At 36.7% G+C, this 72089-nt stretch overlaps 1 protein-coding gene across 1 annotated transcript; it reads right to left on the reverse strand.

Moving 5' to 3' along the window:
• Positions 1–8720: 8720 nt before the first annotated feature.
• On the reverse strand, positions 8721–54427 carry LOC132268109 (F-box protein CPR1-like). The gene is made up of 4 exons (XM_059768844.1): positions 53211–54427; positions 39839–40102; positions 17310–17358; positions 8721–9455 (listed from the first exon to the last, which is right to left on the reverse strand). The coding sequence occupies exons 1-4, from the start codon at positions 54323–54325 to the stop codon at positions 9057–9059; spliced, it is 1827 nt and encodes a 608-aa protein (XP_059624827.1). The 5' UTR covers positions 54326–54427; the 3' UTR covers positions 8721–9056.
• Between the last annotated feature and the right edge of the window lie 17662 nt (positions 54428–72089).

Consider the following 72089-nt stretch of genomic DNA (forward strand, 5'->3'; position numbering starts at 1 on the left):
TGAACCTTCTTATCATTTTCTCTAACAAAAAAATGTAAGTTAAGTGCAAATGTACAAAAATTGAGTGCAAATAACGCCTCTCTAATTTTATAACAAATGTTATATTCTTATTGATTTGGTTTTTCCCCCCTACGTACATATATCATCAGACATAAAGACAAATTGTCCATAAAAAAGAAAAGAAGAAGAAGAAGAAGAAGAAGAAGAAGAAAAGAAATGGGCTAATAAGCGAATAATATGGGTATGATTGTAAATTTGCAAATTAAGCTAGCAGGTCGATTTGAATTGTGTTTGTTATATATTGAAAACAAAGCATCAAAATTGGGGCTAATTTGAAATAGTGCATCCTTTGTTGCCTGGAGAGCTTGTTTCTTAGCAACATGTCAAAAAATTGACGTCTTTGTTGTTGTAGACATGCTTTTGTGCTCGAAGAACTTGTATCGATTTCTTTGTAATTTTACTTTTTAGAAAACTCGTGTTTGTGATATATTCTCTTAAAACTTAAATTTTTTTTTTACCTTAATATGGGACTTTGGTGGAATTACTATTTATAATTGTAATTATATGGCCTCTCACGTGTACGTCACAATAAACGCTAAATTTATGTGAGTTTGACAAAAATATCTTATGAACACAATCACAATACTTAGATATTTGTTTTATAGACATCATTTTCACAATCATTCACACTTCTCGATTTTCGAAATTGATGTGACAATATATACGGTGCCATTATCATGTATGAATGTCACATGTCTGAGGTATAAAGAGAGTAGGGTCAAAAAGTAATTCTAAATTTAAGTGAATCAGTTTGTGAATCGGTCATCGTATATGAATGTCACATGTAAATTTGACAAAAATATCTTACGAACACAATCACAATACTTAGATATTTGTTTCATAAACATCATTTTCACAATCATTCACACTATTCAATTTTTGAAGTTGATGTGACAATGTATACGGTGCCATTATCGTGTATGAATGTCACATGTATGAGGTATAAAGAGATTAGGGTCAAAAGATAATTCTACATTTAAGTGAATCAGTTTGTGAATCGGTCATCGGTCATCGTATATGAATGCCACATGTAGGATAATGAATACAACGGAACTAATTTATGATTAAAAAAGAAAATGGTTTTTATTGCCAATAATATGTCAAATATTAAATAGGCTTTATCAATTAAAGTAGCTATAAAAATCGATCGGACATTGTAGCTGCACTTGTGTGTGTGTGTGTATATATATGTGGCTTGAGTTAAATAGTGATGAGACTATTGTGTACAATCATCAGTCGACTGTAGTCAATAGTCAGCAACGGCGAAAAGCTAGCAAAAGCGGCGCCTAAAGAGTCCATTTGACTGGAGTTGGATTGCTTTATCTATCAGCAACAACATTGTGCATTTATTTGTCTCTTCGTCCCCTTTTCTCACCTAACCCATCATTTCATATGAATTAATCACTTGTAATTATTTATTTAATTTACTATTAAATGTGTGTCCTAAATATAATAATACTTCATTAGTTGGTCCCACTAATCTCAAATGACAAATTTTTAACTAATGCAAATTTGGTTGACAGCTAGACAATGAATGTGCCATTTGACATTTAATTCTGATATTTATTCAAAGGTGCCATGAATCATTAGAGAACGTTGGTTTATTTTATTTTATTATATATATATTATTATTATTTATGAGAAATGAGTAATATTTTTTAAAAAATTACAAAAGGAGGAACTGATGTTATAATTCATGAATTGCATAGAAAATTTGAGAAATTATTCTAAGTTATAACCTCATAATCAGCGATCAATCAAAATTAATGTGTTTATACAAAAAAAAAAAAAAAATTTTACATTGAACCATTCAACTAGGAAGGTACTAAGCTAGTAATTGTAATAATTGAGTTCTTGGTGTATCTTGGGTATTTGAGACTTAGGTACTTAATCTCTGCTTATTTATTTATTTATTCTTACATTAATAGCTGACATTAAAAGAATATTATAAATTAGGTTTATATTCGATTCATCCTATACATAGACATGCAGTGTAATAGTTTTTGTCCACCGTGATTGCACGAAAAATATATCAACCTCACCTAAAGTTATAATTTAGTGGCATTCCTTTATATTTAGAAGTAAAAAATTGATAATTTAAGTTCTACGAAAGTCTCTCATTGATGGATTCAACTAAAAAGGACTAAGCTAGTAATTGTAATAATTGAGATCTTGGTGTATCTTGATTGGAAGAAGATCTTGAGTTTTAGACTTCCTAGGTACCTAATATCTGCTTATTTATTTATTCTTACATCACTAGCTAACATTAAAAGAATATTAAAAATTAGGTTTATATTCTATCCATCCTCTATATACATAGACATGCAGTGTAATAGTTTTTGTCTATCGTGACGGGACAAATAATATATCAACTCATTGAAAGCTATAATTTAGGGGCACTTTTTTACATTTGAAAACAGAAAATCAATAGTTCAAGTTCATTTAAGTCTTGCGGTATCGATTTTGTTTTTGAATTACACTTTTAATTTAAATGATGTGTGTTATGAGACCGATAGATGTGCTCTAAGAAGGAAAAAAAAAATAGAAAAGAAGAAGAAGAAGAAGAAGAAGAAGAAGAAAAAGTTCATATAAAGACAAAAATGAATGTGTGAGTTTTTTGCTACAATAATATATATTGGGTTAATTTTACTTGCCTATTATGAGGTTTGTCAATATCCTACATAGACCCCTCTACATTTAATAATATCACTCATCTCCATTGTTAATGACTTATTTTTTTACGATTTTACCTATGAAATATTTGCTATCATTTCAAGCATGAGAAGGGCAAAATGGTCAAGTAAGAGAGAATCGATTACATAAATCAAAACTTCAAAAGAAGTAACTAGAATTATATATGGAAAGAATCTACGTGGAATATTGGCAAACCGTGGAGAGGTCAGTGGATTCACACACACACACTAGAGAAAATTAAGAAAATGCTAATCATACCCTTTTGTAATCATAATCATGCTCAACCATTCCTTACCCAAAAAAATAAAAAATAAAAAATAAAAAAAAAATTCTCAACCATTACTTATGTAATCACATAATGACTGGGCATCATGCATTCTCACAAATCTTTGTCAAGATTCACACAAATTTGGCCATTCAATCTGCAGGCTTGTCATTGGTAATCTGGATATGTGATTGAAGTAGTTGAACTGCCGGACCAAATTGCTGCTCAAACATCCAATACAGAGAGAAGAAGAAAAGTATGATTGTGAAGCGTTAGTCAAAATTGATTCGCTTTAAAAGAAGGTAGAGAGGGACAATTATTGGGGGTTGGGGGACCTCTTGGGTCATGTCATTTTTAACACAACTCTGTGAAAGTAGTGAACCCTAAGATAGCTTGCACTGAAAAATGTAGGACCAAGTGGTGTATCCAGCTATTGAACTTATATTAGGTGGTCCTTTCATAGAATGAAATGACTAGTGTGCACTCGAATTTGTTGAAATTGTGATTTAATCCCAACCAATTTAATGTAATTGGTTCAATTTTGTAGACATATCAATTTGGTTAGAGATTTAATTTTAGTGAAATTGGTGATGGATAAATTAATGTTGTGTTTGGTATGCATGAAATGAATGGAATGGAATGTCCATTTCTATTATTTCTATTATTTATTTGTTTGGTGTGCAAATTAAAGTGGGAATGACCATTCCATTGGAATTAAAATCTATTCATAGGAATGAAAATTTATTCCACAACTAAACTTATAGAATGGTCATTCCATTCCCAAGTATATATATTTTTTAAAAATCAAATTCCTTAAAATCCCTTATGTTTAACGTCCAAAAACCACCACCACCACTTCCTTCCATCATTGCCGCCGCCGCCGCCGCCGCCGCCGCCGCCACCATCGCTGCCGTCTCCATCGCTGCCGTCTCCATCGCTGCCGTCTCCATTGCCTTCCACTACCGCCACTTCCATCGTTGCTACCACCATCACCGCCTTCCACTACTATCACCATCGACCACCACCACCTCCAATGCCTTCCACTATCATTATTGCCACCACCACTGTCACCATTACTACCACTATCGCCACCTTCCATCACCACTACTGTTGTCTTCCATCACCACCATTGTTGCCTTCTACCACCACTACTGCCACCGCCACCACAGTCGCTGCCACCTCCATCGTCACTGTCACCACCACCGCCACTATCTTTCACCATTATCACCTATACCATTGATGCCTTCCACCATTACCACTGCCTCCACCACCGTCACCACCACCTTTCGTTACCGCTTTCCAACACCACCACCTACACCGCTACCGGTTTCCACCTCCACAACCATCATCACCGCCATCTACCACCGTCGACTTTTCTTTTTTTAAAAAATTATAGATAAATGTTATTTTGTTAATTTATTTTATTTGTCACTAAAAGGGGTATTTTCGAGAATTTAATTTGAAATTCATTCCATTCTAAATTTTAAATTGGTCCAACCAAATACTGTCTATTATCATTTCATTCCTACACATTTCATATTTGTAACCAAACAATAGAATGAAAATGACCATTCCATTCCATTTTCATTCTCAATTTCATTCCATTCTTGCATATCAAATGCAACAAAGGAGAAAAAAAATTCAATTCAATTTGAACTCATGGATTAACCATTCTAATAAATTTACGCTTAGATTTTATAACTGGTCTACTGTATTTACTTGCAATTGGGTTGGGTTGTTGATAGTTATAATTAGGATCTCGATGATTTATAATTGGGTTGCTGGTGTTTAGAAATAGTTGCCAATTGTGATTATCACCATTGGGTTGTGTAAAAAAAAAAAAATAAAGAAAAAAAAAATAAAATTAGGCTATTTAAAAAAAGCTTAATTCGTAGAACCAATTCGATGTAATGTGTTCTTGAATGGTTTGGATTTGTTTGGTTTAAAAACTCTTATTGGTTGAGCATGATTTTGCTTTTTCATAAAATCATCGCTATTGGATTGGTTTTGATTCTATGTCTAAGCCAAACCAATTATTCGTTTGTACTCCTTGAATTACCCTAAAACCTGTAACCTAAAACCTACTCAATAAAATACCTAGAATAGAAGGCCTATAATTCCCACACTTGCCTTGATACAAATTTTCACCAAAGTAAAACCTGCTACTGAATGCATGTCCCCATTAAATGAAGAAATTACCGATATATATATATATATATATATATATATATATATATATATAATTATGACTTTTATAATTAAAAGTTGGACAATTTTCCACTTATAGCAGTTGACTTAATACACTTTCCCATTTATTTTTCAAACTATTTCTGGATGCAGGAATTTGGACTAAGAACAAGTAGTAGTATGATCAAGGTTTTTGAAAATTTCAAACTGAATTAATTAAAGCTGACACAAAAAGTTTGAACTTGGAAAATTTTGCTAATATTAAACCATATATGTTGACTTTGCCACCTATGCATTGTTCATATGATACAAGTTGACATGCATTGAGCGACTGTCATGAGCTTTCATAAAAAAATTCAGTTGTTCAATGAGTATGCAAAGCACCTAGTAAATAGAGGTCATTAAAATGTAAAATTTCATAACTAAGACTAAAAAGAGATGCAGAAGTAGTGAACATGTAACCTGAGAAAAGTTGCCAATAATTATAAGATGGATCTTACTTTCAAAAAAATGAATTCATCTTGAAACTGTTGAGGTTTGTGGAACCTGAATCACAAACTTAGTTTATGTTGTCATTTTGTGAATCTCGGTCAATGAGCTCATAGGGTCGAGTTGCATGGTTAGTTCGCAGGATTAGGGGGTAGCGTCACACGGAGATTTTTTTTTTTTTTTTGGGAGATTGTCTTTTATACCCTTGGATGCCCTTTGTATTTAAGTCCCCCCCTTTATCTTTTTCTTTTTTTCAATATGTTGTGATTGATGATTCTAGATGCAACCGAATTTGTTAGGATTTTGGGAGAGCTCTTCTTTGTAAACACTCATTGTTGATGGTAAAATTTTTGGTGTGCTCTCTGTAAACGTAGGCAAAAACTTTGCCTAACTACATAGATAGCGTGTTTCTTGTGTGATTGTTTTCTCTTAATTGTTTTTCTATCTCAACAAAATATCTTCAAGAGACTATCGAGAATTGATGGCATATGGAAATTTGAAAAATTCAAATAAAAAAATAAATTTCTATTGTGCAAACTACGGAGAGTCCAAGGTGGCTAGTAGCCTAACAAGTGATTGATTTTAGAAAAAAAATAAAAATAAAATAAAATAAGCTGTTAATAATTTATAGAGAAATTTGGACAATTTCCATTACAAGTCTGTTAGAAAGGCTCTATTGAGCGTTATTAATACCCACACTCTACTTACTACAGATTTCAAAATAGCTCCTGATATGTGGGTGTTTCTGAGAAACATAAACATAGTTCTGAAGTAGAATTCTTCTTACTAATTATTTCATCTTGATGGACAAGCACCAGAAGAAAACTGAGGCCTGCTCGGCTAATGCGCTTGTCTCGTTGTTGTTGTTGTTGTTGTTGTTGTTGTATTTTTGAATAGTACAGAAGTGTTTTCGAAAAATAGATCAAAATCGAAAGTATAAGAATGATGATTTTTGTTGCTTTTTAACTGTAGCAAAAGCACTGTTAAAAAAAAAAAAGAAAAAAAAATCTAAAATGTAATTTTTAACTAGTCATTTAAATTTTCAAACTTGCAAAACTTTTTACCGAATCCGCTTTCATATTTTTACTCCTAAGAATCTTGTAACAAATTTACGTTACCAAACAAGTTTCGAAACAGTGTTGAATAAATTTTAAAGCAAAAATATTATTTTTACTTTGGGTCAATGTAAAAACACAAAACAAAAGCGATTGCTAAACAAACCCTAAATAATAAATTGCACTATTTCCAGCTGTTGGTGAGCAGAACATTGATATGCTCTTAAAATTCCTGATATTCCACAACCTTACCTAGTTCTATTTTCATGGTGATTAAAGTGTGAATTCTGAAAGTTAGGTTGTCCCTCCTGGCATGCAATGACCTTTTTGATATTTAAGACCTTGATAAAAAACCAAAAAAAAAAAGGTTGACATTTTCCCATCTGTAGCAGTTGACAAAATACGTTTAAATTGATGTGATTGGCCATGTGATGTATGGTCCTGGAGTCATTTAATTTTCAAACCTTTTCGTGCACAAAGGAAATTTGGCCCAAGAACAAGTAGAACTTATGATCAGAGTGTTTAAAAATTTCAAAGTGACCAAAAGCTGACAAATAAAAGTCTGAACCTACAAAATATTGCTAAAATTAAACCATGTAGGACTTTGTGAGCAATAATAATACATTTGTTAAATATGATACAAGAAGATGTCTGTTTGGTTTGGTGTATATGCTTTGGGTCAGTTTTGGTTGTATGTTTTTTTTTGGGTTTGGGTTTGGGTTTGGGTTTAGTACTGGTTCTAGCCTTTTATCAGACAAACTTTTGGGCTTGTGACCTAAAAACCCCCCAAAAACACATTTTTATACAATGTTGTTGCAATGGTTGTCACTGCTGCTGATTCAAGTCCTTTTATTTATTAATTCCTGTTGCTAACATATTGAACTGCTCTACTTTGGCGGTTAATATGACTGTATTTTGATCTCTTTGATACTGGTTTTAATCTTCTTCTTTCTTTTAATAAAAAAATCAGGTTGCTTTGTAAAAAAATACAAAGTATTTTAAGTACTTAAAATACTCAAGTAAAGTAACAAACTAGTGGATGGACTATTGGACTTAATGTTTGTTTTTAATATTTTTTTCTTAACTTTTGTTCCTCAAGGTATAATTTTTTTTTTTTTTTAATCTTATATTTTAATTGATTAAAGGCATTGATCAATTCTTAACATCTTTAATAAATTAAATAGGATAGTTTAAAATGTATTAAACATGTCATAAATAGGTTAAAAATGAAAATTACCCAAATAGTTAAATTGTAATCAAGTCGTGCCGGGTCGTGTCAAATCCAATCTGATTATATAATAAACAGGTCGTGTCGTATTCAACCTAACACGACCCACTTGTCAAACTGGTTACATAGGTCGTGTCGTGTTACCCATTTAATAAATGAATTGTGTTCTTGTGGAACATGTTTAACACGAATATTAATTGTATCGTGATTGTGTTAACCCATTTAACGTGATACTTGTGGATTGTGTTAACCCATTTAATGTGATACTTGTGTCTAAACACGAATACAATCAAGACCATGACCCATGAACAGGAATCGCCACCTACTTATGTTGTTTGATAAAATTTGATACTGAATATTTTAAAAGCTTGAGGTTTTAAAGTGAATTAAAAAATAAATATTTTTTAATTTTCAACGCCATTCAGTAAGTAGTGCTAACTATTTTTTGAATAAGCACTTAATCCATTCAACATTAAAAAATAAATTGAGTTATCAAATAGCATTAGTGTCATACTATCATTGGAAAAGCGCTTAATCCATTCAACATTAAAAGATAAATTGAGTTATAAAATAACATTAGTGTCTTACTATCATATATATATATATATATGCCTATACATGTTATTACAAGTAGGGTTCATAATTGTCAACATAACCACAATCTATCCTACCTATATAAAATCAATTCCTACAATGTTTGTAACCTATCATTGTAGATACAAATTAACATCAGCACTGAATATACCAAAAAACCACCAACACTATTACTGAGCATACATATTCCAAAAAACACAAAAAATAGGATGCTTTCTAACAGTCTACCATTGTCAAGCCAAGGAACTGCCAAAGCAATTACTGAGCATATACCAAAGAACCACAAAAAATAAGATGCTTTCTAACGAGAGTTTAATCATTGTCACTAACAGGCCAGTGGCCTAGCGGTACCAAGCTCCTACTTCTCAAAGAGAGGTCAGGAGTTTAAGTCTCAGTGAAGGCATGTGTGTATGAGTACCAACTAGGAAAAAAAAAAAAAAAAAAAATTTAGTCGTTGTTAAGCCAAAGAACCACCATCTTACAATCACTTTTCATCGAAATTAGGAAATGTTTTAGCCATGTAAGAGGAAAATGCTTGAATCTGTTGATTCATGCTGTTCCGAAATTCTTCCACAAGATCGAGAGATTGTCCAGCAGCCACAGAAGAGGAAAATGCTTGCATCTGCTGCTCCATGTTGTTCCGAAATTCTTCCGCCTCCTTAAATTTTTGTGTTGCCACCAAAAGCATCTTTTCAAGTTTTCGACCCCTTTCTTCAGCATCATCAGCTCTTTTGATAGCCGCTGCCATCTTGGCACAATGGGCACAGTTACAACGCCCAAGTTCATAGGCATCATTCTCACCAAGTACACATCCAAAAGCTTCATTTCCGTCACTCGGGCCTCCCTCTGAAGGAGCTACTTGTGACAACGAAATCATTTTTCGCTACAATTAACAATGCAGATAAATTTTGAGAAATGAACTAAAAAAACTTGAACTGAAGACAGTAAAAAATTTATCTGTGGTACATGTAACATCTACAGTAGCGGTACATGTAATATCTGACGTTACTAGCATTCTTTCACAACTCTCTACATACTTGACTCTTCCCTGTCCAGTAAGAAATTAGCTACTCCTGAGTTTCTTCTCTCTCTCTCTGACACGCGCACACACTCATGGCAAGAAATGCGTACCCGCTTGTTGGTGGGAAGGAGATTGAAGCTGTCACTTACAACAAGAATAAAGTGTGCAATGGTTATGAGTACTATCCTTCTGCAGTCACCACCAAACCTCTTTCATGTCATTTGGTCCTATATACATTTACTTCACAAATATTGCTAAAGAAGCTCAATGTCCAAAATATATAACATTAATCAAAAACCCTTCATTAATAACTGTCCAGAATTATTTCCGTCCAAAATATAACACCCCTATAGCATGCGTTTAGTGTGTATCACACCCTTATGTACGGAAAACACCCCTAATGTATCAAATTTGTGCAAATAGGTCTTACCTGACACATTTAAGTTAGAAGTTGCCTAAATTTCCCTTTTAAAGATATTTTACAAGTTATTTAAAAATATATCAGGTTGTAAAATGACATAAAAGGACATAAAACGTAGTGACATCGTTTAAGCATTTAGGAGCACTCACTGTAGGCCACGTGTCAGCAGCCTGCTACCTGCTGACTTTAGCCCTTTTTATCTTTTCTTTTTTCGCTCTTCTTTTTTTTTTTTTTTTTTTTTTCAACTGGGTCTCCTTCTCTCCCCCCTTTCTCTCTCTAAGAGAGGCATTGACGACAGTGACTGATAGAAGGCTGTTTAAGCAGTACCAAACTGCTTTATGGTGATTGCAGATGGGTTTGCGAAGACAGAGTCTGGGTTAATGGTAATCGACGGTGATATGGGTTGATGATGGTGATTGCGGATTTTTTTCAAGAGACCAAGAAAAGCTCTAATGGAGGAAACAAACAGCTCTTTGTTGAATGAAATTGAGTATTGATTGCTTTATTGTTGTTGCGTCCGTACAATTTAGACTGTTTGGATGGGTCGGAATTGCAGGTGTGCGCTCTGTTGGTGAGAGAGAGAGAGAGAGACCTTTTTGATGCAAATAGAGTTGTTGGAAGCAAAACCCAGAAGCTGCTTGTGGTTAATAACTGACAGAACAGTCCCATGTGCAATCGGCCATCAAAGAGTCCAAGCTTCGATTGAATGCATCTGTTGATGATAGCAATTTGTAGAATTTGGACTTCGCCGGTGATTCCTTCAAGGTTTATTAATGGAGTTTTGAGGTAAGGTGGGGACTGAAGAATTTTTTTTAAAATATAAATAAATAATGGAGCAAAAGGAAGAGAGAGAAGGGTCACCGCTGGCCACCAGGCCATCGCCGGACGGCGGTGACCCCGCCAGACCAAAGGCAGGCAACTGTGGGTTGCCGGACAGAGCCTTAAGCGCTCAGGTTTGCCAAAACAGATCCAGCAGGGACTGGGATCTAATGTGGTTGCACCCACTGTCCCACATGGTCCCAGCTTGCTGGGATCAGGTGTGGTTGCATACGGGTGAGCCCGCTTTGATTTGGATCTAACCCATTTGAAGTGGGCCAACCCACCAAGAAAATAATATCTACACAAAACCCTTTTGGGCAATTTCGGAATAGTAAAACGGCAAAATGGGTATTATAATATCAAAAAGTAATTGAAGCGGTGTTTCAGCTCCATGTTTAAAGATTAAGGGGATTGTAACTTCTAAGCACACTTTTTAAAATAGGGGGTGAAAGTGCAACGCAGAGTATACATTAGGGGTGTTTTGTGCACTTCACCCTATAATAATATAATATCAGGAGAAATTTAGAGTAAAGGTAACGGAAGATAATTTCCGTAGTAAATACCTTAGCATTTCCATAGTAAACAGTCCCTAGTAGAGGTAACGGAATAAACTTCATGTAGCAAATTAATTGATTCTGTAGCAAATATTCCCTAGGTAAGAACACCTTTTGTTGTAGTGGATATACCATCAATATACATATATAGACGGATATACAAGGTAAAGAAAACTCAGAAGAATTATGCAAAAGAAAACACCATTGATGGCATTGAAATAAATTAGTGTATGGGCATTGGCAGTCCACGTATAAGGTTTTCCTTCAGTCACTTGTTCTTAGAAGCAGCAAACATGTCTATAAACACAAACTGTACAAATCTGCTTTCACCTACAGGAAAGTGTGATTCCTACTTAGTACAAGACTTGCAATAAGGATTTGGATGGTAGCGGTCTAATGCTACAAGAATTAAGAATGGACAAGGAGTGGTGGAGGTTTTTGAGTCGTGAGGTTTCACTTAGTTTTTGAATGATTGTAAGGTAGGAAGTAAATTTCCAATGAGCAGAATTAGACCATTTTGTCATCACTTTCTGGGTAACAAAAGAGTACCATGACATTGAATTTTTAAGATTGTTCAGTCAAGGAATTTCTAAACCAAGGGAAAATAAAGTTATGATGCTTTTGACGGTTGGGAAGTTAGATCATGGTGATAGTCGAGCACTCGCTATCTGGAAATGTGGAACACACCATACCATTCATAGACTGGGCTAGCAATTGAAATGTGGACAATGACAAGAGCTAAGTGATAAAAGTGATCCTAAATGGAGTTCAAATTTCCAGTTAGGGTTGACCTCAACAACAGCACTGGAGAGCTGTGTTAACCATGTTCTATGGAAGCATTCCCTTCTTCTCAAGCCATATGAGTATAATATTGCCATGTAGTCTAAATTTAGGAATGATAAAAAAGCAGCTATGCTGCCAATAACTTTTCTATCCTGAAGTTGTGAAGATATTTTGATCTGTATTTGCATTCAAAGCTGCTTTTTATTAACGACAAATCCAGAGAAGTAAAGACGATTGGATCTTCACTTGTGTGACCCAATCACCAAATGAGCAACCCTGGCCTTTCAAATTCAAGAAACTTGTGTTTTTATGCCTATTGTAAGGCAGGTTCCTCTTTCTTTTTGACAGCTTCTAGCTGTCTTCTGGTGATATGAAGTCGGAAAATGTATGGCCATTTGGTTGTCCAGATGGTAAAATTTAATCCAGCTATTAAAAAGAATCTGTCAAAACTTCCTCCTCCCACATTAACTTCAGGTGCACCTTCTTGATCTTCTGCATTAGTGAACGTTCCCATCCGTACTTTATTCAATAGTTCAAATACACTATCTTCATTTCTATCTTCATCATCAGCATTATCCCCACTAACATTAGGTTCGGTATTAACATTACCACTGTTTCATGAGCCTCCCCATGCCATATCCAATTAGTATACTCCCTGTGCATCCCATGCCTAAAGAGGAGGATTCTCAACCTCTTCAATTGGCCTATACACGGTATTTTGCACTGATGACACAAGCTCAGCCTGTCTTATGTCTTTTAGCCAACTGAATGAAGTCTTTTACGCCTTATAATACTCTCGACTAGCCCTAATCTGATGATGAATCCAAGACTTATCCATGTAACTGGTTCCAAAAAAAAAAAAAAAATTATAGATACAAGTCAATTGATGCACGTTGACTATGTATGCATAACTCTTTCAACTTCCTCCATAATGGGTGGTGGTCAAATCCCATTCAAAAAATGCAGAATCCAAATTACCGTCAATAGCTACACTACCATATATTTCATTTCTGGGTAAATTGTGACAGCATCTCCCCTTTGTTCTCCAGATACACGAGTGCCACACACTGATGTCACCAATAGTGTATGAAACTAAGTCTAAATGGAGTATGTATCTAGAGAACATAAGGAGAAGCTATTGAAATGAAACAACAGCCAGTCCAATAGCTGCTTCAGCAGCTGCGGTAGCTATAGCTGATTAGAAAAATTCTGGTAAATCATTGAGTCGTTAGTTAACTAGAAATGAAATATATGCAAGTGGTTAGCTAATTACTATAACGAATATGTCAATGCATTCTCAAACTTCCCATACAGACAATTCAAGTACCATTGTACTAACATGCTCTTTACATTGCAGATAGACCCAAAAAAAAAAAAAAAAAAAAGATGGTAGTAATTGATCTCTGGAGGGAACCAATTAGCAATGCCAAAATCAAATTGTCCAACATATACAATGATTTATACATGTTCTCAACAACGATTCCCCAGCGGGTCCTAAGGTTAGATGCATGCATAAATGTATGAAAGCATGTCATTAGACTATAACATAAAATTATGTGATACAAAATAACATAAAGTTAAATTTATATTCTAGATATTCGTTGAGTTCAACAATTTAGATTTGAGTATGAAATAGAATTAAGCTAATATATATACACTAGAAGTACGAGTCACACTTACGAATCACTTCAGTGGTAAATGTCCTTACTATATATGGTACAACTAAGGACCATTGTACCATATGTAATGAACAAAAAAACAGAGAACATTATATAAAGAAATCATGTATGCTTTAGGTGTAAAGATTTACATTACTACTGAAGAAAAGAACAAAACAAAGACACGGAAAGCAGAAAATCACTTTAGTCCACAATTCAAGTACCATTGTACTAACATGTTATATTTCTGAGAGCAAACCAGAAATTCCTATCTCAATATCATGAACATCAATGCTCCAAAAAGTCAGACAAAAATTAGAAGCAAAGAAAATATGCAACAACTAATTAAGCCAGTAAAAATATATATTAAAATTAACAAAAAAAATACAGAATGTGAGCAGTCATTTGGATTAATTACTTCAGATTACAGGAGAAAACGAAAACCGTATGGTTGTATTTTCCTTGAAGATAAAGAATTTTTCGCATATATAGCTACTAAAACTTTTGAAATGATACTTAATAGAAAAAAAAAATTTATATATATATATATATTTGGAGAATGATGTAAGATTGCAATCTCTTAAAAAGAAAGAAAGAAAGAAATAATTAATATAAGCAATATTGCAGTAGAAGTGATTAAGCAGTCTAACTTGCACATACGTTACTTATTTATGGATTTCATCCAAACAATCCTCCATGAAATTCCAACTTAAAACCAATTCGTGTGGATTATCTACCATTAAAAATTGTGATCAAGTGATAACGATAACTCACCCATGGTGGGCTATGAAAACTTTTGGTACATACTCAGACCAAGCATAATTCAAGATCAAAGTACATCAGTTGAGGAAGATTGTGTTGAATTTCAGAGAGAAAAATTCTGTGTATTTCATCTCCTTAATATGTTTACATCTTGTACAAGTACATATAAGGAAGAGAGAAAATTATACGAGGAAAGAAAGTCAGACAAATCCCTACAATCTGCTCCTAATCTGCCCCCTAATATGCTCCTAACTTACAGAATTCATAATAATCAAATCCATAACATACAGTAATCATGATAAATAAATCCCTAAAATAAAGGAGCTAAATATGGCTAACAGTAGCTGTCACGACTACCATCTTCCAACAGATTGTTTTACAAAAAGATCAACATATTGTTTTTGCAGTGGCATAGAAAACAAAAGCCATATGATACTACATTTGGTTCTAAATCCATGTCAAATATTTAGTTTAATCAGAGCTAATGTTTTTAAAATGGTTGCAAATTTGGGTAAAATTGTGCTTACATATGCTATACACAAACAGACACATACAAATATGATTCAGTAAGCTTTATACCCGAAAATAAAAAATGTAAAGACAGTTATATATGATAATCCCAGTGGACACTTTTTTTTTTTTTTTTTGTCATGGTGTTGATGATCTTGATGCCTAAATAATATCATACCTTTTCCGGAGAAGCAACCCCAAAGAAATCTAAAGTATGGGCCTTCCTGTCTGGAGGCAAAAACGGGACTGGCCTATTAAACTTCTAAAAGCATTCACTTTTAAATTATACCTTGAGTTGGCAGCTTCTGACCCAACCTACTAACCAGAATGAACCCATCGGACTCCAATTGGGAGCTCAATTATAATGAAACGAGTTTGCATAATTATAGATCAATATATGTATTAGACATATATTCAATTGGGAGCTCAATTATAATCGATATTCACTTTTATAGATCAATATATGTATTAGCCATGAAGATAATTTCCTCAAAGAATGTTTATGATTAACATTTAGAATGTAGAATATAAAGAATGAGAAATCATGAATTATGTGAACAAATTAAGGCCGGGTAGAGGAGTCCATTACAGTGGCAAAACCATTTAGATCCATCATTGGGTAGGTGAAAGTGCATCGCATAAACCCCTACTCAGTTGAATATAGAAAACAAGAAGATGGTGGAATCTGTCAACCATCTCCTTATTCATTGCTCGGTGGCTAGGGATGTCTGGTCTATGTTTTTGGTTGTGTTTGGTCTTCCATGGGTGTTCTCAAAATCCATGGTCGGCTTGTTAGAGACGTGGAAAGGGTGTACAGTGGAGAGCCGAGTCAGAGATGCTTGGGGGGCCACTGCCCTTTGCATTTGGTGGGGTCTCTGGCGCGAAAGAAATAAAGGAGTCTCCCATTTGGGCTATTAAATACAATATTCTTACTTCTTTATTCTTTTGGGTAAATGGGCGGGATTGTAATTCAATGGATTGTATTTTGGATTTTGTGGATATCTTAAAGCTATAGTGTTGATTTTGGTCAGCTGTTGTCTTCTTTGGGAGCGCTCCCCTTTTGAGTGCCTTTTATAAATATCTTACTTATCCAAAAAAATAATAAAATCTGCCATATGTACTTAAAAAACCAAAGCCTGCTGCAAGTATCTATATGTTTTACTTTTTGCATTGGAATTCAATAGGTATGCGATCTAATGTTAAATAGAGAATACATAAAACAAAAAAATGAAAGAGAGAGAGAGAGAGAATCAATGTTGGATATCTTACAGCTATGCATTACCAGAACAGCCCTGATTCAAGTGAAGAAATAAATGGGTCTCTTACAAAAAGAAGCAAGAGCTATAAAAGGAGGTGATCAAAATAATTAAAAAACACAGAATTATCAAAATTTCGAAACTATGCATTGAATGCAAAAGTTTTTAGAAAATAAGGACAAACTTTTCATAAAACTATCAAAACCACAATCAGGATCGGTTTAGGCACCTATTATAAAGATTAAGGGCTACTTTATTTCTATTTTAAAAGACCAGTATTCTTTTATAAAAAATATATAGAAAATTATAACTAGCACAATCAACTGATCAAATTGTAACATAGAAGACGACATGCTTTGGAGTTAGCAGTCAAAACTCGAGGCCTGTAGCTGGACCTTGTAATTAAAACTAGTGGTTATGAATTAGACCAGATATCTATCTATCTATATATATATATATATATATTGTAGGTGTGTGTTGCTTTATTTTGATGACTTTTTTAATAATCAAAAGACAAAATTGTCCCCCAAACTATTTATCAAAAAAAAAATTGTCCCCCAAACTGCTGTATAAATGTACTTTTGGTAATATTATCCAACAATAGCAACTAGAAGGCTAACACTACAATACGCATCTAAATAGAGCCCCAAGAACCAAAAAATTAACATTCTTTTATAAACAAAAACAAATAAATAAATCAAGAGACAGAGAGATACCAATTTTTTTTTTTTTTTTTTTTTTTTTTTTCAATCAGCAAGAAAAACACACACACACACACATAGGATTTGGCAAAATAAACTTAGCAGAGAAAATTACATTATTACGACAATCAGAAATAAAATAGAATATCAGCAAATATACATCTCAGAATTTATATTTACCTATGTACATACACACATTAAAAATACAAATATATTAAACAAGTTCATAGAGAGAGAGAGAGAGAAGCGAACCTCAGACAGTGAGGGACTGCAACCAGAGCCGGTGACCAGCAAAGAGATCCTAATCGATGAACACAAAAATCAAAGTCAGACAAGCAGCCATGAACACCAAAGTCAGACAAACAACCTTGAACACCAAAGTCAGACAAACAGCTATGAACACCAAAGTCAGACAAACAGCCTTGAACACCAAATTAAACACAAAATCAAAGTCTCATTATAAAGGAGAAAGAAACAGAATGAGAGAGAGAGAGAGAGCTCGTTGTGACTTCACCTGGAGACTGACCAAGAGCAAGCTGAGAGTGAGAGAGCTTGTTGTGACTTCACCTGGAGGCTGACCGAGAGCAGGCTGGGAGTGAGAGAGCTCGTTGTGACTTCGGCTTCTGTAAGTGAGAAATCGACCAAAATGGTCGAAGCAACAGGTAGACGAGAGCAAGACGAGAGTGAGGATGTTCCTTAGGTCGATTGATTAGGGTTTTAGTGCTCCTTGGGTCGAGATTGAGAGAGCAAGAGGTAGATATATGGCCTGCAACACTTGAATGAGAGAAGGAAAATGGAGCAAGAAAGAGGGCTGATGGAGATCGTGGGGTTATATAGGAAATCAAAATGGCATTTTTTTTTTTTTAATTTTATTTTAATTATTTGGGACGGATAAGGAAGCCATCACAAAACACTAAAAAACGGGGCTTTACTCGTACATTCATGACACTTGTACTTTCACACAAAACGAGGGGAAAAAGAATCAGCATTGCTGTCGCGAAAGGTCTACATACCGTCACAAAAACACCTTGAGAAATGTTCCCTTCAGATTTGTTTCGCAAGTATAAGATTTGGGTTATTTGGGAAGTTAACTCAACACCGTTGCGAGAAACCCAATCTTCTGCGACATTTTCACTAAAGCCTCAATTTCTTAGTGTGTCCTAAGGTTGTTTTTCTTATTTCTCTTAATTGATTCACAAAAACAATTGAAGATTTTTTACTTCCGCTACGAAAATTGTTTTCAAACAGAGTTGGCATACGAGCCTAAATCGAGTTGAAAAAGTGTTTTTGACTTTGAAAATTGAAGTTCAATTAAAAAGAGCTTCTTTGGAAAAGAAAGTTGCCATTCTGAGTCTTGAACTGATTTGAGAGGAGTAGATTGGCATGTGAGCCCTGAAATGATTGGTTTGTCGTGATTGACACATGTTTAAACTGTTGGAAAAAAAAAAAAAAAAGCTAGAAAGTAGAAGAGAAGAATTCTTGTATCTTACATAGTGTGAGTACATGTGAGTTTATATAGGAACCAAAGGAAGACAATCAGTACAATCATTTAGCCAATTACCAGAAATTAAGCTAATCAAATATCGATTCCTGTAATCAAGCTAGCAGCATCAGAATATTCCTATAATCAACCCAGCAGATTATATGGATCAGAATAGTCAACTATATCAACTAATGACATGTTGTAAACAACCTATATTCACGACACTCCCCCTCAAGTTGGAGAGTAGATATCGATAACTCCCAACTTGCTGCAAATGGAGTCGAATGCATTTTTTGGAAGAGCTTTAATAAAGATGTCAGCTAGCTGATTGCAAGAGGGAACAAAAGGAGTCACAATCGCATTTGAAGCCACCTTAGAACGAATGAAATGACAATCCCCTTCAATGTGTTTCGTCCGTTCATGAAAAACTGGATTGCTAGCAATATGAATGGCAGACTGATTATCACAGTAGTGAGCAGTTGGGTCTTGTACTGAGATTCCGAACTCTTATAGAAGGCTTCTCAACCAAGTTAGCTCACAAGTTGTGGGAGCCGTTGCACAGTATTCAGCTCAGCAATAGATCGATAAACAACTGATTGCTTCTTACTTCTCAAAGTCACAAGATTACCCCCCTATAAAAGTACAATAGCCTGTAGCTGATCTTCCACCTTAGGAGAACCTGCCCAGTCTCCATCAGTATACCCTTCAATGCGAACATGTCCTGAAGATTGGTAGACAAGACCACGGCCTGGAGCACCTTTGAGGTACTTTAGAATGTGTATAACTGCATTCATGTGAGGTACCTGTGGTTTGGTCATGAATTGACTCACCACACTGATTGCATATGAATTATCTGGTCGAGTGATAATCAGGTAAATCAGCTTACCTACTAGTCTTCTATACATCTCAGGATCAACTAGGCCACCAACATCAGACATCAATTTCTGATTAGCCTCCATAGGTGTAGCAACAGGTTTAGCTCCAAGATGACCGGTATCTCTCAAAATATCAAGAACATATTTCCGTTGAGACAAATAAATGCCTCTCTTTGATCTTGCAACCTCAACACCAAGAAAATAACGAAGCTTGCCCAAGTCTTTAGCAAGAAAGTTTGAAATCAAAGAGAGGCATTTATTTGTCTCAACGGAACTATCTTCTTGATATTTTGAGAGATACCGGTCATCTTGGAGCTAAACCTGTTGCTACACCTATGGAGGCTAATCAGAAATTGATGTCTGATGTTGCAACCTCAACACCAAGAAAATAACGAAGCTTGCCCAAGTCTTTAGCAAGAAAGTTTGAACCGACCAATCAGAGTTTGAATTCCCTTATTGTCACTTCCAGTAATCACAATGTTATCCACATAGAAGACCAAGATCACAATACCATGCTCTGTTTTCTTAAAGAACAGTGAGTGATCAACTTGACTTCTAGTCATTCCATGAGTAATCACAACTTTGCTGAATTTGTCAAACCATGCTCGAGGAGACTGTTTGAGTCCATAAATAGACAACTGGAGATGACAAACACAATCCCTCTTGGACTCAAACCCAGGTGGTTGAGCCATGTACACTGTCTCATTCAAATATCCATGCAAGAAGGCATTCTTAACATCAAGTTGATGAAGGGGCCAATCAAGATTTGCAGCAAGAGAGATAATAATACGAAATGAGTTTAGCTTGGCCATGGGAGAAAAAGTTTCAGCGTAATCAAGACCATAGGCTTGAGTGAAGCCCTTAGCAACAAAACGAGCCTTTAATCTATCAACAGTACCATCTGGATTTTGGTTCACTGTGAAAATCCAATGGCAACAAACAATGTGTGCACCTTCTGGCTTAGGAACAAGCGTCCAAGTATTATTCAAGTGCAAAGCATGCATTTCGTCCTCCTTTGTTTTTCGCCAACTAGGATGGGAAAGGGCCTCTTTATATGACTTAGGAACAGTGACAGAAGATAAAGATATTGTGAAAGCCTTAAATGAAGGAGACAAATGATCATAAGATACAAAATTAGAGATAGGGTGCTTAGTACAAGACCTTTTACCTTTCCGAATGGCAATGAGAATGTCGGGACTAGATGGAGGCGTATGATCTGCAGGTGCCGAGGAGAGCAATGGAGGATTTGAGGATGGTGCTACTGGTGCTGTAAGGTGATGAGAAGACCGTGGACGTTTACAAACATAAACCTTAGGATATGAGGGGATGAGCCTATTAGGATATGAAGGGATCGAAAGAACAGGTACGGGTCGAACAGACTCTTGGAGTAAAGGCTCTAGCAGTTGACGACCCTCCGTAGAGTAATAGGGAATTATTTCAAAGGTCACATCAGCACATACAAAATATTTTCTTAATGTAGGACTATAGCATCGATACCCTTTTTGAGCACGAGAATAACCATGGAATATACATTTATGTGCACGAAGGCCAAGTTTATCACGTGTAGGACTTAAATTATGGACAAAGCAAATACACCCAAATACCTTTGGAGGAAGCGAGAGAAAGGATCTTTATCAGGTAAGAACATTTGAAAAGGTGATTTCCCTTTAAGAACCTGAGATAGCATTCTATTTAAAAGGTAAACCGCTGTGAGAACATCATCCCCCCAAAAGTGTTTAGGCACATTCATTTGAAGCATGAGTGCACGGGCAACAGCAAGGATTGGACCATTCTTTTGTTTAGCAACTCCATTTTGTTGAGGTGTATCAACACATGATGTTTGATGAGTGATACCCCTCGAGACTCAAGGAAGTGCTGAATGCTATGAACTTTATACTCGAGAGCATTATCACGAATTATGTGTAACTTGGCATTAAACTAATTAGTGATTTCAGCATAAAATGATTGAAATGCATCGAACACTTGAAAGCAATCTTTAAGAACATATAACTAAGTCAAACTAGAATGATCATCAATAAGGAGTGGAGATCTCCCCCTCAACAGTAGCATGATTAGCCCATGTGGACTTGCCATGGAGTTTCCATCATCTGTTAACGGTATGGTTGGTGTGATTACAATGAGTACATTTCTTGAGGCCACTGTGACCACCTTGAAAATTCCAACCTTTATTCGAAACATGTCCCCCATAACCACTATGGGAATTATCAGCGGGACCTACAAGGGCAAAGCGATCGGCTTTCTCAGGAGCAGATAGGTTGGCATGCCGAACACGATTATAGGCCTCACTAGAAGATGGCAAAATTGTACCAACGAGAATCTGAGAACTAACAGGAAAAAATTCGGGCCGAAGTCCTAAAAGAAATTTTTCCAAGCGAAATTGTTCCCTATAGCGTTTCTGAGTCTCCAAATCAATAGTTAATGGTTGATACACATTTAATTCCTCCCACATACCTTTCAAGGCGGAGTAGTAATCTTCAACTGTGCGATCTCCTTGTGTAGTGGAAAAGGGATCCTCATATAGCTGATGAATCCGAGAGATGTTTTGCTTAGATGAATACATCTCCTTCAGGGAATCCCAAATCTCTTTAGAGGTTTCAAGGAAAGAGATATTGTTGAATGTTGAAGTCCTCCGGCTCCATAGTATATTCCATAACAAGTCATAATTTGGGCATCTTCTTGTTCCCAAGCATCAATAAATTTGGCAACAGTCAGTTTGGTAGACTTAAGACAAGAGAACTTTCCTCGAGCTTTCAAAGCACCTTGGACAGTTCGAGCCCATTGAAGGTAATTAGGACCCTTCAGTTTGATATTCGTCGTGGAACCAAAGAAGAGAGAATCTTTGCTATTTGTTTTGTCACCCATGGAGACCGAGCAAGGACGAGATGATATCTGAGCAAGAACAGGATCCGAGCAAGGAGACCAACAAGAGGATTCTTACCAAGCAAGGCTATACTATGCCATCGAGTCGATGAAGCTGTAACCCTTTTTTTTCTTTTTTTTTTTAGCATAATAAAACAAATAAGAGATATAAAACTATTTACATAAGAAAACGTAAAATTGAATAGAACTATGGCAGTAAGAAAAAAAGAAGAAAAAAGAACTAGATGTGAAAGATACACGAGAACAACATAGATGCGGAGCAGAGGTAGGCTGGTGATGCAGAGGAGATGATGGTGGGGACTGGGTTAGGAAGAGGAAGACATGATACAGGTCTCAGGAGCATTCTGCTCTGATACCATATTGAAAAAAAAAAAGACACAGCTAGAAAGTAGAAAAGAAGAATTCTTTTATCTTACATAGTGTGAGTGCATGTGGGTTTATATAGGAACCCAAGGCAGACAATCAATACAATCATTTTGCCAATTACCAGAAATTAACCTAATCAAATATCAATTCCTATAATCAAGCTAGCAACATCAGAATATTCCTACAAAATTATATGGATCAGAATAGTCCACTCTGTCAACTAATGACAGGTTGTAAACAACCTATATTCACGACATAAACATGTGAGTTTGTTTGAGTTTTGGAGCTATGGGTACACTTACTCATGCATTGAATTTGGGATGTTAAGTCATGAACGACTTAGGAGTATGAGTTTATGAGACTTATGTTAACTAAAAGAGTGTGAGTGTAAGGACTCGTATTGATGTGCTAAACTTAGTTCCAACTAAGGTAGAACTTAATTGGTGAACTAAAAGTTGGTGTACCTATGGGTACTTGAATGCCTTTGATGACTCCAAGGGTTATGGTGGATGATGTGGAATAGGGATGGCAATTTGACCCGCCCTGCCCCATTTTTGGCAGTTTTGGGGGACCTTTTAGCTTATTTGGGCAGAAATGGTTTGATGTAATAAAAATCCGCGAGGGTTTGGTGTGGGGGCGGGGGGATGTCACCCCGCCCCGTTTAAATAAACAAATTACTTAAGTACTCTTATTTCATTAGTATATATATTTCCCAATATATATATTAAGTACCATATTTTTTTTTTTTTTTTTGATAAGTAAAAATATATTAGAAAAACGTTCAAAAGGGGAACGCATCCCTAATACAAGAGAAAAGATCTAAGGACCAATAGAATCCAAGAGATCAAAGAAATCATCAATCGAGGAGCATGTACTTCCTCTAACATAAAAGAATAAAGAACGAAGAATATGAATTTTTAAATTAGCTAAGGACGATTCTTTTCCTTCAAAGGATCTGTTATTTCTCTCACGCCACAAACACCACCAGACACAATGAGGAACAATCTTCCAATAAGCACGAGCTTGTTTCTTAACAGGACAGCTTTTCCAAGCGTTAATCAACTGAGAGGAGTGCTTAGGCATTACCCAAAAAATGCCGAAAATGCTGAAAATAAAACTCCAACAACCAAACGCCACAGGACAATGCAAAAGAATATGATCCACGGATTCACTATCATCTTTGCATAAACAAAACCAATTAACAATGATGTTGCCTCTCTTTCTTAAATTGTCCAAAGTCAAAATCTTCCCCAATGTAGCTGTCCAAGCGAAGAACGCGATTCGAAGAGGGGCTTTAGAGCACCACACGGACTTCCAAGGAAACTCGGAACCAACAAAATTGGATAAATGAATAAACATAGAGCGGACATCATACCGACCATGAGCCAAAGGAACCCACAAAATATCATCACACCCTCTGCCAATATCCTTCTGCCTATACAAAATATCCAAAAAAGCAGAAACTTCCTCCATTTCCCAATCCTGAAAAGACCGCCTAAACTGCACATCCCACGTAACTCCATTGTTATCAAGATGATAACAATCAATCACGAAAACATGCTTATTAGTTGCAATGCTATAAAGCCTAGGAAATGAGTGTGAAAGCAACTGGTCGCCACACCAAAGATCCTCCCAAAAACGAACATGCCTGCCATTACGAACTTTGAATCTAATAAGAGTAGAGAAAACATCCCATCCCTTCCGAATAAATTTCCAAAAACCAACGCCTCCCGTAATAGTGACTGGAAGAGATGACCAACCCCCACTCCCCTCACCAAAACGACACGAGACAACTCTTCTCCACTGACGATGTCGTTCCCTTCCAAATCGCCATAACCACTTTCCTAAGAGAGCACGATTAAAAGGAACAATTTTTCGAATGCCTAACCCTCCGAATCTCAATGGTTGGCAAACTTGATCCCAATTAACAAGATGATACTTAAACTCCTCTCCCCTTCCACCCCACAGAAAATCCCTCTGAATTTTTTCAATTCTATCAGCAACAGAACATGGAATTTGAAACAAAGACAAAAAATAGGTAGGAAGGGATGAAAGAGTACTCTTTATAAGTGTGACTTTCCCACCCTTAGATAGATACTGCTTTTTCCATCCTGCTAATCTTTTCTCATATCTATTAATCACTGAGTCCCAATTCCCAACCAGAGTAGAAACTCCCAAAGGCAATCCTAAATAAGGAAGAGGAAAAGAACCAACTCCGCACCCTAAAACAGCAGCTAAGGAGGAAATATCTGGAACATCCCCCACTGGAACAAGCACACTCTTTCCGACATTAATCTTAAGCCCAGAAACTGCTTGGAAGCAAGCAAGAGTGCACCTCAGATATCTGAGTTGAGAAATATCAGCATCACAAAATACCAAAGTATCATCAGCAAATAAAAGATGGGAAATCTGGATCTGATGATCAACATCTCTGCCAACTCTGAACCCCCTAATGTAACCCAAATCTTCCGCTTTTCTCATTAATCTAGTCAGACCTTCCATAACGATGAGAAAAAGAAAAGAAGATAATGGATCACCTTGTCGCAGACCACGTGAGCTAGCAAAAAAACCCGCAGGAGAGCCATTCACAAGAACAGAAAACATAACTGATGAGATACAAGTGTCAATCCATTTTATCCATCTATCACCAAATCCCATCCTCCGAAGAAGATACAAAACAAACTTCCAATTAACATGATCATAAGCTTTCTCGATATCAAGCTTACACAAAACGCCAGGAACCCCGCTTCTTAATCTAGAGTCAACACATTCCCCAGCAATAAGAACAGAATCCAAAATCTGCCTTCCACCAACAAAAGCGTTCTGCGATTCTGAGATAAGACCATCCAACACTTTACTCATCCTGGAAACAAGAACCTTGGCAATAAGCTTATACATACATCCGATTAAGCTAATTGGCCGAAAATCCTTGATATCAGATGGACCGCCCTTTTTAGGGATGAGAGCAATAAAAGATGCATTCAAAGATTTTTCAAATGTGCCATGAGAATAAAAATCCTGAAAAGTACTCATCACCTCCTCTCGCACCACCTCCCAACTCTCCTTAAAAAAGCGCATAGTAAATCCGTCTGGCCCTGGTGCTTTGTCCCCGTTGCAACTAGAAAGTGCCTTAAGCACTTCCTCTTCCGTGAATGGAATCTCAATACTATCCCTATCCATCGCAGAAATAGTATTAAATGGAAGACCATCAAGAGTAGGTCTTCGATCCAAAGTTTCAGTGTAAAGCTGCTGGTAAAAAGAAGCAATTCCTCCGCGCACATCTTCTTCTCTCCACAAATCAAAACCATTAACCTGAATACTTCCGATATGATTACACCTTCTGTGAGCATTGGCCAGTCTATGAAAGAATTTTGTATTCCGATCACCATCTTTTAACCACAAAGCCCGAGACTTTTGACGCCACGAAATCTCCTCCATATGAGCAATCTCAGCAAAAACCGCTTGACAAGAGGCTCTTTGAGAGCGTAAAGACTCCCTACTCTGTCCCACCTCAGCTAAACGATCAAGCTCAGCAATATCAGCAAGGGCTCTATTCTTTTTCCATTCAAGATTCCCAAAAACTTCTTTATTCCATCTCTTAAGCTCAGTTTTAAGAAACTGAAGCTTTCTAGCTAACACAAAACTAGCAGAGCCTGTGAAAGACCCTTTTTGCCACCAAGACTGAACCTTCCCTTGAAAGTCTTCAGATCTAAGCCACATGTTTTCGAATCTGAAAGGAGTGCGTCTAGACCTCAAACCACCACAATCCAAAACAAGAGGTACATGATCAGATGTGACTCTAACCAACACAGCCTGAGAGACATCCGGGAAATGCTCTTCCCAAGCCCCAGAAATCAGGAAACGATCCAATCGAGAAAAAGTAACCGGTTCCCTACCATTAGACCAAGTAAAAGCCACTCCTTCCAACGGAAGATCGATAAGAAAATTATTGTCAATAAATTCTGAAAACATGGTCATTTCTGAAGACCACCTACCTCCTGTGGATCTCTCAAATGGGGATCTAACAGAGTTAAAATCCCCACCTAAGCACCAAGGCAATGACCATAAGTCCTTAACAAAGCAAAGCTCTTCCCACAGGACTGGTTTATCACTATCAGTAACAGGCCCATACACACCTGAAAACGTCCATTTGAAATTGTCTTCTTCCATCTGAAACATGCATGACACCGAGAAAATACCCTTCCAACAGTTCAAACTTGACAACCATCTACGATCCCACATGAGGAGAATACCACCTGAAGTGCCTGTTGCATTTAAAACTTCAAAGTCCACAAACCTACATCCCCAAAGACTCCTGACAATCTCAACAGTAATATCAGCCAATTTAGTTTCTTGTAAGCAGACAACATGAGCACTCCACTTCCTCAAAGCGACCTTGATAACTCTTCTTCTTTTCGGGTCATTAAGACCACGAACATTCCATGTTATAAGTCGTAGCTTCATGAAGAACCAAAAACAATCAATTCACCTCCTCCCCTTTTACCACTCCTGGTTCTCCCCCTTTCTTTGGTCGACCCATTCTTTCCATCGTAGTTAACACAAGAAATCAAATTCTTCACTTCCTGTTCGCCTTTCCGATGTGAATTTCTGACTTTGACTTCTTTTGTGTCACGAATAGGTTCACTGCTACCATTTCCATATTAAGTACCATATATAATAATATTAAAGTAATAAATGAATTTGATTAGAAGGAAAGTTGCAATGGTGAAAACTGAAGATGAGGGGCAAAAAAAAAGATCAAATCTATTTCAACAATAAATAAATTATGGTCTTAAACGGGCGGGGCGGGTACCCACGAGGATAAAAATGTTAAACGGTTGCGGGAATGAGGTGGAAAGTCCCCCTGTTTTTACTGTTTTGGGCGGGGATGAGGGTGTTAGAATTACAGCAGAATTATTCACTTATTGGCATTACAGCTATATTGCTGAGCTATAGTTACCAAGTATTGACTATTTGTTTGTATCTTTTAATTAGTTAATCAGTTTCCTTATTTTGTGTGGTAGGTAGAATCTCTAGAAATTAATTCAGGATTGTATAGTTGTCATTGACTTTGTATAGCTGGCTGTTTAAGAGTGTGTTATAAATAGGTTATATCCTATCCTCTAAAAGATATACACAGATTATTTTTCATCTTGTTTCTTCTTTTCCGTAAATATGCTATCAGAGCAAGGTTGTTGAATCTGACTTTTTTGTGCAGCCTTTGTGCCTCTTTGTGGCTACTCTCTTCTATAGTTTTTCTTTCTTTCTCTTCTTCTTAAATGGCAGAAACTCCAGCTCTGATTATGACAAAACCAGTGATTCACTTTGATAACCCAACCCTCCAAATTACTCCTGAGAAACTCAATGGAAAAAATTTCCTTGAGTGGTCCCAATTACTGCAGCTTTTCTTCAAAAGTAGAGGGAATATGGGGTACCTTCAAGGGACCATTAAAGAACCCAAAGAATCCGATCCTTTTTATGATTCCTGGGAAGCGGAAAATTCCCAAATCATGACATGGTTAATTAATTCCATGACTCCAGGAATTAGTAAACCATTTCTCTTCCTTTCCACTGCAAAAGAAATATGGGACAGTGTGACTCGGAGCTACTCTAAGAAAGGAAGGGCTCCACGAAATTTTTAGCTAAAAAGGAAAATTCAAAACACCAAGCAGGGAGACTCCTCCGTGACAGAGTATTTTAATACTTTTATGGTGTTATGGCAAGAGCTAGATCTTCACCAACGCTTTGAGATCAAGGATGCTGAAGTTGCTAAACAACTTGTTGAGATCTTGGAGGAGGATCGTGTTTTTGAATTCCTTGCTGGACTCAACTCAGATTTTGATGAAGTCAGTGGGAGGATTCTTGGAAATGAGCCTCTTTGCTCTTTGGAGGAAAGTTTCTCGTATGTGAGTAATGAAGAAGATCAGAAAGCAGTTCTCTCTAAAACTGTTGTTTCCGAAGTCTTTGCCCTCAAAACTGAAGGAGTTCCATTCAATGTTGGACTATATAAAAATCCTAATAAAAAGGGAGAAACCGACTCAAGGTGGTGTGATTTTTGTAACAGACCACGGCATACGAGACAAACCTGTTGGAGATTGAATGGGAAACCTCCCACTGGAGACAAGGGAAGTTGCCCACAACAAAGGAAATCCTTTCAAGCAATGACTGATTCTACAGAAAACAATACAGAGGATTTCTCTGATGACCAGATTTTCTCTAAAGCACAACTCGACGCAATACACCAAATGCTGGGGTGTGCTGGTTTCTCTGGTATATCAAATTCTTCTACTAACTATTCTGTTTCCACTAGCCACTTTGTTTAGTCAGGTACTAACCCCACTGCCCTCCTGAGTAGCGCCAATAAACCTTGGATTATTGACTCTGGAGTTACAGATCACATGACTGATAACTCCTATGATTTTCTAACATATAATCCGTGTTCAGGCAAAGATAAGGTTAAAATTGCCGATGGGTCGTTTGCTCCTATTCATGGAAAAGGTTTTATCCCTATATCCGATACTGTATCTCTCTCATCTGTCCTACATGTCCTGAATTTTACCTGTAATCTTTTATCCATTAGCAAAGTAACAAAAAATCTAAACTGCTCAGTGACTTTTTTTCCTACTTCTTGGGTGTTTCAAGATCTAGCCTCAGGGAAGAAGATTGGCAGTGGTGAAGAGAGAGACGGGCTGTATTATCTGCATCCTGGAAAGGTGACTGCTCAGGCCGATACTTTAGTCAGTAATAAAGAAAATTGGAAATGGTTGCTCCATTTCAAATCTGGTCACCCGAACTTTAAGTCTCTTAAAGTGTTATATCCTGATTTGTTTTCTGGTTTAGATCTTTCGGTTTTTCAGTGTGAAATTTGTGAAATTTTCTAAAAGTCACCGCGTTCCTTTTCTAATTAGTAATAAAATTTCTGCTATTCCTTTTTCTATGGTTCACAGTGATGTTTGGGGACCCTCCCGTGTCCTATCCTTGTTTAGCTTTAGATGGTTTGTCAGTTTTATTGATGATTGCACTTGTACTTCTTGGATTTATTTGCTTCGGAAAAAATCTGAGGTCAGTAATATTTTCAAGTCTTTTCATATGATGATTATAAATCAATTTCACACCAATATTCAGGTTCTTAGATCCGATAATGGGGGGGAGTATTTCAATGAAACCTTGGGAACATATCTGAATGAAAATGGGATTTTACACCAATCTTCATGCATTGATACCCCTCAACAGAATGGGATAGCTGAGAGAAAAAATACACTTACTTGAAGTGGCAAGAACCTTAATGTTTTCTAGGAGTGTGCCTAACTGTTATTGGAGCGACGCTATCCTTGCGGCAGCTTACTTGATCAACCGAATGCCCTCTAAAACACTCAATATGAAAACTCCGATTGCTTGCCTTAAATCCTTTTCCGTAAATGAAAGCAAATTCAATAGCCTTCCTTTAAAAGTCTTTGGGTGCGTTGCTTACATTCATCTTCCAAGTAGAGAAAGGTCTAAACTGGATCCTAAAGCACAAAAATGTAATTTTCTTGGTTACTCCCTGTTCTAAATCATGAGAGAGAGAGAGAGCAGACTTTATTGTATATATATTTCACAGAAAACCTAATAAGCCTATGTAGGCTTATATAAGGATACATGTCTGTCTTAATAACACAAGGGCCCTACCGACTATATGTAATTTCATAATGACCCAACATACACACACACACACACACACACACACACATATATATATAACACTCCCCCTCAAGCTAGAGAATATATATCAAATAATCCCAGCTTGGAACAGATAGTTCTTAACCAGTTATGACCCAATGCTTTGGTATACATATCAGCTAATTGATCTTCAGACTGCACGAATGGAGTAGAGATGCTCCCACGTAATATTTTTTCGTGAATGAAGTGACAATCAACTTCAATATGTTTGGTCCTCTCATGAAACACAAGATTTGATACAATGTGAACTGCTGCTTGATTATCACAGAACAATGGAGTAAGAGCTTCAACTGTCAATCCAAGTTTTTTAGAAAATGTTGTATCCATGACAACTCACTAGTGGTATGGGCCATTGCCCTATACTCAGTTTCAGCACTAGATTGAGCTACCACCGTTTGCTTTTTACTTCGCCATGTAACAAGATTTCCTCCTACAAATGCGCAGTAGCCTATAGTAGATCTCTTATCTGAAGGAGAACCAGCCCAGTCAGCATCTGTAAAACCTTCCACCCTGAGATGACCATTCGATTTATATAGTAACCTAAAACCTGGAGCTTGCTTGAGATATCGGATAATCCGAAGAACAACAATCCAATGTGGCATTCTAGGGGCTCCTATGAACTGACTTACAACACTAACGACATATGAAATATCAGGTCGAGTGATAGTGAGATAAATTAATTTCCCAACAAGGCAACGAAATCTGCCCAGGTCATTAAATAGATCACCCTCATCAAACACAAGTTTTGTATTTGAATCCATAAAAGCATCAACCGGATAACCACCCAACATACCTGTTTCTTCTAATAAGTCCAACACATATTTTCGTTGGGATAAACTTATACCCTTCTTGGATCTAGCAACTTCAATACCCAAGAAATACCTAAGTTTACCCAAGTCTTTAGTGTGGAATAGATTTTGTAGAAACAACTTCAACTTAGCAATGCCTTCAGAATCATCACCTGTGATCACAATATCATCTACATATACCATAAGAAATATGAAGCCAGCTTTAGTGCGCTGGTGGAATACTGAATGGTCGGTCTGACATCTGTTAAGACCAAATTTTAATGCCGCCTCAGAGAATTTTCCAAACCAAGCCCGTGGAGATTGTTTCAATCCATACAGAGCCTTTTTAAGGCGACAAACAGTGTGAAGATACTTCCCCTGAGCAACAAACCCAAGTGGTTGCTCCATATGAACCTCTTCTACTAAGTCACCATGCAAAAAGACATTTTTAACGTCTAACTGAAACAGAGGCCAATATCTATTAGCAGCAAGAGAAAGCAAAACACGAATAGAAGAAATCTTAGCAACGAGGGCAAATGTCTCATCATAGTCAATACCGCAAGTCTGGGTATAACCTTTGGCAACAAGACGTGCTTTTAAAAGCTCAACGGACCCATCTAGAAGATACTTCACAGTATATACCTAGCGACAACCAACAGGTTTGGCACTTGGAGGTAATGGAACAAGATTCCACGTGCCATTCTGATGCAAAGCATCCATTTCATCTTGCATTGATTTCCTCCAGCCCGAATCAGACAAAGCATCCTACACAGTCTCAGGAACAAACGTAGTAGACAACTGAGAGGAAAAACATGAGAAGGATAGCAATAAGGAATTATAAGAGGCATACTGAGCAATTGGATGATTAGTGACACACGAGCGAGGACCTTTACGAAGTGCAATAGGCAAGGAATCAGACACATTAGGTTGTGTTGGATCCAAAGACTCTGAAGACGATGGAGGAGGCACGACAGCAGGTGGCTTTGGTCTTTGAGTGTACACCTGTAATGGGGCAGGTGAAGGAGATCTAGGTTGAAGAGAAAGTGAGGGAAGAGGAACCGCAGGAAGAGGCGACTCAGGAGTGATATCAAGAAGTGAATCAGCATCTGAAAAATATGGGATGGACTCACAAAAGGTTACATCCACGCTAATAAAGTACCGTTGAGCAACAGGACTATAGCAGCGATAACCTTTATGAGAACGAGAGTATCCAAGAAATACACACTTTGTGGCACGGGTCTAGTTTATCAAAATTAGGACCAAGATTGTGGACATAACATACACATCCAAAAACTCTAGGAGTAAGAGAAAACAAGGAAGAATCAGGAAATAAAATAGAATGTGGAGATTTGCCATCTAATACAGATGATGGCATATGATTAATAAGATGACAGGCAGTAAGAACAGCATCACCCCAAAGCCGTTTAGGCATACGCATATGAAACAAAAGAGCACGGGTTACTTCTAAAAGGTGTCGATTCTTACGTTCTGCAACTCCATTTTGTTGAGGAGTATAAATATATGAATTTTGATGAAGAATTCCTTTATCACTAAGATATGTATCAAAGGGGGTTGAAGAATATTTCTTAGCATTATCAGAACGTATAATACGAATTGGGCATCCAAACTGAGTTTTGATTCCTTTTTAAAATTTTTGAAAAATTAAAAATAACTCAGAACGATCTTTCATTAGAAACAACCAAGTCAGGTGAGAATAATCATCCACAAATGTCACAAAATAATGAAATTTATTGATTGAAGAATGTTTTAGTGGACCCCATACATCTGAATGAACCAAATGAAAAGGACTAAAGACACGATTATTAACCCTAGACTTGAAAGACACACGATGGTGCTTACTAAGTTGACAAACTTCACATGATAAGAATTCCAAATGACGAAGACTAGGAACTTGACGCTGCAAAACTTGAAGTGACGGATGACCAAGACGACAATGCCACTGGAATGGAGACAGAGAAGACTGAAGAGCCACAGGATAAGGTTCCAAATCAAAGTAATATAAGCCACCAGCTTCATGGCCCGTACCAATCGTCTTCTTCATCTTGAGATCCTGAAACACACAAGAAATGGATAAAATGTAACAGAGCACTGGAAAGATTTACTAAGCTTACTGATAGACATTAAATTAAAGGGAAACTGAGGAACATATAAAACAGACGAGAGAGACAAGGAATCACTAAGTTGAGTTGTCCCCAAACCTGAAACCTTAGTGGATGAACCATTAGCAAGAATAACACTTTGAGAAGGAGGTACATAATTAAAATCAGATAGAAGATAAGAACATCCAGTCATATAATCGGATGCTCCAGTGTCTATGATCCAAGGACTGCGAGTGGAAGACAATAGACATGAGTGTGCAGTACCTGACTGGGCAAAGGTAGGAAGATGCTTGCTTATAAGACAAAAATTGATTATACTCATCACGTGAAATAGGGACCGTATCTGATTCAACTACGTTGTGAGATCCAGAAGCAACATCATTCAAAGAGGAGGAAACTTGATTTGCATAGCTAGATGGTTTGCCATGAAGGTCCCAACAAAAATTCATAGTATAATTAAAAAGGCCACAATGAGTACATTTTCGTGATTCCCTGCCACGGCCACGTCCTCCCCGTGAATCACGACCACCACGTGTGGAGCGTCCCCCATGACTTCCACGGTAAGCATTATGTTCACCCTTTGAAACTACCAATGCTAAACGCTCACCACCCTGCCCAGTATTCAAATTGGAGGTGTCACTTGCAAGTGTAGCGCGCTGAAGTCGAGAAAACACATTAGCAAGAGATGGAAGTGTGGAACTGCCCATAATCTGTGCACGAAAAGACTCATATGCTGATGACAAACCAATAAGAAAACAGACAACATTAAAGTCCTCACGTTGTTGTTGCATACTTCGAACATCAGCAGTTTTGGGCTGATACATATTCAACTCCTCACAGACTCCCATAACTTTGGAATAATACTCTTCTATATTGTGATTACCTTGTTCAAGATTGAAGTATTGCTTATAGAGCTCATAAACACGAGTGATATTACCTGTCCCAGAATACAATTGCTGCAATCTGTCCCATATCTCCTTGGCAGTATCCAAATAAAGTAAAGTGGAACTGATTTGGGGTTCAATACTGTTTAACATCACAGAGATGATTTGAGCATCTTCCTTTTCCCATGCATCAAAAGAAGCATTAGTCTCCTTGAGTTTACCTTTAGTCAGATGAGTACCAAGACCTCTACCTTTGAGAAAAATTGTAACAGATTTAGCCCACAGTATGTAATTCTTCCCATTGAGTTTAACTGAAGTCATGGAAGAATGAAGACCGGACGTGGGAGAAAGCAAATCCGAACTGGACGCCATGTTGAACCCAGCAAAACAGAGAAGGAAAAAAAAAAGAATGCAGAATCTGTATTCTGGCTGGATTTAGGCGAACGGGCCGGATCTGGGCGAACGGGCCGGAACCGGTCAAACGGGCCTGATCTGGGCTATCCCAGGTTTAGTAAACCAGGGTTGGAATAGCTATCCCAGATTTAGTAAACCAGGGTTGGAATAGCATAACTGTGTAGCCAAACACGGGTCTTCTTCTTCACACCTTCACAAATGCCGGTGAACAATGCAGCGAAGACGATGGCAACCCAGTCACAAGCAATAGCCGAATCAATAGGCAGCGACCTCTGCAACTTTCGGCCAAAAAAAAAACGCGAATCGATGAACCTCACCTCTGTAAATCAAGCCAGAAGATGTCGGCGAGCTCGCTGACAACCAAAGAGGAGTTGCTGGTGACAACGAACGAGGCAGAGACGACGACGAACAAGCTTCAGATCTGACGACGATGAACGAGGCTTCAGATTTGACGATGGGAAATGATGAGCTGCTGGCGACGACGAACGAGGCAGAGACACCAACACCGCAATCGTGATTCCGATCTTACACAAGAACAACACAATTACAGACTCTCACACCCATGAATTCGTGTAGCTCTGATACCATGTTGTAAATCATGAGAGAGAGAGAGAGAGAGTAGACATTGTTGTATATATATTTCACAAAAAACCTAATAAGCCTACGTAGGCTTATATAAAGATACATGTCTTACTTAATAACACAAGGGCCCTACCAACTATATGTAATTACATAATGACCCAACACACACACACACATATATATATATATATATATATATATAACATTCTAACACTCCCCAAACAAAAAAGGCAGTAATGTTTTCATCCTCCAATGAGGAAATACATTGTCACAATGGATGTCAATTTTTTTGAAAATCTCTCTTACTATCCTAGGTCCGATCTTCAGGGGGAGATTAGTGATGCCAAGGAAGATCTTTCCTATGATCTCTTAATAAATCTTGATTCTGTTCCTAGTACTCTACCAGAACAACCGATTCTAAGGGAGGATCTTCAAGTTAAAAATCCAGAGGAGAACAGAACTGTGTTTCAATCAAACACTCCACTTGTGTACTCATGAAGAAAATCTGGTCAGACTATACAGCCCGACACTCTCACCCGCAATCAATCTTCAACTCCGGAGTTGGAAAATGAGCACCCGGTGAGTCCTAGGTCAGGTAGTTCACCTAATCCTTCTTTGCCACAGGTAGATACAGATTTAGATATTCCCACAGCTATCCGAAAAGGGGTGAGGTCATGTACCACCAAACATCCAATTTCCAATTTTTTATCTTATCATCAAATTAACCACTCCTTTCAGGCTTTTATTTCTCAAATTTCTACATAAAATATTCCTGCTAATATTTCTGAAGCTCTAAAAGACCTGAAGCGGAGAGGAGCAGTTCTTGAGGAAATAAAAGCTTTACAGAAAAATGAAACTTGGGAAATTGTAAATCTGCCTAAAGGAAAGAAGCCTGTGGGATGCAAGTGGGTTTTCACGGTGAAGTATAAATCAGATGGGTCAATAGAAAGATACAAGGCGAGACTCGTTGCCAAAGGGTTCACTTAAACCTATGGCTTAGACTATCAAGAAACATTTGCCCCTATTGCGAAAATGAACTCAGTAAGAATTTTGTTTTCTTTTGCTATCAATTTAGATTGGCCTTTACATCAATTTGATGTAAACAATGCGTTTCTTCATGGTAATCTAGAAGAAGAGGTTTATATGGATTTACCTCCTGGTTTCGGAGATTCAAACGATGGGAAGGTTTGCAGGTTAAAAAGAATCTTTATATGGGCTAAAGCAGTCTCCTAGAGCTTGGTTCGAAAGATTCTCAAAGTTTCTCATAAAGTGTGGCTTCTTACAGAGTCAAGGAGATCATACGTTATTCTTCAAGCATTCTACTCATCAGAAGATTACAATTCTCATTGTCTACGTTGATGATATTATTGTGACAGAGGACAACTTCGAAGAAATTAAAGATATGAAGATTCAACTTGCAAAAGAATTTGAATATATTTCCTAGGTATGGAAGTAGCAAGGTCAAAGGATAGTATGTTTCTTAGAGAAAATACATTCTTGACTTGCTTAAGGAAACGAGATCTTTAGGAAGTAAACCAGCAATGACTCCAATTGATCCGAATCATAGATTAGGACTTAACAGTGAAGAAAATCCAGTTGACAAGGGGAGATATCAAAGGCTCGTCGGGACACTGATTTATCTATCCCACACAAGACCAGACATTGCCTATGTTGTAGGGGTTGTAAGTCAATTTACGCACTCTCCCTTGGAGTGTCATATGGAAGTTGTTCAAAGAATTTTGAGGTATCTAAAGGCTACACCAGGCAGAGGACTTCTATTTAAAAAATCTGAACATCTTCTAGTGGAAGTTTACACAGATGCCGATTGGGCTGGTTCAATCACTAATAAGAGATCTACAACAGGTTATTGTACTTTTGTAGGAGGCAATCTGGTTACTTGGAGGAGCAAGAAGCAAAATGTAGTTGCTAGGTCCAATGCAGAAGCAGAATACAAAGCTATGGCTTTGGGAATTTGTGAGATTCTATGGATACATAAGTTGTTTAAAGAACTTAAACTAGAATCTACATCTCCTATGAAAGTGTTTTGTGATAATAAAGCTGCAATAAGTATAGCTCACAACCCCGTTCAACATGACCGCACTAAGCATGTCGAAGTGGACAGACACTTCATCAAAGAGAAAATTGAAAGTGGACAGATTACTACTCTGTTCGTAACAACTCATCAGCAATTGGCTGATATACTCAGAAAAGGAGTTACAACGGTACTCTTTGAAGATTTAAGAAGCAAGCTGGGAATGGTTGACATCTACTCACCAGCTTGAGGGGGAGTGTTAGAATTACAGCAGAATTATTCACTAATTGGCATTACAGCTGTATTACTGAGCTGTAGTTATCGTGTATTGACTATTTGTTTGTATCTTTTAATTAGTTAATTAGTTTCCTTATTTTGTGTGGTAGGTAGGATCTCTAGAAATTAATTCAGGATTGTATAGTTGTCATTGACTTTGTATAGCTAGCTGTTTAAGAGTGTGTTATAAATAGGTTGTATCCTATCCTCTAAAAGATATATATAGATTATTTTTCATCTTGTTTCTTCTTTCCTGCAAATAGGGGGAAGGGTTTTTAAATGGTTACGGGGGTGCGGGAGGGTACACCCGCCCAAACCCGCCTCCGTTGCCATCCCTAATGTGGATGTACATTTTTTTTTTTTTTGATAAGTAAAGATTGTATAAAAAGTGTTCAAAAGGGGAAAGCATCCCTCAAAAACTACACAAGGCCAAATAGGGTCCCTAAACCATCAAAGAGTACAAATGATCAACAAGCTCCTCCAAAGATTTACAATTTCTTCCAAGAACCCAACAAAAGAAGATGTGGATGTACTTGAGCCTAAGGGTTAAAGCGTGAATAGACTTGAAGCTTTTGGTTAGTGTCCCTAGCTTGTAAGTAAACTAGGGTTTCACTTGAATGACCTAACTTGTAAGGAAACTAGGGTTTTGACGGATGAGAGCCGAACGAGTCTAGTATGGTATGATAAACCTGCTCTAATACCATGTTGAAAAAACAAAAGATTGGAGAGAGACATTAAGAATGAAACAGCACAAGGATATATAAGTGGTTTGACCACTACGGTCGCTCACAAAGCCTAATGGGCAACATCACTTCTTATTATATTCTCCCTTAGTTTTGTTTACAACGACCACCTCTATTTATAGGTGAAAGAATACAAGTGATAAATATGAAAACTACACCGATGAAGGATTACTACAATTAATCCCATAAATCACCCCTCCCAACACCCTTGAAAATACTTATCCATATATGATACACTCCATATGGAAAGTAGTGTCAAAATTGAGTAGTTTTCCAAGAAAGTAGCCTGCCAAAGTGAATTAGAAGGAAAATAGTTTTCATTGTTCTGGTGTTCGTAAGCTTGAACACTTTTTATATTTGCAATGATTCATGACCAAATAAGATACACTTATGCTTCATTTGGTTGGAGGAATGGAAAAATGAATAAAAGGGGGAGGGGAAGGGATGGATGAGGCATCCCTAGGGAAGAAAAGTTGTCTCACATACTTTTTGTTTGCTTGAATGGAAGGGATAGTAGAAAGGATGAATTAGGTGGCACCTTTTTTTTTGTTTGGTTGGAAGGAAGGGAATGAGAGTTTTTATATTTTTTTACCAATATACCCTTATTATACGTGAGACATAATTTCAGTAGGGTTTAACAAGTGATTTTTTAAGTAATTAAAGGTTAAAATTGGTATTACATTTATAGGGTAACTTTTCTTTCTCTCTGCCCAATTTTGGACGGATAAAAAAACTTTCCAAAAACATGGACCAGGAGGGATGTTCCATCTCTCTTTGCTTCCCCCCTCTCTTCCCTTACGTCCAACTTCCTCAATCCTTTCAACCAAACATAACAATATTGATCTACTACTGAGATTATGTTTTCTAAAGCAGCATTAAAATAGCCAGCCTAATACACTATGTAATTGTATGCTTTCTGAAGTCAAGTGCTAGAGAAAACAAAGATTTTGAAGCAACTATGGGTTTAATCAACTATAGCCAGGTCAATCTTTGAAGCGTTTTTTCAAGAACATAAAATGCTGAGATTCCATTTTTGCCTAATTCTAACCTACTTTCACATCATAACATATTAAAATAAAAAAAAAATAAAAAAAAAAAAAAAGGGAAAAGGAAAGAAGAAGAAGAAAGAAAGAAAGAAAAAACAAAAGAAAGAAAGAAAAAAGAAAAACACATCCAGCATCTCTACTACTCTTTTTTACACCAAATCCTGCATATGAGCTGCTTATAGGAAGTCCTTGGGCATTACAAAATAACAAGACATATACAACTTAATAAGCGAAATGAGCATTTCAAAGCATTCACATAGTAGCAATATCTTTTGAATAACAATTAGAAAAAACACGAGCAGAAAATGAGAACATGATATGGATAAATATATAAACTCCATTTAACAATTTTCTTTTCTTAGCTAGGGAAAAAAAAAAAAAGAGTTTGAATGGGGAACAGTCACCATTAGTTCAAGTATTACCAATATAACATGAAAAGCAATAAAAAATCGTGCCATCATCAAGCAAAGCTGTTATACTTACTACCTGAACATGACAGAATTCCAACATTATAGAACCCAGAGCTATAAATTAAGGATCCCCAAATAATACCTTTCACTTTCGTAAAGCACACCGCGTAATCTTTCCCTCCAGTATGGATCCTTGAGCATCTTCAAGGCCTTGTCATGAATTGGTGTTTCTAGAGTCCAAGTGGACTTGAGGCAATCCAAGAAATCTGAGAAGAAACGATCAGCGATACAATTGGATGCCTCAATGCTCCTTGAGCTAGAACTCAAATCCAGTCTGTATCTTTTTGCTTTTGCCACTGATCGTTCTCTCGTGGCTCCAAAGGTTTCAATCAATGATTCACGAACGCTAACCAAAAGATTGTTTAATCAAAGACAATCAAAGAAACAGAGAGCAAAAGACACATGAAAATCAAGACATGGATTCTCATAAAATCACATATATATCATACAGAAACTCTAGTTCAACTAAAAATGGACAAGTAAAAAAATACAAGGAGTATCAAATGAATAACCAACCTATAAAAAGATATAAAAAGTAAAGAGGGATTAAATTGTCTAAAACAATATAATTACCATAAAAAATCTACGTCTACTTAAAACAAAATTTTAAAAGCTACTATTTGTAACTTCAAGTGAACGCGCTTTTTTTATGAAACCTCTACTATCTAACCTCACTTATTTTTGTCACCAAACGAATCTCACCGAAGTTTTTTAAAATAAAAGTGTTTTTTAATGGTAGAGAAGCAATCCCAAACAGCATCCTAGCCCTTGATTACGTCAATAAATAATAAAACTTAACCCTCCAAAGTACTTACAAACTCATGACTATTTAAAAAGACTAGGACCATAACTATCATCTACCAAATAACATAAAACATAAAAATCAAATAAGACACATAGAAAATAAGCAAATAACTAAAACCCAAAGACAAATAGAACCCAAGCTTAGTTGGCTAGGGGGGCTGATTAGTCTTGGAGAGCCTCGTAGATGCTCCTGCATCACCTTCAATCGGCCAATGCATTGAGTCGCCCGTCCATACGCCGTGTGACTCGTGTCGACTTGATACGTTTCAATGAAGGTAGATAGGAGAATCATTCTGACAGAAAAGATATATTCCCCATTCAAATTTCAAAGAAACTTTTCTTCTTTTCTTTTTCTTTTCTTTTTTTTTTTTTTTTTTTTTGGTTGTTGTCAACTAGGCACTTGTCAATGAAGGTAGATAGGATAGGAAAATCAATCTGACATAAAAGATATCTTCCCCGTTCAAATTTCAAATAAACTTTTATAACCAAATTAAATCGAAATCGAGGATTTTTTTTTATTGAAACTAGGCATTTCACACATTCTCATATCTTGCAATAAAAAACAAATTAAATAAAGAAAAAAGAAAACAACAATAATTACAACATGCATGCATATGCGTTGGCATATTATCCTTGATGACTAGAGTTTTGGTTTCTGTTTAAATTACTGTAGTTGATAATGAAGTGTGGGATACTTACTATTGATATATGAAAGGAAAAGGCTGAAATTTCTTGTATGCTATAAGCATTTCAGCAGATGACAAGAGGGGAAACCTAGTGAACTTTCAATATTAATTGTTAGTGGAATGCACAAAGTAATTATTGATTCTAGATTTTTTTTTTTTTTTTTTTTTTTGTGGGTAGATAAGCTTTTTAAGATGACATCGTTTTTTTTTTTTTTTTTTTTTTTTTTATAAGTAATTTTAAGATGACAATGTCAGGCTAAGCCAACCATATAAAGAAAACAAACCAAACAAAAGGCTAGCAAGCCAACAAAACAGTTCAACTAGACCAATAGTACAAACAAGAACACAGAGCTAACTATAGTAACAAAGCAACAATGGTAAAATAGTAAATGCAAAAAAAATACTCCGCACAACATATAGCAGGATAACGAGGAACATATAAAATCCAAACATTAGCCAACAAATCTTAAGGCGCTCCAGAACCTAATTCAGCAGCATCTCAAGAAACCAATGGCGTAAGCTTAGCAAAGGCAGAAAATAGCAAAACTATCCAAGTCAGAAGGATGACTACCAGAAAACAACACCATCAATCTAGAAGAATGACTACCCAGGAAACAACACCATCTATCTAAAGCAGAGATATAACAAATTCAGCTGAACAAGAGAATCAACTGAATATAGATTCCAGAAGATTCCAAACTCCTTGGAGATACTTATTAGCAGAAAAAGAAAGAAATCTCGGAAGAGATGAAGCTTGAAATCTGACAGCATTAAAATTCTTGGCACTAACAGTATTAAGACCCACATATTCTTGAAAAATTGCCTTCAATTTCTCTCGAGCATAACACACTGGTAAAAACAAAATCATCTTCGAGAGGGTAGCTTTAAGAGATTTCCTAAGGATCACGAAGCCCAAGTAATGATGCTGTCCCGGGTATCAAGATGCAGCTGAGAAAAGTGAATTCCACATTTATGAAAAGGGAAGTCCAAATCTAAAAAGAAAAGGACAATTGAAGAATGGATGATCATGGTCTTCCAGAAAAGGAAGCTCATAGAAGAGATAAAGATGTTGAATCCGGGCATATCACTAGAAAACCAGAGAAGATTAGCCCAATTGACCTTATAGCTTGAGTAGGATTCAGAAAAGTTCAAGGACAGGAGGTCGACAAAGACCTTGAATAAGGGAACCATCTGACAGTAGACTGAAGAAGATTAAAACTAGATGGAGCAGGAAGATTGTTAATTAAGTAGAACAGTTGAGAAGATCTTGGAAGAGACACTGGCCAAATCCAATGATCATTCCTAAAAATATCTTTCACCTTTGCATTTCTGGATAAACCAGAACCATGTATCACTCTATCCCCATATAGTTGTTGAATAAAACAAAAATAAAACCAGTAAATAAACCACAAAAAGATTGACTACCATCACCAACAATGTGCACAATACAAGGTCTGAATGTGCTTCTAATTTGCAAAAGTTTCCTCCATATCCAAGAGTAGTCCTTGAGAGGTTTAACATCCCAACTGCATCTACCATTTAGAACATTGGTTTTGGCCCAAGATTCCTAGATGTAAAAGTAACGAGGATTGCAAAGCCTACATAGATACTTACTCATACTAGCTTTATTCTAATTAGCTAAAGTTTTAATTCCCAAACAACCTTCAGAGTTTGGTTTACCAACATTTGACAAAGTTACTCTGGATCCACTAGGTATAATAGACAGATATCATCCAAAAGGTTAAGCGGCTCATCATAATGGTCACTCTCCACATGCAAATTTAACTAGATAGTTCTAATGTTTAAGAGTAGAAATAATGTAAGTCCTTCTATCTTGTTTCATCTTCATTCTCCGACTAGTCATGCATATTCTTTTTCTTAATAGTTAATTGTTTCTCATATATCCAAGGAAGTCAACAACTTGGGACTTTAAAGGAGATTTTCACCAAACACTATATCAGCCAGAAAAAAATAAAAAAATAAAAAAATAATAAACCTTATCTCATGGTTTGGTTTCCACCCAATAAAGAATGCAAGCTACTTCCATAGTTACATCATCCGTGGCCCAAATAAATGGGCTCTAATAGAATAAAATTAATTGAGTAATACATAAATGATATTTTCAATTCTTTTCAAAGCTAATCCGATAACATATCAACAATGAGGCCAACAATTTTCAATCTAGCTTGAGTCTCACCTTGCATTAACTCTTCATTTTCAGGATCTCTTTAAAGAAATTAATCACTGAAGCTTCTTGGAAAGTTGGTGCATGGGGTTACCCACAGTAGAGATGTTCCAAGCCCTGCTCACAATATCCGCAAAACCTTCTTGCTTGCACCAAAATTAGAGGATTTTAAAAGGTTTGGGGTTCGGCCAGTCCTTTTAATAGTGAACAGAACATAATGGTCTTAGTTGTGCAGTGGATAAGCAAGTTGGGAATGAGGGAATTCTTGTAGCCACTCCTCACTAAGAAAGCATCTGTCCAACTTTAGTATATATCCTCCTTCTGTTGTGCATCTATTGCAACAAGTCCACATTTTTATTTATAATAGGCATTTCAAGCAGTTTGGCAATGTTATGCACTCCATTAAATTCATATAGAACACATTGGGGAACCTCGAGGCATCCTCTTTTGTCTTCTTGGTATCTTATAACATTCCAATTACCTAATGACATCCAAGGTTCGTGTACCAGGGTAGAATATTGGTTGATGTCAGCCATAGAGATCTCCTATCTTGAAAACTGTTTGCAACATGTAAAGAGGAAGATGGTTTTCTGAAGCTGACAAATGCAAACTTTCAATAAAATGCACTGATCACTCTCATGGATAAGTTGCACAGTATACTAAAAAGGGTTCCATTACACAATGATTCTACCCAAGTAGTGAGAGTTATGATTACTATCCATTGCCAATTGAAAATGAGCTTCTTAGTTAAAAAAGAGTTCTCTTTTATTCGACTTTCCAAAAGACAAACAGAATTAAGAATTTTTTTTTTTGATAAGTAATAATTCATTAAAGACGCTCAAAGAGGGGAGCACTCCCAAAATAATACAAAAGTGACACACTATAATTTTAAGCTATCCACAAAATCCAAAAGAACATCCATAAATTTACAATTCCTCCCCATTGACCCAGAAAAATAAAGGAGTATATTATATTTGAGAGACCAAATAGGAGGCTCCTCCCCCTCAAAGGGTCTCCTATTTCTCTCGCACAACAAGCCCCACCATAAACAAAGGGGAGTGGCCCTCCAAACATCTGTGACTCAGCTCTCCACTATACACGCTTTCCAAGCCTCTAAAAGGTCAACCATGGACTCATTACCTCAAACAACTTTTTGCTTTTTTGCTTCCTAGAGGAGTTTTATAAATTCTTGTGACATTCAGTCCTCTTCATGACAGAAATGGACTCTTCCAATGTCTCTGGAACAGTGGTAAGAGTCACAATCCAGGAGATAGAATGGGTTGGTTTGCAAGTTTTCATTCAGCTCATTTGAATTGTTGATACCATTTGAACAAACAGGTTGAACAGACTGGTACTGCAGTTGATTACTTCTTTGTACAGTTTCCCTTGTGTTAGAGAATTACGTGATTTATGTAATTGTTAGATAAATTTGGAAAGTATTAACTGTCTGATTTTGTACTAATTACAGGCTAATATAACTGGTGTATTAAAGTTTAGGTTGACTTATTTTATTTTCTGATCTTAGGGATTTGATTGTATATTCCTTAATTTACTGGATTCTGATTTGATTGTATTCAGCCTATAAAGGTCAGGCTGCTTTGTATTAGAAAGTAATGAAATATACTCCAGTTTTTCCCAATTTCTGTGTTATGGTATCAGAGTACTAGGTACTCTTTCTGGGATAAAATATTTCATCATTCACAGATTTCATAGCAGCTTGGAGTTCAGTTTTTTACAGAAGAAAAAAGAGATGTCAGAGGTTACACAAACCAGCTCTCAATCGGAGGAACCTACAATCCAACAACAGGTTCCTGGAGATCTTCAAGCTGCGTATGGGCTGAATGGAACGAACTATTTAAAGTGGTCTCAACTTGTTCAAACCTTTCTGAAAGGGAAGGCCAAGCTCAACCATCTTCTTGGAAAAGGGCCTAAGAAAGAAGATCCAAAGTTTGCTGCTTGGGACGAAGAAGACTCAATGGTCATGTCATGGCTATGGAATGCTATGGTACCCAAGATAAGTGATACTGTCATGTTTTTGACAACTGCTCAAGAGATATGGGAGGCGATCAGACAAACTTATTCGAAGAAAAATGATGCAGCCCGGGTGTACGAGATCAAGGTGAAGCTAGCTGCCACAAAACAAGGGAACAAGACTGTAACAGAGTATGCCAACACTCTGAAAAATTTGTGGTACGAGTTGGACTATTACCAGGTTCTCGAGATGAAGAACAATAAGGATGCTGCGTTGTTGAAGGCTTTCATAGAAAAAGACCGAATCTATGATTTCTTAGCAGGCCTTAATCCGGAATTCGATACTGTTAAGAGTTCAGACTTTGGGGAAAGGATTATCCTCCCTAAATGAAGCAATTGCAACTATTCGTGCTGAAGAGAGCAGGAGAGGAGTTATGTTGGATTCGCAGCCATTGGAAGGATCGGCACTCCTTACAACCGCTGCTAGTGAGCGAACTTTGGAGAAGAAGTCTTCAGCTATTACTAATTATAAGAAATCTGACCCGAAGAGGACATTCAAAGAGAATCTGGTATGTAACTATTGCAAGAAAACTGGTCATACGAAGGACACCTGCTATAAGCTACATGGAAGGCCACAAAACATGAATCAGTCAAACTGGAATTCCGGAGGAAGAAGCTGGCAGCAAAAGGGAAAAGCCCACGTTGCACAAAATAGCACTAATAATACCAGTGATCAACCGAATTCCAGCAGCAGAGAATTCTGTAAGGAAGACATTGATCGCCTCCGATCCCTTCTTAATTCACTCGAAGAACCTACAGGTGCCTATTCATTAGCACTTTCTGGTATGTATTCTGGTTCTCATGCTCTTAGTGTCTCAGATAATGTTTTAATCCACCCACACTCTTGGATTGTCGACTCAGGCGCAACCGACCATATGACCAACTCATCCCAATCTTTTTCTTCTTATAAACCATGCCCAAGTAATAAAAAGATCACCATATCTGATGGGAATTTAGTCACTGTTGCACGACAGGGGGACATATCCTTAGGACCTTCCTTGTGTCTTAAAAATGTTTTACATGTGCCCAAATTGACAACCAATCTTTATCTGTCAAACAAATCACCAAGGATATGAACTGCAATCTTATTTTCTCAAAAAATTCATGTGTGTTTCAGGACCGAGCTTCGGGGAAGACGATTGGGCATGCTAAAGAAAAGGATGGTCTCTACTGTCTCGAGCTCATGAGTGGAAAAGTGAGTACTGGAATTGGTTGTTCATCTGTGCTTCTGTCTAATTCCTTCACAAATAAAGACAAAATTCTCCTTCATCATTTTCAGCTTGGTCATCCTTCCTTCAGAACTCTTAGTCTTATGTTTCCTTCTTTGTTTAAAAATGTTGACTTGAAACAACTTCATTGTGATATTTGTGAAATTGCCAAACACAAACGTGTTTCCTTTCCTTTGAACAATAATAAATCATCAGTTCCTTTTTATTTGATGCACAGTGATGTTTGGGGTCCTTCACGGGTTGCTAATTATTCTGGGGCACGTTGGTTTGTCATTTTTATAGATGATTGTACGCGGGTAACTTGGACTTTTCTCATGAAGCAAAAATCTGATGTAGCCAATATCTTTCCAATATTTCATAACATGATAAAAACACAGTTTGGGGTGAAAATTAAAAGGGTGAGGACAGACAACGGGAGAGAATATTTTAACCAAATTCTTTCACCATATTTGAATCAGGAAGGAATAGTTCATGAGTCCTCATGCATTGACACACCCCAACAAAATGGGGTGGCCGAAAGAAAGAATGGACATCTTCTTGAAACTACCCGTGCTCTTCTTTTTCAAAGACAAGTTCCAAAATATTTTTGGGGGGAAGCCGTTCTTACAGCCACTCATCTCATCAACCAATTACCTACCAAAGTCTTAGATTTTAGAAGTCCTTGGGAAACACTTTCACATCATTTTCCAGACTTCTTTACTCCAAACAGGTTGTCTCCTCGGGTATTTGGTTGTGTTATCTTTACTCATGTTCATGCTCACAATCGAAGCAAACTTGATCCCCGAGCACTTAAATGTATTTTTATAGGTTACTCTTCAACTCAAAAAGGTTACAAATGTTACCATCCGCCTACTCGGAAAACCTACATTTCAATTGATGTCACATTTGTTGAACATGAGAGTTTCTTTCATCATCCTTCTCCTCAGGGGGAGGTAACAAGTGATGAAAAGGATGATGATGCCAATGTCCTCGATTTCGATCTTATGCCCAAATTGTCACCACCATCTTTGAGTCCAAGTTCTGCAACCACTCCTGCCTCGGTTTCCTTTGGTTCCCCTCTTACGGCGGCTTCTCCAAGTCCGGATCACATTTATTCCCAGGTTTCACTACCTACTTCCGATCCAAGTTTTGATATTCCTCCGCTTCAAAATCCAAGTGTGACATCTCTTGAATCTCAACCACAATCTCCTCCTAAAAATCCAACTCCATCAATCAATCCAATAGTCACTAAACCACTTCAAGTTTTTTCGAGAAGGAAGGGAGGCAAGACTAATCCGAAGCAAGCCCAAAAGTCAGAACCTATGCATGGGGAAGAAACCACTCAGGAGAAAAACACTACTCAGGTAAACAATTCCACTCTTGTGTTTGATGAGATTGATTTAGAACTACCCATCGCAGTTCGAAAAGGTACCCGAAGGTGTACACAACATCCACTCTCTCATTTTGTTTCCTTTGAAAAATTATCTCCCTCACATAGAGCCTCCCTTACTCAGCTAAACTCAATAGCCGTTCTTAAAACATTGTCTGAGGCATTAAACAGCAGGGAATGGAAGCAGGCCATGAAAGTTGAGATGGACGCACTGGAAAAGAACAAGACTTGGGAGATGGTCGAATTACCGAAGGGAAAAAAAACTGTGGGATGCAAATGGGTGTTTTCAGTAAAATTCAATGCAGATGGATCTCTTGAAAGGTACAAGGCAAGGCTAGTAGCAAAAGGATATACCCAGACCTTTGGTGTTGATTATCAAGAAACTTTTGCCCCAGTGGCAAAAATGAACACAATAAGAATTTTATTGTCTCTGGCTGCTAACTTTGATTGGACTTTGCAGCAGTTTGATGTAAAAAATGCATTTCTGCATGGAGATCTTGAAGAAGAAATTTATATGGACGCTCCTCCAGGATTTAGTTTTCCGAAGAAGAATAGGGTATGCAGACTAAGGAAGGCACTGTACGGACTGAAGCAATCCCCCAGGGCTTGGTTTGGCAGGTTTGCAAGAGCAATGTTAGCAATGGGTTACAAACAAAGTCAAGGTGATCATACTTTGTTCATAAAACACTCTTCTTCAGGGGGAGTTACAGTCCTCATCGTATACGTAGATGATATTATTGTCACTGGCAATGATCAAGCTGAAAGGGAAACTCTTAAAGCTAAACTGGCCACGGAATTTGAAATAAAAGACCTAGGCAAGCTGAAATACTTCCTGGGAATTGAAGTTGCTCGCTCCAAAGAAGGAATTGAAGTCTCACAACAAAAGTATGTTATTGATTTACTGAAAGAAATAGGAAAGATAGGCTGTAAGCCCGTGAAGACTCCCATTGAACCGAATCATAAGCTTGGAGAAGCTGTTGATGATGAGCCAGTTGACAAAGGAATGTATCAAAGACTTGTTGGAAGATTAATCTACTTGTCTCACACCAGGCCTGACATCGCCTATGCAGTTAGTGCAGTGAGCCAATTTATGCACAACCCAAAGGAAGTACATCTCCAAGCAGTATATAGAATCCTGCAATATCTAAAATCTAGTCCAGGTCGAGGCATATTGTTCAAGAGAGGATTGTGCTTGAACTTAGAAGTTTACACAGACTCAGACTATGCAAGTTCAGTGTCAGATAGAAGATCAACCTCGGGTTATTGTGCCTTCCTAAGTGGGAATCTTGTTACATGGAGGAGCAAAAAGCAGCCAGTAGTTGCAAGGTCAAGTGCAGAAGCTGAATTTCGTGCCATGGCTTTAGGAATATGTGAATTATTATGGTTGAAAATAGTCCTGAAGGATCTTGGAGTTTCAGTTAAGAGGCCGATGAAGTTATATTGTGATAACAAGTCAGCCATCAATATTGCACATAATCCAGTGCAACATGACCGCACCAAGCATGTGGAAGTTGATCGCCACTTCATAAAGGAAAAGCTCGATAATGGACTAATTTGCACTCCGTATGTCTCAACAAGAGGACAACTAGCTGATGTACTAACCAAAGGGTTAGCCAGTCCTGCGTTTCAAAGAATTGTTTGCAAGCTGGGGATGGAAGATATTTATTCCCCAGCTTGAGGGGGAGTGTTGGAGAATTACGTGATTTATGTAATTGTTAGATAAATTTGGAAAGTAATAACTGTCTGATTTTGTACTAATTACAGGCTAATATAGCTGGTGTATTAAAGTTTAGGTTGACTTATTTTATTTTCTGATCTTAGGGATTTGATTGTATATTCCTTAATTTACTGGATTCTGATCTGATTGTATTCAGCCTATAAAGGTCAGGCTGCTTTGTATTAGAAAGTAATGAAATATACTCCAGTTTTTCCCAATTTTTGTGTCACCTTGCAGTGTTCAATTGATTGACAGAGACAAGATTTGGGGCTTCCAACCATACTCATCAACTTTACAGGGCTAACCAAGAACAGAAATATCCACATATTCAGGCAATACTTCATGTATATCCATTTCAACCATAAATGAAGAGCATTTTTTTTTTTTTTTGTTAAGTAATAATTGAATAAATAGGAGTTCAAAAGGGGAACGCGTCCCTTATACAAAAGTGGAACCGGGGTCTAAGGCCCCAAAGAATCCAAAAAAATGATTAAATCATCGGAAGAGGAGCTCACACAACTGAAAAGAGAGCGGATAATATGAAGTTTCAGCGTCGCCGTGGACGGCTCCTTCCCTTTGAACATTCTGCTATTGCTCTCCTTCCAAATGCACCACCACACGCAATGTGGAACTATTCTCCAGTAATCACGTACACCACTTCTCACACGACATCCTCTCCATGCATAAATCAAATCCTTAGAAGAACGTGGCATCACCCAAAGCATGCCAAACAAACCAAATATAAGATTCCAACAGTCCTACGCCACGGGGCAGTGCAGGAGGATATGATCAACTGACTCACCATCTCGTTTGCATAGGCAACACCAATTAACTATACAGTTACCTCTCTTCTTCAAATTGTCAATCGTCAGGATCTTACACCATACAGCAGTCCATACAAAGAATGCCACTCTAGTTGGAGCCATAGAACGCCATATGATCTTCCATGGAAAATCAAGGCTATCAAAGTTAGATAGGCATAGGAACAAGGATCGAACTTCGAAATGACCATGGGAAGAGAGGATCCATGTTAGATCATCACTACCTCTGCCAACTGGCTCCTGCTGATACAACAGATCCAAAAGAACACATACCTCGTCCATCTCTCAATCCTAAAAAGAACGCCGAAAGTGCACGTCCCACGTAATCCCACTACTATCAAGCCGATAACATTCAGCTACGTAGACATGTCTATCAATTGCAATATTATATAATATGGGAAATGTACGAGATAATGCTGGTCACCACACCATAGATACTCCCAAAAACGAACACATCTGCCATCACGAGCTTTGAATTTGATGTGAGACGAGAAAACATCCCAACCCTTCCGAATGAATTTCCACACCTTGACTCCTCCCACAAGAGAAACCGGACGGGTAGACCAACCGCCACTCTCTTCCCCAAAATGACATGAAACTAGCCTACGCCAAGGGCGATGCCTTTCCCTCCCGTATCTCCATAACCATTTACCCAGGAGAGCTTGATTAAAGGGAACCAATCTCCTAATACCCATGTTGATTACAGAGAATGAAGAGCATATTTTGGTTATGATTATAGGAGTAGTCATGCATATTTACTATCATTGAAAACTCATGCATATTCTTATTCTTAATTGTTCTTTGTTTCCAATAAATACAAGGAAGTCCATAACTTGTGCCTTGAATAAATTCTCTCTATTACTAGACTAGCCAAAAACCCCCCCTTCTTCTTAAGGTTTAATTTGCACGCAAACAAGCATTGAAGATGCTACTTCCGTAGGACCATCAGGCGTGGAATTCTAATTATATAGGAATAGAATGAAATGTGTTGAAAGATATAAAAATTGAAAAAGGAAATTAAACAAGAAGAACAAAAGGATATTGTGGTTCGGCCACTACGACCTACATCCACGGCACACAAAACCCGAAAGACTACATCACTTTCATTATATTCTCTCTTAATATTGTTTACAATGAACACCTCTATTTATAAGTGATGAAAGAATACAAGTGATAAATATGGAAACTACATTGAATGGAGGAACAACTATGGTATTTTCCCAACAACCCCCCTCAAGTTGGTACACAGAGATTTTCTCAAATGTCCAACTTGAAACTAAAACACGAAGTTGTTAAGAGTCCAACAAGAGTAGATTGGGAGATCCAAGACGAGTTGATCCAAATCAAGACGGTTGATCTAAAGATCTGAGATGAGTTGATCCGAAGATCCGAGCGAGTTTAGAGTAGGGTATGATAAACTTGCTCTGATACCATGTTTAAAGATAAAAAATTGAAGAGAGAAATTAAACATGAAGAACACAAGGATACAAAATTGTTCAACCACTACGGCCTACATCCACGGCACACAAAAACCCAAAGGACTACATCACGTTCATTATATTCTCTCTTTATATTATTTAAAGTGAGCACCTCTATTTATAGGTGATGAAAGAATACAAGTAATAAATATGGAAGATACATTGACGGCCGATTCCAAAAATCAATCCCATAAATCACTTCAATCAATATTCTATTATAGGCTGAAATCACTCCTATGATTATTTCCTAACAAAATGAAATAAGTAATGCATTATGCATAAATGATATCTTCAATTATTTTCTAGAATCAAACCCATTTACTCAATATCGGGGCTAAAAATTTTATTTACATATTAAAAGTATCTTCAGAATTTGGTAGAAGGGCTTCGAGACACAATTCAACCAGACATGGGCCAAATTAAACCTGGAACGAACCAAACTGTGTGAATTGAACTTAGATTTTCTCTTAGGTACATGCATCAAAGAATAGGAGCATTCTTACCCTGTCGAATGGACCATCTATTTCTATAGAAAAAATCTATGTTTAACGACATTGAACCCCACTATAAACCTATTGTTATAACAAACGTAACGAACCCAAGTTGAACCAAGAATCACGACAGAAAAGTAAATATGCCACACAAAGAACACAAAGATTTATACGTGGTTTGGCACAGCCTACGTCCACGGTTGGGATCCGGCAAAAGTTTTCACTATAGGTAAAATCGGAGATTACAAGTTTTCAGCCCCACTCTGTTTCTGGTCAGAGTCTCTCTTGTCCACCACTCCAAACCCTAAATGCCCTTATATATCGGGCTACAAGAGACTAATTAGGGTCCACGACCCATGAGTAAAAAACGGGTCAAAAATTTTCCTCAAGGCCAAGCCCCCAAACCTCATCCAACGAGTCGTCGGGTCAAAAGCAGGTCGCATTGCAACGCGGCACCAAATTCAAGCCACAATATCACACCTATAATAATATAGCTCAACTTCAAATTAAAAACTGTATCACTCAAGAATAAATAATGAATGCATTGTTATGTAGATGCTAAAAAAAACATATTATGGTGGCAGAAATAATATGAATATATGATAATTAAACGGAAAAAGATGGAATAGATTCATGTTTTTACCAATCAATCCCACAGATGTGATGGGGCGAGACAAGGCTCTCCACATAGGTCTTCCCTGCTTTAAACATAGCTGGAATGCCATGCACCACTATATTTCTTGATGTTTTCCCTTTAGCATTGAATGCAACCAATTTATGTCCATTCTTTTCCGATAGAACTTCCTCGTCGCCAAGAAAAAATAAGGGTTCCATCATGTAGATACTAGGTTCACATATGGTAAGTTTGGTCCAAGACTTAGTCACAGAATACTCCTTCATCACCCAAAAATCAGTTTGGGTACCATTATCATGAGGTGCAAGCAAACAGATACACCCTCTGGAAATTCCTAGAGTATAGAACACCAAATTAAGACCACTGATATCAAGTGAGCTAGGTGTCTGCAACTCACTGAATTTCTCAGCTGTTACATCAAAAGCAGCAATCACAAACGAATAACCGTGAGACCCGACAGTCTTCCAATGTAGACACCCATTTACAAGAACCAACGAACTAGTGCAGAAATAAGAATGATAGTGGGGGACATCTTGAATCTTCCTCCAAGAATCGGATTTCAGTGAATACACACTTACAACTGTATAGATACAACAGGGTTTATCACAATCATCATATTCTGCATCCTCTCTCGCCTCAATTGCCACAACCTTGTAATCATCTGCAGCCGAATCGTACCCAAGTCCGAGTATGGTGTGACCACAAATAGACTCGTGGTCAAAAGGGGTATCGGGTAAGTCCCTGATCTCTCGAGTTGTTGGATTCAGCAAATACTTGTTGAAGTCTACATCGCAAACTAAAAGCAAACCGTTGCAAGAACCCAAGATTTCGAACTCCTCAGGAGCGTTAATCGGAAAACAATCCAGCTTCGTTGCAACCACAGCATCTTTATTAGTGGATGCTTCAGCGCAGTCGACTGAGTAAAGATGGTCAGAAATGAGGAGGAGTTGCTCGCGTTCGTTGTCGTTGTTGTTTCGATTCAGGTGTGTTTTGGCGAAATGAGGGTCCGAGATTAGAGTAAGCCATGACTTCGATACACATTTAAATCGGCAGAGAGACTTTACGGGGAGTCGACAGAGTACGTCGAAGACTAACTCCTGGGGAAGCTTAGCGCCGTACGACATTGCCACCGGCACGATGCTTCTTCTCGCCGTTTGCTTCTGACCTACAGACTTCTGAGGGTATGGGTTCGCAACCAATGTTCTTTTTAAGGTTAAATTATTAAACTAGCACATCCCACACCTTAAATGTGGTTAAAACTGCAAAATTAAGTACGAAAATTTAAGGACTGAATAATAATTTTTTTTTGATGTTTTTTAAAATTCTCAGTGTTCAAAATTACAAATGTTATTCTACTCATTTAAAATTTTATCTCATTTTAAGTAACGTCTATCCGTACGAAGTAATATTCAAATTTCGTTTAACGTTCTTAATTCGACAAGTGCTTAATCCGTTCAGAATTAAATGCTTCAACGTTCAATTGGATAATCAAATAGCACTATCACACACATTTTTTTCTTTTCAAAATGTGAGATTATATTCTTGTTATAGTGTTTGATGTTTTACACCTCTCCATTCCTTGTGTTACCATCTCGATTAACATTTATTTTTTATTGCCTTGTGTGAAGACTGAATTTATCATGGGACCATTATAGTCAAGTGATGTAAAAATCAACTCACCGATCACTTAAATATTTCTTTCTGTTTCTGCTTGATCTTAGTCTCCATTCATTCCCCTTTCTTCAGGGGCAACGGGACGAAGCACTCCATTGTTTACCTCTAGTTTGCAGTACAAATCTATTAAAAGAGATTTTGATTTTGTTTTCGTTTGATCATGTTATCACCAAAACTTGACCGTCATCTCAGCAATGACAGACGAATTATAAAATAATAGGTATTCACAACATGGCCATAAGATTTGACTCTTTGGAAATATTAAAAGCAAATAGAAAAGTCACATGTGAGTTGTTGCAATATTATTATGATATGTATTCTCAACATGGCCATAAGATTTGACTCTTTGGAAATATTAAAAGCAAATAGAAAAGTCACATGTGAGTTGTTGCAATATTATTATGATATGCCAGCCGAGTTTGTAAGGAAATTTGTTAGTTATTGTGGCCTAAATAAAAGGAAGTCGATGAGAAGGATTATGTGGCATATCTTGCTACAAACTTTTAATTTAATTTAAATTTAAAAGGGAAATAAATGAAGAGAAAAGAGATTTTTCAACAAGAAGTTATGAACAAGCAGTTGAAAAGAAGAATATAAATAAAAGGATGTATTCCATTCCAAGACGTCCAGCACCGCACCAAATCAAGCACATCAATTTCAAATGACCCAATGTCAATTTATCTTCAATTATGTTCAAACATAATCCCAGTAATTAGTCTCTTTATTTTATTACTACAACCTCCAATGGCCTTTCTTTCCTCCAAATCTCAGCACTCATGCTATTTATTTTGAAATTTATTTTGATTATTTCCTCGTGGAAACAGTTCTCTTTCATCCAATGAAAATTTCCTTTTCAAGTATTTAATTCATTGCTGCCCTTTATTTTATTTTATTCTTTCCATTTTAGAGGATTTCCGTTCTATTCTTTTACTTAATTCATACATTATTTGTTGAAAAATATATGATTCAAGTGATATTTAAGATATAAGTAATCTTATGCTAATATGTCATGAGATAATTAATAATATGTTTAAAATAATTAAATAAATATTTAACTCGATATTTAATTAAACATGCAAATTAAAGCAATAAAATAATAATAATAATAAATAAAGAACCTGGACCGAGGCTACTATTAGATACTATGTTCTTAAGACAATTTTGGCCCCGCATGGTGCTGACGGACTCTGTGGCACTGTTTATCAGGATACAATGGTCTACATCCACCAGTAACAACACTACAAATTCGTGGATACGGCGAATTCCCTCTGTGTAATACTTTCTATGACTCAAAAATGCATCTATAATATTAAATGATGAAATTGGTGCAACCCAAACCAAATGGCTCAAACCAATTTTTATCTGCCTCATTGCTATAAATGTTTGGTCTTTGTGGCGACCCTGGTTTTTAGGCCAGCGTGTCCTGTGATGAACCGAAGATTGACCCGATAACGGATCCGATACGCGGAAACGAAAACAGAAAAATAAAAGACTCTAAGAAGTTAAAGTAACCTTTCATGAGGTCGTGGAACTCAATGAGAACTGATGCAGAAGTAAAAGATCAAAAATATGACAAATAAGCCCCCAGGGGCAAAATAGTCATTTTAAAAAATATGGATTCGGGTGCTTCCGAGCACACCACTGGAAAAAAAACAAAAAAATAATCAGGATGGACTCAAGAATCGCATGATTCGGAGTCCGGACGAAGGAGAAACGGCCTGACGAAGAAAAACGAGCACTTAAGGCTAAAAGGGTAAACTGGTAATTATCTAGGAAGATCCGGGTGCCACTGAGCACACCGTTGGAAAGACAGCGAAAAATTAGTCAAGTTCAAAAAAAATTTCACTCTATTTGGAGTCCGGACGAGGGAGAAACGAGAGTTTGAAGTTGAGACGTCGCGACGGCCCGACGAAGGCCATGGCGCACACGGCGCTCATGCACGAGCTCACTGGCGCCCATGCCAGCGCCCAATGGCATGCACCAGCTAACAGCAAGAAAAAAAAAGTGAGGTTCCAGAACTGAGGCTTGAAACAGAGGCCGAAACGAATTTTTCTGGAAAAACAAGAAGAAGAAACCCCCTCTAAAATCGATTTTTCTACCTGACTTTGCCAACGGAATCGGAAAAAACTCACTGTGAAATCCCCAAAATGCCCCTAGATCAGAACTGAACAAGAGGGTTAAAAGTTACTACAATGACTGTCTGCAACTGAGAGCAAAAACGGGCTAGAAGATGAATTTTTCTGGAAAAACACAAAGAAGAAACCCTCCTCAAAATTGAATTTTATAAGTGACTCGTGAGAGAATTAAAAAAAAATGCAATGTAGAATGCCCGAAATGCCCCTCCATGAAATCTGGTCATGGAGGTCTAAAAAGCTGCTAAAAAAAACAGAAAGCTGAACTTTGCGATCGATTTCCGGCACCAAGACAACATTTTTTGGAAAAACATGAAAAATAAACGCCCCCCTAAAATCACATTTTCTAAGCGACCATGTGAAGACTGGAATTTATTTCCCGAAGGAAAAGCCCAGAATACCCTAAAATCAGACTATGGAACAAAAGTGCAAAATGAATCCATAAGAGGCTCATTTCGCCAAAGGAGAAGGTTTGCCTGGAAACGACTATGCACGCAAACGTAACTTACTTATTAGGGCGTGCTAAAATAGTCCACGGCTTAAAAATACCACCGATGGAAAATTTGACCCCCCAACGGCCAAAAAAGCAAAAATGAACTAGAAATGGGAAATTTGAAAACTAAAATTAAGAAATGGTTTCAAATAACCGTTTGGCCCTTGGCCACACTTCATATAAGATAAATGAGACCCTACGAAAGAATAAAAATGAAATTCCCACACCCGATGCAAAAGTTATGACACAATGTCTAAGCATTTTTCAACATTTTCATATTAAGCCTTGAAAACGAAAGTGCATAGAAAGCAAGATACATGTCATTGGCCTCCGGCCTCATCTCATACATGTTAAATACATTAAAAAGAGTGTACTTATGTACACTTTACCTACATAGAATCAAAGAATATACATTTTGACATAAAAATGCTACAAAATGGCATCTCATGCTAACACTTGCATGAAATGATAACTTAAAGCTACAAGCCATCCCAATGAACGCTAAGCATCACGAACCAAGTCTTCGAACCTGTCAAAACCCCCAGTAACTTCGGGGTGAGTAAACAAGACTAACAAGTTTACTCGTAGAGAATGAGCATGCACGACTCGATTTCTTTAAGATTTTTAGACTGACATGCAATAGTTCAAAGGGATCATGCCATCTAATGTCTATGTCAAGAATTTGACTCAGGGATCATCCTAAGCTACTCATACAATTGAAATGGAATACACGACATGCAAGCATACCAGTTACAAGTGTACTAAACGAAGATGAAAGCATATGAGGTAAGTTTACAAAACACAGGCATACTAACAAGATGGGAAACACACAAGGCAAGTATACAAGACAAGAGTACACTAAACGGAATCTATGTACAAGAAGCAAGTATGCAGTTCCAAGTATGCTAAATAAGATCTAAATATGCAAGTAAGCATAACATCTATGCAATTAAACAAGGTGGGAAAATACTCCATAAAACACGACATGGTTCTTAGATCCTTAAGAGATAACACTAGAAATCTAAGAGTTTAGAGATTTGCATGTTGATATAAATCATTACTCGTGGTCCATGCCACCTAGAATCTAAGTCAAGTTACACGTAGAGGATCATTCCTAAGTCATGGTAGCATAAAGTAATATGAAACAAGATAACAAAGAAATTTAACAAGATTGAAACAATTCAATTAGCATGACAAGGAGAAGGCATGAAATCAAGGATAAGGCATAGTATCAATGAAATCAAACAAGGTTGGAACATTTCATATAACAAGAAAAGAGTTTTAAATCTTCAAGGAATAGCAACTTGAAATTTAAAGAGTGAAAACAACCAATGTGGAAACTTGGATATCGCCCGGATTAAAACCGTTCTCATGGGATCACTTTAGGGCTACTAACCCATGGGTACCTTCCTCGAGTGCGTACTATAGAAAACCGGAATCTTGGGATCACTTTAGGGCTACTAACCTCTTCCCCGAGTACGCACTACAGTGTAGAGGGACTTTCCCCCGTACTAGAACCAAGTCCTAGCCATGTCAATTTTGATTGATATCACCAAGTTTTCAAAATCAACATGTTATGCAAGTCAAGATAGCATTAAGACACAAGTAATGCATTGAACATGTTTTATGCATAATTAAGATTTTGGAAATGTACAAGTCATGCCCTAAGTTCTCAATTAACATGGCATGTGAAATGTCAAGAAATCATAGTATGCATCTACATAGACTACAAACTAGGATATATGTCACATAGAATTCATCGATGTAGAAATACCACAAGTATAAGATTAATGATTTAATTATTTATTAAGCAATACATGGATAATTAAATCATTTAAAGACAATTGTGCCAGTTCATTAAGTACATTAATGAAATTAAGATACACGGGGTCTAGTTACATGATGTAAAGCTAATAGTTCCATGGAATACAAGTCACAACTAAGTGAACTAAGTCCCATACGAGTAAAACAAGTAAGTGTAAGTCTCTAACTTATCCGATTGTTCTCAATTTAATACACGTGAAGGAACATGTCAAGGAAACCATGTATGCAAGGTTAGAAACCTAATCAAGTGCATAAAACCATTGAATGGATTTTAATTATTTCATTTAATTAAAATCTCTAGATTTTGAAACTCGTCCAAATGATCTCAAATTAATATATGTTATTAAACATGTCAAGACTTGATATAAGAGCATGATACAAGTACATTCTATACAAGTTACGGCCATGTGTATTAAACTTTAATACAAGAAAAATAATAAATGAAAGGTTTCAAAACCAAATCAAATATTCTAGATTTAATATATGTGAAACTATATTGCATGCACATCAAGAATTTCAAGTCGGAAATCCAACGGGATGAATAGTACACTTGGACCAATTTAATTAATCTAATAAATTAAATATTTCTAGATTTCAAAACTTCTCCGATTACTCTCAATTTAATCTATGTTGAAGAGCATGCTAGGGCCTAATATAATATGCTATCACATGTTGATTTAAAGCTAGATAAGGCCACATGATTTAATATTTTATTCAAGAAAAATATTAATTAAAATCTTCAATACTTGTCCAAATAATCTAGATTTAATATATGTCAATCTACATATCAAGGGGTAATATTCTATCATGCCACATGATTAAACAAAGCTATGGATAACCGGGAAAATTAAATCCTTCACAAGAAAAATAAATAATAAAATCTCTAGACTTTTGAATCCAAGCATGTAATTAAGTTGTATAAGCATCACAAGCATATAATATAGCAAAAATTTAAATTATAACACCCCCTACCTCAATTTGAGATGAAAACCTCAAAAGCCCACCGAAAAAAAAAGTGTTCCGAATCCGCCGAAACTCTTAGGTTTTGTCGGGGACAACACGATCTACATGAATCCGAAGGAAGCCCCATGAAAATCACAACTTGACTTCAAAACCAAACTTAAAATTTGGTCAGAAATGGGTTCCAATAAAGGGGAAAGAAGCGCGTAATCAACACGAACACAAAACGCAAAGGCACTTTAACTTTTTAACAAATGAATGAAGTTCAAAAGGGGAGAGAGGTGGTGGCAGCCTCCCTTGGGCTGCCATGGGAGCTCTGGTCATGCAAGGTGAGTGGGGAAGATGAAAATCAAAATATCTCATCCCCCTTTTATAGGAAAATCCAAAAAGTGCCCCGAAAGGGCCCCGCCGGGTCCGGAAAAGTGAAATTTGAGCAGATATACTCAAATGACAAAACTCTGTGAACAAAAAAGATTTAAAATGAGAAAATATGAACAATGGAAGAAACAGCGTTGAAAACCAAGTCCCGAGCAGAAAGTTATGCCCAAAACAAGTTTGCCGCAAACCGGGGTCAGAAACCCTGAAACTGGAAAATAACGACCAGAAGGGAATTCTAAGATTTTACGACTCGACGAAAAGTGAAAATAAATCCTGCACGAGGATCCAGGCTCCAGACGAGATGTTTTGCAATAACTTTCTTTAATTGCACAATGGCCCCTACAAAAAGGGTTAATTGCGAAACTGCCTCAGAATGAAAATATCTTCCAAAAGATATTTTCTTAGATACCCCTGAAATAAAATATCTTCAAAGATATTTACGAAAAACACCCCAAGAAAGGAAATTAATTCCAAAGAATTGTGCATCCATACCCCTATGGACACCGGGAGTAACCAGAGTACTTTCTTGTAAAAGTAAAGATACGTATTTCGAGGAAACTACTCAAGATGAAGACACGTGAAGTCAATAACCAACTCCGAGCATGAAAAGTGAGGTTTTGTAAAACAAGTGGCAAACGGGAAAAAAACAGAATAGGGAAAAAGACGAAGCAGGGAAAAGGACGAAAGGCGCATAGTGTTCGAAAAGTGAAAATGCGAAAATGACTTGGTCCTCAAAGGAAGTTGTCAATTCACATGAAAGAGCCTCATAAACCAATTCCGAGCACTCGAGATGACATTAAGCGACACGAAACAGAGCTTAGAAAAGAAAATTAAATAAAAAAATTCATTCGTAAAATTTCAGGAAAAAGGAAAGGGAGGTAAATGACCGGGTCGTTACAAGTCTAATGGTTCGAACCACTAGACCAATGGGTTTGAACCCACTTGGGTTTAGAGATAGGGAGAGAAGTATGAGAATTCACGTAGAATCTTAAGAATTCAGAATATTTAATGCAGCCTTGGGGATTGGGTATTTATAGACAAATGTGGTGTTTCTTGAATTGGCCATGTCTCAAAGGTGGTGTCTCTTGGATTGGTCTCTTCACCCCACCAATACATCGCACCTTTCCAGATTAAGTGACTGTTACTTTTTTAACAGTCACGTCCTGTGTGTTTGTAAACTTGCACATTCACCATCAGATGCAATGGTTGATGGGTTGCACTACACACCACTTCGCAAAAGTTGTGGTAGACATTTTAGTTCATACACACCACCAAACTATTGTGCAGACTACGCAACATCACCATAAAAATACGTTAAAAGACTAATCGAGTTTTCCATTAAAGGATACGTTGTTGCAAGCACCCAACCATAGGTTTGCCCTACAACTACCATGTTTTAACGTATATAACTCTGGTATAATCACGTTGCAACAACATATAGTTGATATTCATATGTTGCAGTCTAATGTGATATATACAGACACGTTGCAGGTAAGTTACATTCACACTCCTTTTCTAACAATCCCCCACATGAATGGAAATTGGCTGCTAAAATGCAAATGATAATACAAACACCAGAGAAAGTATAGTCAAAAAATTATTGCACCAGGATAGATTAATTTTAGCCTTGAACCTTTTGACGACGGCCGTTCCAATTCGCCAAACTAAATGTAGTGAATGTGTAGTTCAAGAAAAGCCTTTTATGTCAAATTTAAATTTATAAAAACTACTACCAACACCACTACTAACGTAGCAAGAGTGAGTAGGGATCGTCCCAAGGGATTATACGTGTTGGAATTTCAACTTCGACTATAGCGTACCAAATGATTGCAAAAGAGAATTGGGTTGGTTGATTAAGCTAAATTGAATTCAACTAAATAAAATAATATGAAGTAAACAAGAGAGAGAGAGGTCTTGGGGTGTAGAGATCACCACCAAGCAATACTTTTCTATACTACTAACAAGTGATCAATTGAGGGTAATGGATGTGTTGCAACAATGTTTTGTGTGTAAAAGACATTCAATTGGTAAGGCTGACTCAACAAGTGCAAATTGTCTCAATCAACATGTGTGAGGCCACAATACATCTATTGGTAGAGGAATATATTGTCTAAACATCATGTGAAGATGACAAAATAACAATTCAAGTCATTGAACCTTTCATTAAGCTCATAGTCCAAGCAATCCATAAGGATGATTTAGTTAAACATACATTATCTAAACATCATGTGAGAGGTACAAAATATCTATTGGGAGAGGAATAAATTGTCTAAACACATGTGAAAGATACAACATATCATAACTAGTTATTAATCCTTCATTAAGCTCAAAATCCACATACAACACAATATTAGAGGAATATGCCATTTGGACTCACAAGCATAGAACATCAAACATCAAGAGTAGATTATCCTCCCATCTAACATTATACTACCACTACACTAAATCTACACTACTAGCATGAAAATAAAGCTATCTAGACTAGGGGAGAGGCACAAATCATCAAGAATAGGCATAAACCATCAAATGAACCAAAATAGCATTCATTAAGCATATCATCTTGATAATCTCTAAATCTATAGCATCAATACACATAGACATGCATCAAAAACACTAAATCTAGAGATAAGCACATGAATATCCTACTCTAGCATACATAGACATATGGGTAGAATAGAATAGTCAATTGGAAGCATTAAACCATATAAACCATGAAATAATCAAGATTTATATATACATGAATATCAAGATGTATCATACAACACTAATCCCTCAATAATACACAAGATTAGAGTATAGAAAGCATGCTTGGGGTTAACTCTAGCCCCAAGAAGATGTCTAGCCACTCATGGTAGTGATGATCCAACCCTCAAGGGCTAACTCCATGGCTGCTCCTTGTTGGTGAAGATCTCCTCCAATGGTTGCTCTAGCTTCCTCCCTTCTTCCTCTCCAAGAATAGCCTCCAAAAAATGATTTTCAATGTGTGACAAGAGACTCTAGACTCCTCTCCAAAAAGTGTATCATATTCCTTATATAGGTAGGTCAAATACACCCTATGATGAGCTGTGGTCGTGCAAGGCATATTCTCCAATGATTGGGTGAAGGACGGAATAAATGAGCTGGACTTTAACTTTTTCTCGCTGGAGGAAGTTCGATCGATCGAACCTTAACTTGGATCGATCGAAGATGGGTTCGATCGATCGAACTGCATCTTGGATCGATCGAAGTGGTCTGACTCCTCCGGATAAGGACAAGGCTGAGATATTTCGAAGATATTTATGGGGAAAAGGACAAAAGTGGTTGGTAGGCGTACAGCTGTGGATAAGATCAATCATTTGAATAGGACAAAATAGGGTTCGATCGATCGAAGGTGATGTTAGATCGATCGAACTTGGAATTTCAGTAACGGCCAAGGTTGGATCTATCGAGAAGTACTGTGATCGATCATAGATGTTCGATCGATCGAACTCTAAGTTGGATCGATTGAACTTTTCAGCTGCACAACTTTGATTCCTTTTTGCTCCTTTCTTTCTCCACTTTGCTCCCTCCTTTGGTTTATCTCAGGATTGCTTCAATTAAGCTCTTATTTGGCTGAGTTAGCTCAATTTTGGGATTAGTGCCTGAAAATATAAATAACACGTAATAAGTCTAAAACGGCAAAGTAAGATAGATAAAGGTACTAGAATGCTTAAGCTTAACAGGTTTAAATGCGCACTTTTCAGTACTCATCACACCCCCAAACTTAAATATTGCTAGTCCCTAGCAATGAACTAAGAAGTAAAAGAATGAAATGAACAACTAAACAAGTACAAACTAGAAAGCAAGTAAAATGATAACACCATTTTCGCAGGGAACACGATTGCATTTAGCATATGCAACAAGCCTTTTAAACCCCTAGGTTACCCCTAGTGGACGAGTGAAGTCTCGTGAGGGTTTCCAGAAATGATACCCACAAACATTAAGCTCATTCTTTCAAAAGAGGCACCAATATTGCAAACAAGCATTGGGAGAAAACTACCTCAAGTATGCAATTTTTCAACCGTTTCTAAGCAATCTCCCAAAATTTCAATATCAAGCAAGCAAGTATGGTCCTCCACACATCAATAAAATGATCATGAAAATCGAAACAAGTCTAGAATCCATGTGAGAGGTCCGGCATCAAGTGTGTTGCTATCTTAGCCAACTAGAGAAGTAATCACATCCTTACCCTCAAACTAGCACACAAATCTAGTACCGATCATCAAGATAAGAGAGTGGACCTTTTATTAAAGCTTTATTCTTCTAGGTGCGCTTATTCTTTTCACTCTATTTTTTTCTTCTTTTTATTTTTTATTATTTATTTATTATTATTGAGGATCAAAGATGGAAGTATTGTGCAATGTGTTGATCTCTTAAGCTTTCTAGAAGATTCATGTAGCGAGCTTTAGGTCAATGACTCCCAAACCAGATGGCTTTAGGGCATTAGGTATTAAGACACCCCTACGGACTTACAAACTCAAATCAACTAGGCTACAAATCAAGATAACAACCATCTAATCATTTCCCACTTCTCGCCTTTTGGGAGAAGTCCTCACTTTTATTACTTTTGCAACTTTTTTTCTCTTTTTTTTTTTTTTTTTTTTTTTTTTTTTTTTTTTTGTTTTTGAAATCAATTATTAACCTAGAGTTTGGGCCCTCCACCTTTTGGCGCGAGAAGTTCACTGCTTAATGAGGAAAGAATCCCGGCTACTCAATGAAAAGGGGTTGTTATCCACCTTTATCAAGAATGAAAGCTTTCAATGCACTACTAGCTCAATTGGGATATAACCAATTCAATAATCAACAAAGCATGTACCCCACAAATGAATGCTAGTGTGCACCGGTGCTAGTGTAGAATCCTAGAATGAATCTCAAAACAATCACAAATTCAGGATGATGTGGACCACAAATGCAAGCAAGATATCAATCTTTTGAAAAATTTACTCCTAAATGGCATCCTCAAGGCATACAAGGAGTATTGGACTCTCAAGTCAAGCAATTTTTAAATTTTAAGCAATATAGTCCTTAAAAGATCAAAATCATAGCTAATATCAATCTCAAATCTCAATCATGCATTTAAAGCTCAAATCTTAAGTAGAATGCAACAAGACACCTTACCCCAAAACTTAAACCGCACATTGTCCTCAATGTGCAATGAGAACAATGGAAAAAAAAAATGGAAAGAGTATACCGTGGTGGTGTAGACATGAAGCCCGGTCATGATCCAATTCGAAAGACGTCTCCCCCAAACTTGGAATCAACAACCTACTTGAATAACCACGCTAGCAAACTCACATCAAATATCAAATGGGATAAGAATAATCAAATCAAGCATTCTAAGGCAATGTAACACATGATGCAAGAGAGATATAAGATCAAGCCCTAACTAAAGCATAAAGTATGCATTACTACACATAAGGGCACAATGATGAATCTTTTTATATTTTTCATTTAATGAAAGCAAGTATATACAAAATGTAAGAAAAACAAAGAATAAAATGCATGAACAAAATATAAAAAGAAAATTAAATAAGGCAAAATGTAATGAAAGAATATGTTCAATGTAAGAAATAAAAAACAATATGTGCAATGCAAGAAATGAAAAGGAACACGTACAATGCAAAAAAAAAAAAAAAAATGGAAAGAATATGTACAATGCAAGTATATACAAAATTTTCTTACTTTTTGTTTTTCATTTTTTTTTTTTTTAATATATATGTGAAAACATGCAAAGAAAAATAAAAAATGTAAGAAATATGCATAATGGGTGCTAAGTTTAACGTCTCTAGCAAGACGAAATACTTCTTTGAAAAATCGTCTCATTTTTTTTTATTTTTTATTTTTTTAGACAAAACAAATATGTACACAAACAAAAATAAAAAGACAAGTGAATAAAAATAAAAATAAAAATGCAAGAAGTAAAAATGTAAGGAAATAAAGAATGCAAATTTTTTTTTTTTCGAAATAAAAAATTAAAGTTAAAAAAAATATTTTTGGATTTTTGGAAATAAGATAAAAGGAAATAAAATAAAATAAAAGAAAATGTTTTTGGGATTTGATTTTTTTTTTTAATTTTAAATATTTGAAATAAAAATAAAAATAAAGCTTGGAAATAAAAGTAAAAATGAAAATAAAATAAAAATCTTTTTGGAATTTTTGAAAATAAAATAAAATTAACAAAAATATTTTTGTGTTTTTAACAAATTTCCAAAAACTTCTCTTTTTTAGTCAAGAGAGAGGTAACTAAATGAAATAAAATAAAATAAAATAATAAAATAAAATAAAAATAGAAATAGGAAAAAGTCAAAAAGTGAAAGGGTTAAAGGGGCAAAGTTGTGATCGATCGAAGATGAAGTTCGATCGATCGAACATAGCTGTGATCGATCCGAGATGAAATTCGATCGATCGAACATGTAAAATTTTGGAGATCCCGAGAGCATGCATTTTGGAATTTGGATGCAAGTCCAAAATTTTTCTAAGTGTTGGGACTCAAGTGGAGTTCGATCGATCGAATCCATAGTTGGATCGATCGAAGAACAATTCGATCGATCGAAGGTGCTCTTGTGATCGATCGAACTGGCACCAAATGCCTAATTTTGAACTGAAGGTGCAGAAAATTCTATGCACTGAAGGTGCAGAAAATTCTATGCTAAGCCCTAATGATGGTAACAAGAATGAAAATTTGAAAAATAGATGGAAGAATGTACACAAGAATGAAAAATAAAAAGAAATGAGGGAGGAATAGAGTTGTGAAACTCTACGAATACTAGTGTTTAACGTCTCTAGTAAGACGTTAGGTCAACTTACTAATCAAATGAATCAAAAACTGGATATGAAACATCCTTATTGACCCTCTTTTCACTTTTCTCATTTAATGTCCCACTTATGACAATAAAATAATCCTCCAAAAGAATGACTTGAAAAGAAATAAAAGAGATGGTATTGTTCCTTTCATCCACGGTCTTGAAAACAAAATCAATCATGGTTAGGCTTGCCTCTTTGTTGTGTTCTTGAAACACATTCAAATGATCATCCATATTGATAATTGGTGAGGCATTGTTTTTCAAAGACTCATTTGGATTAATAAGAAACACCCTCTCTTCATCCCTCTTCTCCTCCTCATAAATTACCATTTCCTCACCTTCTAAGTAAGCTAAGGAGTCCATTAGAGAGTTTATTTCATTTTTAGAGCTTTTAAAGTCAAAACCACAATTTTTATACATTTCCAAAAGACACTCCTCAAGAGGGCCATTAGAGATAATAGAAGGAAGGCCCTCTTCAACAAGTTCCTCCTCCTTCTCTCCTACCTCAAGTGTGGTCAACATCTCCTCACTCTCTAGAGTAGCCATATCATAGATAAAATCATAATCAAAACAAGGAAAGTCCTCATTAATCATGTTATGTTCTATTGGATTAGCCACTAACTCATTTGCCACTTCCTCCTTTATACAAGATAGAGTACTAGGCATTAGCTCACTTATTTCATTCTCCTCACTCTCATCATCCTCATCTATATACATTGAAGTTCTTGCCATTTTTTCATTTGCCTTTTCCTCATCCTCTTGATGAGAAAGAGTACTTGCAATTTGCTCAACTTGAGCTTCTAAGTTAGCTAAAGTTTGAGAATGAGAATGAATAAGTGAAGTGTGTGAAATATGCACATCAAGTAAAGCTAACACTTTTTCTTCAAATCCAGGTGAGTACTTAGAAGGTGGTGGAATTGATTCATCATAAAATGGTGGTGGAGGGCAATAGTCATAAGAAGGATTAAATGAGTGATCAAGTCCATAATAAGATGATGCATGAAATGAATTGGACTCAATCTCATAAGGATTAAAATGTGATGGAGGAGCATAAGGTGAAGGGATGTAATTCCCCCCCAAACTTGGATCAAACAATTCCTCCATTCATAATTAAAACCCAAATGCAAGAAAAAATTGGCCTCAACAAGGGCCTATGCTTGGACAAAAATTTAGCAATAAAATGAGCCTCAACAAGGGTTATCACAAGCATACAAAGAAGTGAAACAATTAAAATACAAGAGTTCCAAGAATTGCTCACAACGGTCCTTTAGCACTTCAACTTCAAATTTAGCTTTTAAGCTCCAATGATTGCTTTAAGTTCCAAAGTTCGCCTTCCTTGTAGTCATGTACCTAATTGAACAAATAATAATGAGAATCAAGAGAAAAGAATATACAATGGAAAATAAAATAAAAATAGAAGCAATCTAATGAACACTATTGTCTAGTTTAATTCTAACAAAACCGTTAATCCCCGGCAACGGCGCCAAAATCTGACGACGGCCATTCCAATTCGCCAAACTAAATGTAGTGAATGTGTGGTTCAAGAAAAGCCTTTTATGTCAAATTTAAATTTATAAAAACCACTACCAACACCACTACTAACGTAGCAAGAGTGAGTAGGGATCGTCCCAAGGGATTATACGTGTTGGAATTTCAACTTCGACTCTAGCGTACCAAATGATTGCAAAAGAGAATTGGGTTGGTTGATTAAGCTAAATTGAATTCAACTAAATAAAATAATATGAAGTAAACAAGAGAGAGAGAGGTCTTGGGGTGTAGAGATCACCACCAAGCAATACTTTTCTATACTACTAACAAGTGATCAATTGAGGGTAATGGATGTGTTGTAACAATATTTTGTGTGTAAAAGACATTCAATTGGTAAGGGTGACTCAACAAGTGCAAATTGTCTCAATCAACATGTGTGAGGCCACAATACATCTATTGGTAGAGGAATATATTGTCTAAACATCATGTGAAGATGACAAAATAACAATTCAAGTCATTGAACCTTTCATTAAGCTCATAGTCCAAGCAATCCATAAGGATGATTTAGTTAAACATGCATTATCTAAACATCATGTGAGAGGTACAAAATATCTATTGGGAGAGGAATAAATTGTCTAAACACATGTGAAAGATACAACATATCATAACTAGTTATTAATCCTTCATTAAGCTCAAAATCCACATACAACACAATATTAGAGGAATATGCCATTTGGACTCACAAGCATAGAACATCAAACATCAAGAGTAGATTATTCTCCCATCTAACATTATACTACCACTACACTAAATCTACACTACTAGCATGAAAATAAAGCTATCTAGACTAGGGGAGAGGCACAAATCATCAAGAATAGGCATAAACCATCAAATGAACCAAAATAGCATTCATTAAGCATATCATCTTGATAATCTCTAAATCTATAGCATCAATACACATAGACATGCATCAAAAACACTAAATCTAGAGATAAGCACATGAATATCCTACTCTAGCATACATAGACATATGGGTAGAATAGAATAGTCAATTGGAAGCATTAAACCATATAAACCATGAAATAATCAAGATTTATATATACATGAATATCAAGATGTATCATACAACACTAATCCCTCAATAATACACAAGATTAGAGTATAAAAAGCATGCTTGGGGCTAACTCTAGCCCCAAGAAGATGTCTAGCCACTCATGGTAGTGATGATCCAACCCTCAAGGGCTAACTCCATGGCTGCTCCTTGTTGGTGAAGATCTCTTCCAATGGTTGCTCTAGCTTCCTCCCTTCTTCCTCTCCAAGAATAGCCTCCAAAAAATGATTTTCAATGTGTGACAAGAGACTCTAGACTCCTCTCCAAAAAGTGTATCATATTCCTTATATAGGTAGGTCAAATACACCCTATGATGAGCTGTGGTCGTGCAAGGCATATTCTCCAATAATTGGGTGAAGGACGGAATAAATGAGTTGGACTTTAACTTTTTCTCGCTGGAGGAAGTTCGATCGATCGAACCTTAACTTGGATCGATCGAAGATGGGTTCGATCGATCGAACTGCATCTTGGATCAATCGAAGTGGTCTGACTCCTCCGGATAAGGACAAGGCTGAGATATTTCGAAGATATTTATGGGGAAAAGGACAAAAGTGGTTGGTAGGCGTACAACTGTGGATAAGATCAATCATTTGAATAGGACAAAATAGGGTTCGATCGATCGAAGGTGATGTTGGATCGATCGAACTTGGAATTTCAGCAAAGGCTAAGGTTGGATCTATCGAGAAGTACTGTGATCGATCATAGATGTTCGATCGATCGAACTCTAAGTTGGATCGATCGAACTTTTTAGCTGCACAACTTTGATTCCTTTTTGCTCATTTCTTTCTCCACTTTGCTCCCTCCTTTGGTTTATCTAAGGATTGCTTCAATTAAGCTCTTATTTGGCTGAGTTAGCTCAATTTTAGGATTAGTGCCTGAAAATATAAATAACACGTAATAAGTCTAAAACGGCAAAGTAAGATAGATAAAGGTACTAAAATGCTTAAGCTTAACGGGTTTAAATGCGCACTTTTCAGTGCTCATCACCTTTCCTAGTGGATTACTATCGGATTTACTGGCTAACCAGTGAACATGATGCCTTGAACTGTTTGGCCATTTGTGTAAACCAAGACAATAGCAAACACACAGTACCTTTCCTCATAGAGTTGGTTCTCATTGTTGTGTTCATTTTGGCCCTGAACAACTCTTGGTATTCATAAGTGCTCTAGAAAACTTAACCTTTACAGTTCTCATAAAAGCGGCCCCACTTGACATATATATAGGTGACTTCTTATTAAGAGTATCCTACAATACTCCATTTGAATTTTCAAGGTATAAGAGTCATTAAAAGCGTAACTTATCCTAATCCTCGTTGTAGGTAACACTATCTTATCATAGAAATGGGTAGAAGATTTATATCTTTCTAGTGCTTTTGGTGAGTCATTCATAATTTATGCTGTCCCTTGGAACCTAGATCTTGCGATCTCTAGTCAGCTAGGTATGGTTTCCATTAAGATGACTCACTAGCTTTCGGCTTTAACTCCATTCCCCTTGATGATCAGTACAATTACTCTCTAGTACAACCCTCAGTTTTATATGTGGCCACATAGTTGTATATAGAAATATTATACTCTGCAGAGATTTCCTCGATTGAGAGCAAATGTATACTTTATGCCCCAAAATTGCTTTAACAATATCCTTTTCTATAGTAGCACAGGTGTAAACTTACTTTGAAATGTCCTGTAGGTGAAGTCTATTGACTTTCTTATTTGATTTATTCAAAGTTTCTAACTTTGAATTATATTAAGAACATATAATTACATATTTAAAATTAAGACATATCTACTCTTGGATTTGAAGTCTTTAATGTCCCACATCCAGATTGGATCATTGTTACACTTCCAATTTAGTTAGATATCTCGATTTATGCAATATTTGACTTAGGGTGTATCTCAACTACCCAATTTATTATTTTTCAGTGATCCAATCCTGAATTGAAAGTGTGCAATTAATCACAATTATTAAGATTCCTTGCAATCTCAACAAGTGATGTACTTTGACTAGTAT

This window comes from Cornus florida, unplaced genomic scaffold (genome assembly GCF_030987335.1).
Source record: "Cornus florida cultivar Cherokee Brave unplaced genomic scaffold, ASM3098733v1 CherokeeBrave_3.0.0_Hap2_Chr08, whole genome shotgun sequence".
NCBI classification, from domain to species: domain Eukaryota; kingdom Viridiplantae; phylum Streptophyta; class Magnoliopsida; order Cornales; family Cornaceae; genus Cornus; species Cornus florida.

What these genes read in the sequence shown, in the direction of transcription:
- LOC132268109 (XM_059768844.1), bottom strand. Translation starts at nt 54,325, where the DNA reads ATGTCGTACGGCGCTAAGCTTCCCCAGGAGTTAGTCTTCGACGTACTC. An exon ending in GTGCTTTACGAAAGTGAAAG is followed by an intron (nt 17,359 to 39,838) that starts GTATTATTTGGG and finishes TTCATCGATTAG; the next exon opens with GATCTCTTTGCTGGTCACCG. An exon ending in GCAGTCCCTCACTGTCTGAG is followed by an intron (nt 9,456 to 17,309) that starts GTTCGCTTCTCT and finishes TGTTAATTGTAG; the next exon opens with CGAAAAATGATTTCGTTGTC.